Below are 72,089 nucleotides of genomic sequence, written 5' to 3'. Positions count from 1 at the left end.
GTTTGACAAGAATAGATTAGATTTGATTGTAATAGTAGTAGTATAGTCAACGTAGGCGTCCCGTATACGGGACGAGGTGACAGTTAACAGGTTAAATCCTAAAAATGAACTGAAATGTGACTCACCCAGACTCAGATACATGTGCCTCATAGTCAAAGACTTGCAAATAGAAAAATAATGACAGAAAATGGCTTATGATTTGATCTTGAGCAATATAATAAAGTTCTTGTGACTCTTCAAACGATGACAAAAAAATGGTAAATATTGTGACTCTCTCTCTCTCTCTCTCTTTCTCTGAGTCTAATGCTGAAAAAGCTTGTAGTAACTGAAAGAGTTTTGTCAATCTAGTCCAGCCCCCTGCTTTGGCTGAGAGAATTTTTTTTTTTTTACATATATATTTCTGAGAAAAGCTCTTGGTTTGTAATAAGTTCAGTCTTTTCAGTATTTCATGTGTTTCTTTGTTTTTCGTAAAATTTCAATCTAGTTCTTCTGTAGCATTAATCTAGTTGAACAAACACTGTTGTTTGCATTCTTCTCATTCACGAGTGCAATGCAAAACACCAAAGTGATAACATTGTAATGTTTGCAGATGACAACATTGTGAGGCTCATGAGCAATAATACTGATAGCAGATGAAGATGTTTCTGCAGATGTGTTATTGACAGTGTCTCACCATCTGCTATGAAACCTGCTCAGTATCTGACAGGAAAACCCTGCAGTGTGAAGACAGCACAATGTTTCACTGGAGCCAAACTTTCTGCCACTGAAGACTTTCATATCACAAGGTGTGTGAAGAACGTAACCTCCATTAGGAAGGACTCCTTTCATCCTTCCCAAAACTACTTTAAGCCCCTTCCATCTATGAAGAAGCTGAATGTCCAAACTCACTATCATATTCACACCTGGTCAAAATAGGTTTAAATAGATATAATAATTATTAATCTGAAACAAATCGAACTTGAAATGATCCTTAAATGTGTGTCGATTTAAATTAAAACGGGAACTCTTGATCACAGCCTGCCTTTACAGTGGATTTATTGAGCATGGTAAGAAAATGGTCTTCTAATAATAATAGTAAAACAAAATTTAACACTAAAAAATATACACATACTGTTAAAGAAAATTAGGAAGTGAGGAGATCAGATGCTGGTTCTGTGGAACAGCTTCTCCGGTGCCAGCGGCCGAGCTTGCAAATTATATATCTTTGTTTTTATTTATGTTTTTTTATAGGACAGATTTGACTTGCTTTAGCTAACCTGAGAATAAATAAAACAAGGTAGATGGTGTAGGGGAGTTATAAGCAGGGTAGAGAGGGTATAAGTATACCAGTTTTGCCTGCTGTCTACTGCTTGCTTATGACAAAAAGTTTTATTCACTTAGTCCTTGTCCGTATAACTTTCTAATTTCAGCGACAGACAGAAATCAGAAGGTCTCCGATGGCGTGCCTACTGCTCCTATAATTTATGACCTATCCTGGTCATAAATGTGCATTAACAAAAGCCTCCTCACAGTTTACTAGTTATGATAATTTCAGGAGAGTTCAGAATAAATCAAATATAACATTTTATAAGAAACAATTAAAAGAGGGTCTTCGCACCGCGGTGCTCAGGCCCTAATTATTAGTCAGGTAAAACTGTATCATGCCAATTAAATAATGAAACAATTAGAAGCCAATTTAGAAAAGATAATGCAATTGTGAATCACATTTTAGCCACGTGGCACACTTGTTCCTGTACATGGTTTACTGTAGCTGTATGTAAATAGCCAAATGTTCCACAGGAGAAAAACTAATTTGATAGAGTCACACTTATAACATTTATCCTAATTGAACATAAGACACATGGTCTAAAATACATAGCAAAGCACTAAGGCTAGACAAGTTTATTCTCTAAAACACCTATGCACACGTGTAATAGAACAAACAACTATACCGTGTGCTCTGGACACAATGTGTTTAACACTATTACATTTTGGAATAAAAATGAAATGTATAACCGACTTCAGGACGATGCATAGTATGGAGTATATGAAATACACTCCACACGACGCGCTGGTCTGACTACAGAATCACAAACTAGAGTTTTGTCACTTCCCTTATATTCTCAGACCAGAGAACAACGTTAAACATAAAAGACCTTGAGGTTGTTAGGTTTGTCCAGAGTCACACCTGGCTGGAGATACTGGAGATAAACTTTCTCACAGACCCCTAAAGAGGGACAGCCCCCCCCCCCCCCCCCCAGCTGAACACAATTCTATAATTATAATACAAGTGACTGCTGTGATATTGAGACCATTTTACCAGTCACATAGAGACCTTTAAAATGACACCAAACGTGAAAAAGTTTACGAGCATGAATTCTGAAGATATAGTAAAGGTTTTATGTGACTTTTAGAGTTTTGGGGATTTCTCTGTCAACTTTTATTGACCTGGATCATGTACCCAGGTGAAGGGACCAACAAGCAAATGGTCTTTCTTCCAGGTCCTCCTATCTGATAAGAGTTCCTGAGTGTTTGGCTTCAGGAGATCGAAGCCCATTGTTTTGTGGCATGACATTTACATTGCGATAGTTCCTGAGTGTTTGGCTTCATGAGGAGGTATTTTCATAAGGAAATAATTTCACTCCTTGCAACACTTTGTTCAGTCACTGTGCTGTCCTTCCTCTTTCTTACCAGATTCTTGTGTACTTCTTGAATACTTAAGTAAGCATCATTATTAAGAGCATCATTATGAAAAGATTGAAGGAAAGGTGGCACAAACAATGGGAGGAAGAGAGGAAAGGTACAGAGTTCAAAGGAAAGTGGGATAGATGAGATGTGCAGGAAAAAGCAGAAGAGATGAGATAATAATATCAAGGTAAAGATTTGGACACATAAGACTAAACCGTATACTTTATAAAATGGGTAAACATTACAGGAAGATGTGAATAGCCACTGTGGACAAGAAGAAACATGTTATAGTGTCAGAAATACAATGCAGAGAAGAATAATTCTGATAAAAAATCTAGCAAAGATAAGAAAGCTTTTTAATCTAGTTGATATTCTAGATTTAAAATAATTCAGGAAATGATTGTGACAGCTTTCTAGTTCAATATCTTAAAATATCTCATTTGTGGGAATATAAAAAAGAGGGGGGGGCTAATAGTACTTATGACTTCAGCTTATTTCTATGAGTTTTTTTTTTGTATTTAAACGTTTTCTTTTTCAGTCATACCTATTATTATTATTATTATTATTATTACCACAGTTCGATTTAAGGCCTACATGTGTGTGCTTTGTCTTAACTTTTTAAACTTGACCTTTGAAAATTTGTATGGTTTCCTCAGAACCTTTTTTATAGAAATCTTATAGAAATATACAATTTTGGTGGTAAATTGAAACTGAACCCCCAATTGCTTTGTTAAGCAGGTGTTTTACAGTCTGAACATAATGCTCAGCTTCTCCATTGCTTTGAGAAAATCTCGGGCTGCTGGTGATCTGACTAAAGCCATAGTCCACTGCAAAGGCTGGAAATTTGATGCCCATTATTCAAGAAAATGAACTTGGAAATGCCATCCATGAAAAAATAGACTTTAAGTGCATTATTACATCATCAGATCTTGAATGTGTTCATTCTCCACAAATGTTTATAGGTCATGTGTCCCATTATTGACGAAAGGCTAGTGACGCCCCGATGAGAGAATTCTCATGATAAAGTTTTACATGTGTAAATGCTACAACAACACAACACAAATGTGTACAGTACAGTAACATATATTATAAACCAATCGCAAATGTTTTCATTAAAGTATAATAATCTCTTAAAACTAATCAGCAAATCAATAGGTCTAACATTAAATATGAAGTGTATTTGTGTTTTATTATTGTGTTTCTTACATTCCTGATCCTGGTTAATTTCTAAACTGTTAGAGATGAACCAATGATCAGTGCCATCTTTATGACTATGCTCCGTATTAAATAGTGCATAATCAATGTTTACTTCGAATATAGAGTTTGTATATACATTAGAATTAATAAAAAAAAATTAAACTGTGTCCATTGCTATAGCTAATCTTTAAAGAGTGTTTATGAGTGTATGACACAATCCTATCAAGATAAACATATTTTTCTTTCATCCCAAGTATTTGCTTCTTATATTCTCTGTTGGACTGAAAATATTTTTAATATATGAATTCTTAGTCCTCCAATGTAATGAATCACAAAACTCAAAACAACGGTCTAGTTCTTTAACTAGATGGCGGCGTGTCCACATGCACAGCTTCTCTCGTTCCCCACAGAAGACATAGTTTTTTGTCTTGTGAGTCGCAGTGTTTTTGTACGTCTTCATCGCATCTACTTGTCTTTAATCCACATTTTTAGAGTTTAACTCTGCACATGCTGAAGAGCTGCGGTACCTCGGTCTGCTCCGGAGGCCTACACCATCACCGACCCCCACTACTGCATCTCGCCCACAGCGGAGGCACCACAAGCAGCGTGAGAGGAAGCAGAAGAGGGGTCAGCGCGGAAGTATCCGGGCTAGGCTAATGGCTAACCCACACAAGCCAATTATCCCCACCATCATACTGGCTAACATACACTTTTTGGACAATAAACTGGACTCCATCCGACTACCACGTTCAACTCAGATGACTGTAAGAGATATACAATAATACCACTGACCTCCAAGAGTACTCCGAGACTGTCACTGCCTACATCAACAAATGTATTTATGATGTAACAGTCACAAAAACCATCACTGTCCGGGCCAACCAGAAGCCGTGAATGACAGCCTTCAGAGCCAACCTGTCCTGCAACATCATGAGGCTAAGAGACAGTACTCCAGAAGGATAGCCCATCAATTCAGCAACAGCAGAGACACTTGAAGCCTGTGGCAGGGGATACAGGCCATTATGGACTACAAGCCATAATGTGACAGCAACATCTCTCTGCTGAAAGAGGTTTGCATACCGGTCCAGCTGCTCAACCAATGATGCCATCACCACTGCCATCCACTCAGCACTCACACATCTGGACAAAAAAGACTCATAGGTCAGAATGCTGTTCATAGACTTGATGTTCATCATTTTCAAACTAATCCAGCCGGGGCTCAACACTTCACTGTGCAACTGGCTGTTGGACTTTCTGACTGGAAGATCTCATGCAGTACGGGTCGGCAGCAACACATCCAGCACCATCGCACTGAACACTATAACATGTGTGCTGAGCCCCCTCCTCTTCTCTCTGCTGACCCACGACTGCACACCGTCACACAACTCCAACCTCTTCATTAAGTTTGCGGATGACACGCCTGTGGTGGGTCTCATTAGCAACAAATATGAGACAAACTACAGAAGCGAGGTGAGCCGCCTGGCCAAGTGGTGCAGTGACAACAATCTCTCTCTGAACGTGGAGAAGACGAAGGAGATTGTTGTTGACTTCAGGAGAGCGCACAATCAGCATGCTCCTCTCAACATCAACGGTGCGAATGTAGAGAGAGTGAGCAGCACCAAGTTCCTGGGTGTGCACATCACAGAGGACCTCTCCAGGACTGAAAACACAGCAGCACTGGCCAAGAAATCACAACAGCGTCTCTACTTCCTCCGCAAACTGAGTCTCTGGAACTGACGACATTCTACCACCTCAACAGTCAGTTTAAATAAAATAACTGCTCTTGAGCCCTTTGTCACTTTAATCAGACTTAATAAGCTTTTTTTGCACTAAAAATCTTTTCATCTGCACTGTTTGTTCACTTCACTGGTTTGCACTCTATCTGCCATGTGCCTTGACTTTATCTTTATTTTTATTATATGTTTTTTAACATGCCCTTATTGTATAGTTTTATCTTATATTTTATATTTGATCTAGATTTTTAGGCTGTACAGTGTTATCTGTATGCACCAAGGGTCTGAGGGTAACGCAATTTTGATTCTGTCAGTACTGTATGTACTGAAGAATTGACAATAAAGCAGACTTGAATTGACTTGAGGTTTTTTTTGGCATAAATAAAGATTTTAACGAAAAGTAATCATTTGTTTTATGTTACATTGTGAGTTCATATTAATGGTCATGCTAGTTGCCCTCGCCCTCAAATCAAAACACTGCTGACTCCTTGCAGTATGCGATTTCTGTTCTGCATCTGTCTTCCTTATCCCGTTAAGAAAACATACTATAGTAACCATATTCCTTCCGTTCGAAAAAAAAGTGTTCGTTACAAGCAGCATTTGGCGTCAGGCAGGTAGCTAACATAAACATATTTTTGCTAGCCTACCTGCTGCAAAATTACACCATTTGTACAAGACTGACAAGTAAAGCTATTTTATCCAGTGTAATTTATCAATTAACACTATCTTGTTTTTTCTTATCCTCCTCTTCCTTTCTCTTCTTTCTATTCTGGCTTCCTGAAGCATAATTCCGCTTCGTGACTGCCGAGGAGGTTTTGTATTTTGCCGGTAGCAGAGATCACGTGTTGGCTGGCTGCTGTCAGCGACTACTGAGAGGGGCCCCATTGAGGGGGATCCCGATAACAGTGTCATTACACGTTACTGCATTGACAATCAAAGGGGAGCTCAAACAGTGTCGTTGCATTTTGTTCTTAACCAGTCGTTGTCTTGGGGCCCCAGGGCAGCTCGGGGCCCCAAGCAATTGCTTGGTTTGCCTGCCTTGTCGCGACGGGCCTGAGTGTACCCAACTGGATCCAATTAAAATCCTATAGGAGTGATCCTACAGGATATTTATTGTCCTATAAGACTATTCCTATCGGAATCCTATAGGAATGGTTCCAAAATATGATAGAAAATCCAATTAGAATCCTGTACAGTTTTCTTATTGGAATCCTTTAGGATTTTTTGACAAGGGTCATGATAATGTATGTCGAACAACTCCAATCTCATTTTCTCCTCCAACTTCCAAATCGTTTTCAGTCATCCTACATCGTTGTTTTACCATTATTTATTTTTTAGTTTTTTGTAAAGGGCTTTTGAACTTCTTTTCAAGTTCACTTTGTAAACACTAGGTCGGTACTTTTGCTGCGATGTAGGATGATTTTGAAGTTGAAGGAGAAAATGAGATGGGAGTTTTTCAACCTACCCTAACTGTTTCTAACGGAACTGCACAGAGTACGCATGAGCATTGCAGAGCCACACAAGACGAGCGTTTGAGATTAAAAAGTATATTATTATTATTAATATTATTATTATTCTTTTTAGAAAATGTCCAATCTATTCGCTAGGTATGATTCTTCTTCCTTGCCTGGGATCGTGTTGAATGCTTTGAAACTGCAACTTGGACCTTCCACCCAGTGAACCCCACTGAAGTCTACTATATAGAGAAAATTGTATGTTTTTCTTTTTCACTGAAGAAAGAAAGACAGTTTATAAACGTGAGGAAATTAATTTAGAAGTGAACTAATCTGTCAAGGATGCATGCATTTATTTGATGAAATATAAAGTTCAAAGTAAAATTTTGAAATATTATTACAATGTTAAATAACTGTTTAATATTGTATATATTTTAAGATGTAGTTTATTCCTGTAAATTTTCAGCATCTTTACTGCAGTCTTGAGTTCACGATCCCTCAGAAATGATTCTAACATGCTAATTTAGTGCTGGATTTATTTTTTTCTGACTGGGTTATGAATAATAGCCTGGTAATACCAGACTCTGCTACTTCACTTTGCTTCGTAGACAGAGTCTGGAATGGCATAATAGAGAAGTGTTTTCTCTCTCGCTAAGGGGCGCTTGTCTGAAGTTTAAAATCATTGGTTACCCGTAGCCAATCAGATACGTTTAGTTATGACGTATGTTATGCGCCTGTACAGCCGCATCGAAGCACAGACATCATGCATCGAACTCAAATCTATGATTGAACTTCCACTGTAAACCTGTTGTTAACACATGATGATGCGAGCGAAATACCGGATTGAACATGGCTGTAAACGACTTTTGAACTTTGAAAAATAGTTGAATGTTCTCCATAACAGAGCGAATTGCATCCCGTGTCTCGTTTCCCATTTCCGCGGTCGTTTCGGTTTTCATTGTAGGTCTCTAACCTACAATGTAAAACTCGGCGCTAAGCATCTACGTCACGGCTCTCAGCCTGCCCTCTGTTCATTGATTGGCCCGGCTGTTTCCAGACCGGTGGCAAACAGAAAGCTCTGACGCTGTATCAGACTGAGTACAGAAGCGAAATGAAATTGAGCGGAAGTAGGAAGTCTGACGTAGTCAGGCTATATCAATAACGGTTCTTATTAAAATAAAAAAGATTTAGCTGCTTAACAATTCCTGGAAACAGTTTTATGATTTATGAAAGAACATCATTTAAAGGTGCCATCTGTCATGTCTGGCAAAAAAAATCAAGTCATACTCCACATTCCATACCAGATGGGGGCAGTATGCCTCAATAAAGTGAATTGGTCTACTCTAGAGTAACAAACGAGAAACGGCATAGTCTCTATGCTCCGCCCCTACCTTCACAACAACCCTACAGCCATAGCCGAAGCCTAAGAGGACGTTTTGCCTCCAGAGGAACGTTGGGTGATGTCAAGTGATTTTGAAACATGACATCTTCAAGCTACTCCCCTTCACCTTTACCAGTGAATATGTTCATATTCGTTTTGTTCATATTACATTTTGAGTTGTATATACACATTATTTGAATTAAATTAATTTGACAGACAGCATTCTGTCAACATCATTGGTAAACATCAGACAGCTGATGCTGACCAAGCTAGCGCCAACCAACGTAACCAGAGCTGCCAACTCTCAAGCATTCACCGTGAGACACACGCAATTGACTCTTTTCACACGCTTTCACGCCACACATCAATTTTCTCACCCACAGAAAAACCATGAAGCAAAGAGGACACGGAGACCAACAGACTAGACAGAGCAGGTTAGTTATGATATAGCAAATGGGTAACTTATAGCTAGCTAATTATCAAACGCAGCTACGGTTAGCCATCGCTAACATTAGCACGTTTATCGAACAGCCTTCGATACATCTCTATGTTATAACTTCCCGAAAAAAAAATACACAAACATTTAAAACAAACTTCTAGCGAAATACTAACAGCATCTAACTTACCAATCCAAAAGAAATGTTGCAAGTTCGGAGTCGAACCTCATTTCTTTCAGGTCCATCAATTGTCTCCAGCGATTGAAAGCAGTGCCGATGTTTACTCTGGTTCGGCTCCTTTTCTTATCAGATTTGATTTGTGATTCCGAGCGCGGTTGTTTCCCTGTAGCGGGTGGTGGTCTCTTGCCTAGGGCTTGAGCCATCCTTCCTCTCTCTTCCCTGAACTGAAATGAAGTACTGGGCTGTACTTACCACATGATTGACATCAGGTTCAGGTACACCCACAAGCCGTGCGAGTTATTCGTGTATTGCAGGTTGGCTGGTGGTTATGTTGCCCGCATACCGCCGCCCATGGCCGAAACGGGTATAACGACCGGGGCTAGTAATGCTAATGCTAATTAAGGTTGATATCTCTGCAGCACTATAACTTGACATTTTTTTTATGACATCATCGCCTTTATTTCTTCTCATTCTTTTGATGCGTGTAGGTAATTTCTTGGATATTTTTACCTCAATTTTTGCATATGGCACCTTTAATATATATATATATATATATATATATTGTCACGAGAAGGAACACACGACAAGGAGAGCTCAAAAAAATACCCCGGAGGGTGGATTTATTTAGAAGAGTGCAGTCAAGGTGAGTAGTGGGCGTGCTGAGTGTTCTCGTGCTCTCCGTGCGAGTTTCCCGGTGCTGGGTGCTCGTCTGTGCAGTTCTCGTGGGCGCTGATCGGTCACACACTGGTTTCTGCAGAGAGAGAGGAGTAAACACAGGTTAGGTCCCAGCTGCATTGGAGGTGTCAGTCTCCCCGTTGTGCTGTCGAACACGGCTTATCTGGCCGGCGGTCACTCGAGCGTTGGTTTCCTTGGCTCTGGACATCCATTGTAGGCCCGCATGGTCGGTGAACAGTGTGATCAGTCCCCGGCCCACCTGGAATCACAGATACCTTGCTTCGAACAGGGCCAGGTGACATTGGTGGGGTTGGCGGTTAGTCCAGCCCTTCGGAGTTCTCCTTGCAGCCTCCGTAGATGGTCCAAATGGTCCTCCCACCGCTCCGAGTGGATGACTACGTCGTCTAGGTATGCGGCAGCGTACTGCTGGTCAGGCCGCAATAGGATGTCCATCAGCCTCTGAAATGTTGCGGGAGCCCCGTGAAGGCCAAAGGGAAGGGCCAGTTGCCAGTGTCTACTGGGTGTGGAGAATGCTGTCTTGGGCTTGGCTTCCTCCATCAATGGTACTTGCCAATATCCTTTGGTGAGGTCCAGGGTTGATATAAAATGGGCCCTTCCCAGGCGGTTGAGCAGTTCATCCACCCGGGGCATCGGGTATCCGTCGAACTCCGATACTTCATTGAGGCGGCGGAAGTCATTACATCGGGTTTTGGGACCAGGACGATTGGGCTGGACCACGGGCTCCGGGAAGGTTTAATTACCCCCAACTTCAGCATGTGTTGAATCTCTTCCTCAATAGCGCAGGTACTGAGGGTACCGGTCCGCCAGGGGAGCTCGGAGAACACATCGGAGAACTGACCGACCAAGTGCTGCAACTCCGCTTTCTGTCCGGCAGACAGACCTGGGTTCATGTACACGGTTGCTGGTTCCACAGCGGCGAGGGCAGGGGCTTGGTCCCGGGTTCCTATCCACTGCTTGAGCAGGTTAATATGATACAACTGTGTGGGGTTTCGTTTTCCAGGTCGGCATACCCGATACGTCACTGGTCCCATCTTTTCTATGACCGTGTAGGGCCCCTGCCAGGTGGCCAGAAACTTAGGTCGATTGTGGCTTGCAGTTTTCTGGAGAAATGCTCCTTCAAATAACTTCACAGTCAGCATTCTGAACAATATACCTGAACAAGTCATAGTGCTATAGCAAGGCTATAATAAGTCTATGTGTAATTTTGGAACAAGCTATTTTTCATCTCAAGTCAGTGTTTAAAGGAAGTGTGTGTGACACTGATGTCATGTGCACTAATTTCCACAGTAGAGCATATTAATAAACTCAGACTCCTGTGTGTAAGGCTTAAACATTGCCTTCCTTGCTTTCTGATACTAAATTAAACAAATGCATTTATAACATCTGTGTAATTTGCAATTAGTTGCATATTTTTTATCATATAAAACAGGGGCACCTTTCCCCTTGCTTTTCTTCTCAGTTATAATACAATCACACTATGGGCAGTAAGCATAATGAACATTATCTTTGTTACACACAAAGCAGGACAAAATGACTAGATTATAGAAAAAAAAAAATGCTTACCACGGATAACATTTATGTTGTGGAAAAGCATATACAATGCAATCAACATTCTGATCTTTTACCAATTCCAAACCACATCAATCACTATTAATTTGGTTTACAATCATATATCGGATAATAATATGAATGAGCTGAAAGTGAAAAATGCTCCAGAAGGAAACACTGTGCATTAAAGGGGTGAAAACTTTGGAACACAATGAAGATGCCTAAATATATTTTATTTTCATTTAGTACTGCACTTCAGAAGCTACAAAAGATACTTGCACAAGACAAGATAAGTTTAATTTACACTGACCTTCAAATTAAAAAAAGGTTTTCAGGAACACAGCCAGACACAGACGCAGGTTTCAGTTAAGCACTTAAGCAAAACATGGTCAGGTCAAAGTGTCTGAATAATTTTTAGACCCTAATTTAATCTTTTTTTTGTATTTTTTTTTTATAAATTTCACTGGTAGTCTACAATATGAAGAATTTTTGGGTATAATATGCCACAGTTCGCTTTATTTTGCTCTACTCACATGAATGATAGTGTCCTGCACCCACCAGTAAAACAATATAATCAATTATATCAGATTTTTGTTTTGACTGAGGATAAATTCTTGTTAAAACTACAAAGTAATTCAGTCAAGAGCAGTGAGGGATTTACTTTAATTTTCTTGAATTATTAAAGACACTGACAGCAGAGCTAGTTAGGTGCAGTCACTTTAAAGGGATAAGGGATCAATGCAGTCACATTGATGGCCTAAGACACGAAACGAGCGGTCTGTGTGTACGAATGGTATTTATATAGTTTTTAACTCTTGTACACAACCACGTCCAACTGATCTGAGGGTTCAACATTTTCAAGTGATTTAACATCTTTAGTTTTTCACTAACCACGCATAATTTTTTTTTTCCTCAAAAATAGAATCATGTACATACATGCATTTGACATATTATTATAGCCCAGTTTGTGCTGATTACAGTGAGATTAGACTTTACCCATTTAGATATTTTATAAGAAACTGAAAAAAGCACAAATGTCAGGGCATGACAAAACTTCTCCAAAATACACAAACACACACACACAGTGAACACACACCCAGAGCAGTGGGCAGCCAATGGCACCAGAGTGAAATCAAGGAGACAAATTGTTGAATAAAGTCGTTATTTTGTTTTCTTTGCATACAGAAAGTATTCTTGTAGCTTTGTAAAATTATTGTTGAACCCCTGATGTCACATTAATTATTTTACCGTTCTCCTTGCCACGTTTCTGGACCTTGATCAAGGTAATTACATTGCTGTCTATGGGAGGGTCAGAGAGGTCTCAGAACTCATCAAAAATATGAAAAAAAAAAAAAAAAAAATTTGTGTACCAAAGATGAACGAAGGGCTTATGGGTTTGGAAAGACATGAGGGTGAGTAATTATTGACAGAATTTTAATTTTTGGGCAAACTAACCCTTTAAGCTTAGTGAATATTATGTTCAGGAAGCACTTTTCAGTTCAGACTTGTGCTACTCGGGGTAGTGTTTTAAATAAACTTTTTTCTTTTTAGGAAATAAACGATTCACAACGGCATATCTTGTGCAATTTTTTTGTACTAATAAAATTTTTTTTTTTTGAATATTGTTTTAATTTCAGTACAGTAATTGTCTATACATTTAAATCAGTACTTTAAACTTTTTTTTGTCTAAGAGCTGCGTATAAACACTTGAATAAATATATATATATATATATATATATATATATATATATATATATATATATATATATATATATACATATATCAGTGGCATAAGACAGTAAATGCTTGTAATTATTGCTTTAATGGTATTAATAATTTCTGCTTAATTACAGTCATCATCTACTTATAATATAAAAAAAATACTGTGGCATATGAACATTACTTTTTTATTTGTTACAAAGAAACATGCATTTTCTGTTAAGCTGTACTGAAATATGTATGGCAAAAAGCACTAAAAGTTGTGACCCCGGCCCGAGTCCATTGTGCAGATCTGGACCAGAACTTCTGATTGGCCCGGGCCAGTTCTGACCCAGATAATTTATGCTATCTGGGCAGTGTGTTATTTAATAGCTACAGTATGCATTTATTACATACTGCATGGACTGTTTATTTCTCCAGGGTCTAAACATGTGGGAGTCCCTGCCAGTAATATCTGATTGGTCAAATATAATAAAGTTAGTTACACATTACCCAAAAAAAGACCATTCTGTAAAATTTGCTCACCCTCATCCAAACCTGTTTGACTTTCACTTATTTTCTCTCAGATACTCTTATCTGTGAAAGTTTCCTCTCATTCCCATTTACTGTTTCTCTTTTTTGAACAGTTTGAGTTTCTTCCCACAAACATCTGTTCCTCTATTCAATCCTAAAAATGAACTGAAATGTGACTCACCCAGACTCAGATACATGTGCCTCATAGTCAAAGACTTGCAAATAGAAAAATAAAGAACGAAAATGGCTTATGAATGGATCTTGAACAATACAAGAAGTTCTTGAGACTCTTCAAATGATGACCGATTTTCTAGGCTAATAGTTACAGATCACTTCATTTAGAAAAAAAAAAAAATGTAAATCCTTTTTTAATTTGAAAGCCTCCCTTTCACAGTCTTTCTTAAAAGACTAAGTCTATCTCTCTCTCTCTGAATCTAATGCTTTGAACTGCTTTGGCTGATAGGAAGGTTTTTTTTTACATTTTGCAAATGTATTTTTACATATGTATTTCTGAGAAAAGCTATTGGTATCTTTATTTCCTGTGTTTCTTTGGTGTTCTTAAAATATCAGTCTAGTTCTTCTGTAACCTGTTCCATAAATCTAGCTGAACAAACACTGATGTTTGCATTCTGCTCATTCACCAGTGCAATGCAAAACACCAAAGTGATAACATGGCTCATGATCAATAATACTGATAGCAGATGAAGTGAAGAACTCATGTCATTTAACAATTCAGATTGTAACAAATCAACTGAACTGCATTAACCTTTTGAGTGGTATGGTCCCACAATTGGGATTTAGAACGTTTGGTGACATCGCATAACTGTCAAATTCAAACTGTTTTCATTGGCTGGTGCTGAGCCAGAGAGAGACGTGCACTGCTCCTGTCATATTATCACAACTATGCAGTGTTATTAACCACATAATGCATATTTTAGGTTTCAGACATTTAAATACATAAAAATACTAGTAAAACAATACATTTAGAGTTTGAAAATACACACATGCCACTATGTCTGTGGCAGCCACAATAACAATCCATTCAAATGTAATTTGCAGACGTTTTTTATTCTTATCCGATAGTACACATAGTGTAAGTAGCTATAAAGTTCACAATATTCTTCACCCAGTTCACTGGCCAATTATTACTTATATTTCGGGAGAAACTGATGAATTAATGTGCTGTAAATCCAACTGACAGGACTCTGATCGGCAGCGCGAACAAACATGGAGGCGCCCATCTCGGATCACAATTAAAATCATTTGGTGATTTTGATTTTAAATGACAAAACACACTCATTTACACATATTTACAGTGGTGTCAAAAGTATTGCCATTCATTACTCAAGTAGAAGATACTAGGGTTTAAAAAGACTTTTGTAAAAGTTGAAGTATCAACTCAAGCTTTTTACTCAAGTCAAAGTGTAAAAGTACTGGTTTAAAAAAACTACTTAAAGTATAAAAGTAATTTAAGGAAAAGAAAATGCCATTAAGAACAAAAGCTTGGGCTGTTCCACAGTGGCCTATTGTGCTCTACCCCACCTCATCAAAAAAAAAAATTTCTAAAGGCCATAGGCCATAATGACTATAATCTTATATTAAAATGTTCATGTTAAAAATTTGGGATGCACTAGGCTACCTGATTCAGCCGCATATATGCCCATTGAAAATGAACACATTTTAATACAATGCAAATACATTAAAGGACTAGAGATATGATGACTAGTTGCCTGTAAGTATTGTTATGGTGCAAAAAGTTAAACTTCAGAGGCATGTCATCAATAATCTTTAATGAAATGTAAATTTACATCCAAGCTTAGCTGCAGGAATCTGCGAGGGCAATGGACAAGAACATTGGTGCAGACTTAGTAAAAATTACACTTGTATGGTTGTCTATATACAATAAACATTATAGTGCTGTCAAAATTAATGATTAATCCAAGTGAGTAATCAAAAACTAAAAATGAAAAATAACTCATAATCCTGATACCTTGATTGATAGCTTCCTGTATTCAGTACACACATCTGCTATGTTCGGTGTTCGGGGGGGAACGAATTACAAAGTTGGTAAAGCCTACTGTGACGAGTGGGGCGGGGCCGAGAGATGTGGGAATGAGCGAGGCCGGTAGAGTGTTTGGGAAATCCGCGGCACCTGCGCCCCACCTCCGGTCTTGAGTCCCACAGAGGAGATGGAATGATATAAAACTGGAGCGACGATAGTGAAGGACGAGAGAGGACCAGGCCTGGGCCTTATTTTATGTTTTGGTTTTTATTTGCGCACACCAGTCGTCCGTGAGGGGCTGGTGCGCTGGTTTGTGTTTATTTTGAATTATTAAAGTTTCATTTTGATGTGCGCCGGTTCCCGCCTCCTTCTTCCCGATAATTAGGAAGTTAATATCATTACACCTACTTATCACAACATTGTCAATCGCGTCGTCAATCTCAACACTAATTTATTCAAATGTCTCACTACCAAACTACCTACAGTATCTCAATTTGTGGATGACGAAGAGAAAGCACCAATTTGGTAAATGAGCCAGTAGTGAGAAATAGTAACTTTAAAGTAGGGTCCAGTGCCTTTTTGATACTTTTAAAATGGTACCGGTGCCTAAACCCTGCCAAAAAAAAGAACCATAAAAAAACCTATGGATAACATTAAAGAACATTACAAATATTTAAAATAAATAAATAGTTTTCACCTTGGATGCTCTCATTTCCCAAGTTGTGCTTCCCATATTCTAAGGCTAATAAATGTATTTCAAAATCTGGGTCATAATACAAAACCACACATTATGTTTCTACTGTATCTCTGTCACTCACTCTGATATTTACTTAAAGGCGCAATATGTAATTTTTCTGCTTTAAAAATAGCAGAAATCACTATATCTATGTTATATATATTTTTTAGTTGTGTACTTACATTATCCTGACAGTTTCCACGAACTTTCAAATCCGGAGAAAATTATAGTTTAATTAGAAGACACGGCACGTTTCTTTATTTCCGTTTTGTTGCCCGTGTTTTCTGTGTTTTCATTATTATATGGTAGAGGGCGCTAATACACATAATTTGCACAGATAAAAAAAAAAAAAAAAAACAAGTAAAGAAGAAAAAAGAAACATCAGGTTCGATCATCGATCATCTGACATGAAACAGCATCAAAATTGTATCGTTATGGAATAAAATGTCGACCGATGAAGAGTCAATAATTACAGTCAAGCTTTTGGGTGTTGATCGAATCCATTTTGATTATCATTCTGAATCCAATTCATAGTCTTTTTTCAGCTTATTTGTTCAAAATTGTATTTCTTTATTTTTTTATGAAACACATTAAAGTGTTTAAAAGATAATGCATGAAGCTAAAATAAAATGTTTTTGTTTACACTTTATTTTGATGTTTTGTATGTTCAGATATTCATGTAACAAAATATATACACATTAAAACCTAAATAGGGACATAGTAGTATACAGTACTTAAAGTATGATGTAAAGTTAACTTAAAGAAAACTTATGGGTTTACTTGCAGTATAAAACTACTAAACTAGTAGTTTACTCAGACTATACTTCAAAGTGTACAAAGTATTTAATTAGTAAACTATCAGTGTACCTATGAGTTCACTTTTAGTATAATTGCAGTACAAACTACAATTACTGTTATACTTAAAGTATAATTAAAAGTATACTTTTTATAGCTCATGGAAAGGAGGGGCTGAGAGAGACTGATTCTTTGAACTACTTTGTAGGAGTCGTTTACGAATCATTAAGAATTTTGGTGTAAATAATGTATTTTTGAGCTTGTATGCATTAAGAGACTCATAAAACAATATAAGCAACCTTAAAATGGCATAATAGGGGCACTTTAAGAGCTAGTTTGGCCAACTAGCAGCTAGTCAAGGCAAAGACAAGTCTTACTTTTGGTAACAGAAACACTAGTCAGCAAGTCTTGTCAGTCTTCTATCAGCCCAGAAGTTTACTAAATCCAGCGAAGAGCAGAAGCAGGAGACAAAGTAATGTTGATTAAAAGTTTATTGAATAATTTTAGTTGCATATGTTTCAATGCTCAGGCTTCACATGACAAACACAAATCCGACAAATGTTATTAATAGCAATGGAAAATTACTTCACAACAACTGTGACAATAAAAGCCTTGAAATGAACAAACACACAAAGTTTGAATTTGAAGATCCTTATATCCTCCAATACTCTGAGTTTGTCTTCTGCATTTATCCCATTCACACACAGCAGTGGTTCAGTAGCCATTTAAAACTGGGGGTTAGATGTCTTTGTTTAAGGGCACCTCAGTTATTGATGGTGGAAAAGAGATGTTCATTTAGCTCAAGGTTTGCTGTCAAGCGTACAAAAGTTAAGAGTAGGCCTACAGACCCCAGTGTCACAGAGAACTGTCAGCACAGCAAAACTGCCGAGTTTATTACAGGAGCAGACGGTCTGATCGGCTCTGGAGCTCACTGTAGAGCAGCCAAGTGTTGACCACGCGCCCCCGTCCAGCTCAGGATCCCAAAACACACACATATGCTTCTCATTCTTTTTCTGGAAGGAAATGTAATGCAGAATTGTTAACTGATAGTGTATCATAATGATGAAACACATTATATGTGGTGCACTGAGAACAAATTGTTCCATACCTTCAAGTGAGAAAATGTGAGTTTTATTGGTTTCTTTAGGTTGGTTGTCTCAGCGTTAATAAAAGTGGCAGTTACTACTTTTGAATTAATCTTATACGTTTGCTTTTGCGGTGTCTCTAAATGGTCAAAACAGCAGTTGAGTGATTCATCCAGACCTTTGTAGCTGAGGAGAGCTGCAGTCGTGAAGCCTGGTTGATGCACAAAGACAGTAAAAATCATTTTATACTGTACAATTAAAATAATAATAATAAATAGTTGTTATTGTGTATAGGTTTATACTGTTTTACTTCATTGTTGTATGTCTGTATTTATGTAGGACCGTGGTCCTGTGAGACACAACATTTAATTCCACTATATGTCCACACATGTAGCAGAATGACAATAAAGCTCAACTTTAATTGAACTTGAATGTATTTATAATAATGTGTACCGTGGAATGTATTTCCTGTTGCTATGTCCCAGTGGGAGGTTAACTGTGCTCCACTGATATTCATCCTGAAATCACCCTCAGGTGGAGAATTGCCCCTCTTTACTAACAGCTCCACTTCTGGAGGGCAGAAACCACATTACAAATGTAAGAATAAATTCATTGAAGCAGATGCTGCTGAAGATGGTACTTGTGGTGTAATGTTTAGTGACGTATTTCTTACCAGCTTTAGCACTTATTTTCCTGGTTCGGCTTGCTGACAGCAGATGTCCGATCAGTTTTAGTAGGTTTACCACAATCCTAAACAATGCTGAGATCATATCATTATCACCACTGAATCCACCGTGATTCAGATCATCTAGATCACTCAGAAATCCCTGTATTGTGGTGGGTGAAATGAGAGAGATTTGTGGATCAAGAGGACGTTTAAACACTCATTTGAGCTCTGTGTATGTCTGCAAGACACTTGACCACATGATTTACCTTTGTGAAAAAGAACTACACTCAAGCAAACTGTAGGCTACTTTTAAAAGAGTACTTGTTATGGTAATAAGTTCTTTAAGTATGAATTGACCCCTAGTTGATGTTATGTGCAATTAAAACTTAATACTTAAAGGTGCAATGCGTCATATTTACAGCAATCTGTTTACAGAAATGCAATATATTATAGTTATAGTATATATATAGTTTTCAGAGGTGTATAATGTCATGGTTTTGGCAAGGAGGAACTCAGGTGCAGACAGGATTTACAACACAAACGGTTTATTTACAAAAAGGGGAAAAACAAAACCCACGAGGGGGAAAACAATAGCTCGGGTAAAGACTAAATAACCAAACAAGACTGGGCAGACAAGATCAAGACACAACACTAACTATAAACAAACACTCACGGTATACAAAGACTTCTTCAGGGATGACAATACGTGGAACAGTTTGAGGAAACAATCACATCAGAGGTACAAATCTCAAGTGATGAACAATGAACCGACGCAAGACAGAGCACACTAGGAAATCTAAATAGGGGAACAATTAAGACACGACAGGTGGCACAGATAGCAATCACGACACGACTAGGTTAACAAGGGGGGCGGGGCAAGGGAACGAGACAACACAAGCACATGGCCCAAAGGCAAGGCCATGTGCTTGTACACAAAACACGGGTCTGTCATGATCCTGCCTCAAGACTAGGAAAAATCAAGGACACGAGGGCAGAATCATGACAGAACCCCTCCCTTAAGGAGCGGCTTCCAGACGCTCCTCAAGGGAACATCAAACACGAGACATGACTGACATGACGGACTGGGACACCGACACAAACCAACAAGACATGACAAATAATAACAAAGGCAGACATGAATACACGACGGCAGGGTTAGGGTGACATATAAAAAAAACAAACAGGGAAGGGGAGGGGGTGGGACCACAAAGTTCATGGGGGACAGACCAGGGTGAGTGGGTGGGGCAGGAGTTTTAGGAGGACAGGACGAAGGCTGACGACGGGGGGTACGGGCAGGTCTGGGTGGTGAGGGGCGGGGAGGGGTCTCGGGACAACTGACAGGGGACATGATAGGAGCAGACAAGGGACACGGGGCAACACTTACGGGACGCGGGGCAAGACTTACGGGACGCGGGGAGACGACAGCTGGACACGGGGGGACAACATCTACTGGACACGGGACAATATCAGCTGGACACGGGGCAACACTCACGGGACACGGGGCAACACTCACGGGACACGGGGCAACACTCACGGGACACGGGGCAACACTCACGGGACACGGGGCTACATCAACGGGACTCATGACAACATCAGCTGGGCACGGGGAGACAACATCTACTGGGCTCGGGGGGACAACAGGACACGGGGAGACAACGGCTGGACACTCTGGACTTCTAGGGACAGGGTCTGGGGACAAGACAGGACTGACGGGGACTTCTAGGATCCGGACAAGACTAGACAAATACTCTGAAAAGGCTTTAGCCACTAAGACAATTGGCATCTCCTTACGAGATGAGACACACTGTACTAAAGTCTTTGCTGCAGAGTCGGCCGCGGCACTCTCCTTCGCTCTCACGACTGCCGACTTGCAAACTGCCCTCTTCTTTGCCGGCTCGGGCACGCCAGCGCTCACCGCTGCTGACTCGGGCACGCCAGTGCTCTCCGCTGCTGGCACGGGCACGCCAGCTCTCACCGCTGCTGGCACGGGAGGAGACAGGGTCACAGGACCGGCAGGCCCCCTCTTCCTCCTTGGGCGCGGTGCAGAGGCCACAGCTGGGTCAGAGGCGGGTTGGGGGAGTTTGGTCTCGGGCAGGGCAGTCTCGGACGCCGAAGACTCAGAAGTTGACTCCCATGAAAACCGTCTCCCTCGTTTCATGGGGAGACTGCTGGCTGTGGAGGGCACCTCAGGACTCTGGGAGGGGCTTGCCTGATCCCCCAGGGTTGCCACGGCCAGGACACGACCCTCAGGGATCGTTGGCAGCTGGGTAGGTGGAGGGGACCTCTGTGGCTCCTCCTGGGAGATGCTTTCCCACAGCCGGGCATAATTACGGAGGATCCATTCCCCCTCAGGCGAGTATGGGAGAGTGACCCCCTTCCTGTCGGTGGGGGATGACGTCCAGCACAGCCTCCGGAACTCCGCCTGACGCTGAAGCTCAGAGGCCCTCCTGCCTGCTGAGTTCCTTGGTGGTCGGTTCATTCTGTCAGGGTTTTGGCAAGGAGGAACTCAGGTGCAGACAGGATTTACAACACAAACGGTTTATTTACAAAAAGGGGAAAAACAAAACCCACGAGGTGGGAAACAATAGCTAGGGTAAAGACTAAATAACCAAACAAGACTGGGCAGACAAGATCAAGACACAAAACACTAACTATAAACAAACACTCACGGTATACAAAGACTTCTTCAGGGATGACAATACGTGGAACAGTTTGAGGAAACAATCACATCAGAGGTACAAATCTCAAGTGATGAACAATGAACCGACGCAAGACAGAGCACACTAGGAAATCTAAATAGGGGAACAATTAAGACACGACAGGTGGCACAGATAGCAATCACGACACGACTAGGTTAACAAGGGGGGCGGGGCAAGGGAACGAGACAACACAAGCACATGGCCCAAAGGCAAGGCCATGTGCTTGTACACAAAACACGGGTCTGTCATGATCCTGCCTCAAGACTAGGAAAAATCAAGGACACGAGGGCAGAATCATGACATATAAAGAACTTACTTAATGAAACATTATGTTTCTATTACTTAAGATTGAGCTATTTCTATCTACTCCATACAGCAGTGACGGTCTCATTCTCTCATTCACATTGTTTAAAAGGCCCAGTGGAAGTCACCACTATGTTTCGACAGTAGCCCTAAAGGGAAAAACGTCTCTACAGAGTGCGCTTCGTAGCTTTGTTGTTTCATGTGAATAAAACACTGACACAATGATGTAAAATTGCATTAACATTTGCAATATCATCGATGTATTGAATAATTAAGTAAATGTAATTCTTTGATTTACCTTTGTAAAGAAATCTCATTGCCCTCTGCTGTCTTTACCGACGACATCTGTCCATGTGTACCTGTTCAGCTAGCTTCTCTAAAGGGAGGGGTGAGCTGGGGACTGAGACATTGGTTGTAATTCACAACCTCACCACTAGATGCCTCTAAAATGTACACACTGCACCTTTAAGTAGGACTTAAACATATATACTAAATCATGTAAAACATTTGTAATTATGCATTTTTAAGTATTTTACACTTGCTTTTTTTTTTCTTTCAACAGGGTTTAGCATTGCTACCATGTTTTAGCATGTTGCTATCATGAGTTAGCATGATTTGCTAGCATTCTTTGAAATATTGGTAACGAGTCACCTGTCTAACTCTACTCTCACCACACTTGGCCTTGTCTCACTCATCACATATACACAGTCTAACACAGTATTAGACTGATTTTTGAAAAAAAAAATTAATAAAATAAAAATAAAAACTGATTTACAAAGTGTCACCTTCAAAAGTTTTTCTCCATGCGCTTGTGTATTATTGTTCACAGACTCACTCTGATTCATTATCAGACAGCTGTCGGTCATCAAAGAGACGAGTTTTGTGAGCTCTGGAGATGTCTACACAGACAGCACAGAAAAAAGAGAGAGTTCAGGTCATAATGTGTTGCTGTAATATTCTTTATCAGTAAGTTATGCAGTACCTGGGATGTGTCTTTCTCACTTAAAAATCTGTCACACTTTAGCTCTGAAAAATAAAACAAACATAATATCAATATCACGTGAGAAAAAGTATAGATTAGGATATCACATCTGATATTCAGACCAGCAGCACAGATTGAAAGTGTTTGCACAAAAGCTCATTAAACAAAAGACAATAATTTTACTATGAAAAAATATAAATCTTACCTAATTTCAGTGGATCAACCTAAATACATTAATGTATCCTAGGGCTGCAGCTAACAATTATTTTTATAATCGATTAGTTTGCCGATAATTTTTCTGAATAATCGATTAATCTGATTAAATGTTACAAAAACACACTATTCCACATTCTGCCCAATGTCCTTAAAACAAATGTGCCAGCTGAATGCTATGAAAACATACAGTGCTTAGCAATTTATTAGACCCCCTGTCAAAACACAAATATTTTAGGAATCTTTCAAAAAAGAAAAAAAAAGAAGAAAATTCTAAAAATGTTATTGTAATTTTTGGACAAATAAACTAAAACAACTAAATAGTATTTATTCACATAATAACAAAAATGGCCTCCTTTGCTTGATAACAGTTTACATGCTTGCTGGCATTGTTTATGTACTTTTTGATTAAATGGGTATATAAATATGAAAAAAAAAAAAAAACCTGTCCTCCAACCTCCAATATGCTCGTATAGGTCGTTTGTCCAAATCCCAGAAATACGACCCACGTTTTTTTTTTTTTTTTTTTTTTGAAGGACAGGCTCAAAAACAATTTAATTCAAAGGTACAGCACACACATCCTAAACCTTAAAACTGGGTGCTAGGCAGACAAGTAGTTGCAAAGGTAAACAATGAGTCCGCACACCAGAAAATGCTCCTTAGAGATTTTAATGATTGCTCACCACGTGTAACGTTTCGGGTCCAAGCCCTTCATCAGACATTGTCTCAAAAACAATATAAAGCATCTAACAATTGTTTCTGCCTTTCTTTCACAGATAACATCAATAATTATATTGTACCTTTAAAAATAGCTTTTTGGGGTAATTACCAATACTGTTCGTTTAGAACAGCAGTAGCACAAACATTACAAAGCTGGTTAAAAACCTTACATAAATAATACAAAAATAGCAATCTTCCCTATTTAATCAGGACTTAATCAGGTAGAAACAGCTCTTCAGTGGCGGACTCACACTAGGCACTGTAGTCTTGTACAGAGCATGAATGACCTCCCTCTCCTCTCCCAGCTGGCCTGCACTCTCATTGCATTTAATGTTCCGGACCTGATGTATGGAATTTATGGGATGGATATGTGCAGTTTGTAAATGTGTGGTTTGAACAGGTCCGATGACCTCAATGTTTAACCTCTGTTCACAAGTGTCACACACAGACAGAAGCCTGATGATAACTTCTTTCATGCTCTTCTCAATATTATGACAAACACCATTGTATTTAAAAGATTTAAAGGAAACTGTAAGATATGTGCATTATATTTTTTAAATGTTTTGTTATTGACGCAATGAGTCAGACAGTTATTTATACTGAAAAAAATAGGCCTATCTCTTTCCATTAAATTATATAAACATTGTAACATCCTTTTAGGTGAAATTGCATAAATTTGATTTGTTTAAAATTTGATTTGTATTTTCAATGACACTGAATAGCGATGTGATGTCTCAAAAAATATAAATAAATAAAGTCTGTATCTCATATGTCATAAATAGCACAGGTATATTTGAAGCAATAGCCAACATTGTATGGGTCAAAATGATTTATTTTTCTCTATGCCAAAAATTATTGGAATATTAAATAAAGATCATGTTCCATGAAAATATTTCCTACAGTAAATATATAAAAATTTAATTTTTGATTAGTAATATGCATGGAATGGAAAGCTTATTTATTCAGCTTGATCCTTATTAAAATTGACCCTTATGACTTGTTTTGTGGTCCAGGGTTCACATATTTTCCTAATTTATTGTACCCATAACTGCGTTGAACAGTGTCACAGTATGACATCAGTATGATTTCGTCAATAGCTGGTCCTTTCTCATTTTAACCTGAAGCCCAGTCGAACCATGAGCCACCTCTTCAAGCAGGCCAGGGCACAGTTCAGCATGAAGTGATCGCACTAGTCAAACAAACTGACTTTGGTGGTCAAACACAAACGCTCAGGCACGGTTCAGATCATCTAGTGCAAGCAACGATTGCAGGTCACCATTTTAACAGTGTAATGAAATTATTAATACTTATTATTAAATTATTGCGGTGTTTTGCTCAAACTGATAGTCATTTGTTGTGCAAACACAGGCAACCGTTGTGTGCTATAAATTATGAGAAAGCATTAAATATAATATATATGTGACACTGGACCATAAAACTAGTCTTAAGGGTCAATTTTTTGAAATTGAGATTTATAAATCATATGAAAGCTGAATAAATACGATTTCAATTGATATATTTTTTGCTATGATATGATAATATTTGTCTGAGATACAACTATTTGAAAATCTTTAATATGAGGGTGCAAAAAATAAAAATCATAATACTGAGAAAATCACCTTTAAAATTGTCCAAATGAAACTCTCAACAATGCATATTACATATCAAAAATTAAGTGTTGCTATATTTACAGTAGAAAATTTACAACATATCTTCATGGAACATAATCTTTACTTAAAATCATAATTTTGACGAAAGATAATAAACAGTAATTTTTTTTAAAAACAAACGAAAAATTACTTAGTCAAAACTTACTCTCACAGAGTTCACTTGTATCATTGAAGATAGTTCTTCCTGACTTTAGTCTGAATCCAGCTTCACAGATGCAGTAGAAACCTCCAGCAGTGTTATGACATGATGCATGTTTTCCACAAAAACTGGGATCACTGCATTCATATCTGTCTGTAATTTAGGGACAGATAATAAACACAAACATGCCAACAGAAAACTCCCACTTTAGACTGCAATCAAAGGAATAAATAAATAAATAAATAAATAAATAAATAATTCTTACCAGTACATTGAACTCCTTGTCCTGAATTGAATATATATTTTCCATCACTGGAAATGTAGCCAGTTGCACATGTGCAGTAATAACCTCCTACAGTATTATTACATGTTGTATTAGGACCACAATCATCACTGCCGACCAAACATTCATTGATGTCTGAGATGAGATGAACAGAGATTCAGATGTTTTCTCTGCTGCACAGAGATCATGTGAGATTCATCATATCAAGCTCTCTTTACCTTGGCATTCAATCCAATCTGATTGTGTGAAATTATGATCTGAATGAGTTGTGAATCCTTCATGACATTGACAGAAGTAGCTGCCAACAGTGTTGAAGCATGCTGCATTTTCTCCACAAATGGATGGATCAGTCTCACACTCATTCTCATCTATAACAATAACAGAGAAAGTCTGAATAACCATAGCACCTTTTCCTGATTTTAATTTACGATTCATCAATAAGTGCTGTTTCATGAATGTGTCCTATATCTGCAATATAATTTCCAGCTATTCAGTAATATACAACAATATCAACAAAACTTGATTATTATTTGTGTGTGTGTGTGTGTGTGTGTGTGTGTGTGTGAATAAATGTTGGCATGCCCAACCCAAGTCAAATCCTGTTAGGCTCTGACATCAGAGTATCATACTGTATATGTTAGCTTGTTTACTCATACCTACACACGTTCCTCTGCTTCTTATCTCTCCAGGTCTGCAGACTGTTCTCATCAGGATGTTCTCTGTCAGTGCTAACAGAAGAACTATGAGCAGAAAATAAAGAGTCTGTTACCGCAGGTTTAGTGTCTTTGGTGTAGTTTGTTGCACAGGTCCAAAAGTCCAGACCACATTGATAATATGAGATTTTCTTTATGCAAATCTGCAATGCAGGTTAGATTCACAGATAGATTTAGGAATTGTCAAAAGTCAAACCAAAGACATTCAGAAATACATAGTCAGTCTGACTTTTCAGAGTTCAAGTAGAAATGTAATACAAAAAAGAAAAGCAAAATAGCAGCATTTTCACTAGTGGTCTCAGACTACTGGACGTCACTGTATTTAAATTGTGTTTGAAATGATGGTGCTGTTGTTGGGAGCACAGCTTGACCCCAAACAGAGACCAATATGCTGAAAGAGGACAAGGAGTCAAAGATGAAGTGAATCACTTTACAGAGAGTTTACTGAAAAAATGTTCTAAAATATAAAAATATTTTAACAGTACAGATTATTCTAGCATCTTCTGAAAACAGTATTATGTTCTTACCACAAAAAATGTGTTTATTACAAGATGTTATTATTAAAAAAGCCTCTGACACTAGCTTACTCTATTCTTTTCTATTCTATCAATTCTATTTTAATTTATTATATAATTTATATAAAAAATGTACTGCGTAAAACTGAGACTTGTTATAGCACTTGTATATCATTGCTCTTTTTAATTGCTTTCATTGTCCTCATTTATAAGTTGCTTTGGATAAAATTGTCTGCCAGATTACTAAATGTAAATGTAAATGTAAATATTTATCTTAATCTTAAAACATGCATCCAAAATTAATTTGATTTATTCTATATAATGGCTAAAATTCAATTTTTTTATTGGGAATAACAGTTTGAGGAGACAAAATGGAAAGAATTATAAAAGAAAGGAATAATTCTATTTCTTATTTCCCCAGGGTCTAAACATGTGGGAGTCCCTGCCAGTAATATCTGATTGATACAGGATTCTGTATTAATGTTATCCTTCATGACATAATTCCTTATGGAAGATACTTATTAATTTAGATGTAGTCATGCTGCTTGTACAATAGATGTATCCTGTAACTCAAACACAGTTTGTACAGTTATCCCTATACGCTTGTGACAATATACATTGGATGTGGAATGTAGCTACAAGCTACCATTTCAAATGCTGCAATTTGTAACGTCCATATTACTGATAGTTTGGTTGGAAATGTAACTCATAAACAGGTGCACGCTTGTGGTGATGTGTGCCTGGGTATGAAAATGATATACTTGAAATTTGCACATTTTATGGTAACCTTATCAATGTAATATATATTGTTAAATGCAGAGTTATTTATTGAGTTACAATTGGGAATACAAATGTGAAATCCATGGGTACTGAGAGTATTGTACATAGGGGTAGGCGCATATAAGCTTCCTCAGCCTACTCCTTTTGAGCTTCCATTACTGTGTAAGTTTATGACTTCTGTAACAACCATGATTCTGAACAGCTCAAATAAACTAAACTAAACTATAAACTATTGATCAAATATAATAAGTTTAGTTACACATTACCCCCCCCCCCCAAAAAAAAAACATGAAAAAAAAACTGAAAACATTTTGTAACATGATTTTGATGTACCATTTACATGGTAATGCAATGTCTGATTTTAAAATGGGTTTTAAAGGATGAATTTTGAGATTTTATGTTTTCAAGTGATATATAACTTCTGATGATTTCTAAAATGTGATAGAGAAAAAGGCAACGAGGAAGTCTTTTTTTTAAACAAAGGTCAAAACTCCTTTTGTAATGTAGATTTCTGAGGGTGCACTCTTGTCATAAATTAATCTATTACTTTTCCTACATAATTTTTAACATAAAATATTGGTAAAATATATATTTGGGAGTCTTAGACCTTTCCAACAATATATAGTTTGTCAAGATTAGATTAGATTTGATTGTAATAGTAGTAGTATAGTCAATGTAGGCATCCCGTATACGGGACGGGGTGACAGTTAACAGGTTAAATCCTAAAAATGAACAGAAATGTGACTCACCCAGATTCAGATACATGTGCCTCATAGTCAAAGACTTGCAAATAGAAAAATAATGACAGAAAATGGCTTATGATTTGATCTTGAGCAATATAATAAAGTTCTTGCGACTCTTCAAACGATGATGGAAAATGGTAAATGTTGTGACTCTCCCTCTCTCTCTCTCTCTCTCTCTCTCTCTCTCTCTCTCTCTCTCTCTGTCTCTAATGCTGAAAAAGCTTGAAGTAACTGAAAGAGTTTTGTCAGTGCAGTCCAGCCCCCTGCTTTGGCTGAGAGAATTTTTTTTTACATATATATTTCTGAGAAAAGCTCTTGGTTTGTAATAAGTTCAGTCTTTTCAGTATTTCATGTGTTTCTTTGTTTTTCGTAAAATTTCAATCTAGTTCTTCTGTAGCATTAATCTAGTTGAACAAACACTGTTGTTTGCATTCTTCTCATTCACGAGTGCAATGCAAAACACCAAAGTGATAACATTGTAATGTTTGCAGATGACAACATTGTGAGGCTCATGAGCAATAATACTGATAGCAGATGAAGATGTTTCTGCAGATGTGTTATTGACAGTGTCTCACCATCTGCTATGAAACCTGCTCAGTATCTGACAGGAACACCCTGCAGTGTGAAGACAGCACAATGTTTCACTGGAGCCAAACTTTCTGCCACTGAAGACTTTCATATCACAAGGTGTGTGAAGAACGTAACCTCCATTAGAAGGACTCCTCTCATCCTTCCCAAAACTACTTTAAGCCCCTTCCATCGATGAAGAAGCTGAATATAAACAATAACTTTAAAATCACTGTGCCTCACTCAAAAAAGTGATTATTTTATAACTCACTAAAAGTATAGTCTATATATCACATTCAATTAATAATAGTAATATGAACTGTGTATTTAATTCACTCAGTACTTACAAATAAATAATATATTACCTACTTAATTGTCAATTCAGTTTAAAACAGGGTTACACTTTATTTCAATAGTTCACTTTAGACATTCTACGAACTATAAGTAACTTTAACAATATTTGCAGCTACAAGTCTACTAACTCTCAGAGTAGACTGTTAGGGTTAGTATAAGTTGACAGTAAGTTGACAAAGAAATTACTTTTAGTAGAATATCTGAAGTGTACTATTGAAATAAAGTGTTATCTAAATCAGTGAACCTTGTCTGAACGTTTGTCTGTATTTATTGTCCATATTTACTGTTTTCTATTAGTCCTCATGCTTGTCTGCTACGTGTCATTGTTGTTTCCTTAAGGACTTGATAATATTTATCCATTGCCTTGTAAGCTGCTAAACGTTTTCTTTAATTCCCATGAAATAGAATGAATGCAAAGTTAGACTGCAAGTGCGTCTTTGCAACGAAGCCCCTTCAGTTAAGAAAACTGACAGACTTTATTACAGATGCACAGTATTTACATAATCAAATTTGAAACTCTTTCAGAAAAAAACAAAAGTGCAAAGTTCAAAATATGTATAAATCTATATCAGCGATGTATGTGTGTGCACGGGTTTATGTAGCCTCATTTGCCATTTATACTTTTGACTAAAAACAAATGGCGTCAAAAATGCATAAAAAAATGTGTTCAAACTCTAGAGAAAAAGGAACTAGATTATTATTAGATAGTTTCCAAAAGATGCAGTTTTCAGGGTGATATAACTTGTGTCATGAAATACAGGAAATTCATGTTATGACAGGTTAGGCAACAGATTCCATGAGATATGATTAGTTGATAAAAGTGTAGAAATACATTTGCAACAATATATAATCTTTTGCAAGAAAAAGAAAAAAAAAGAAAGAAAACAACAACTATGAAGCCAGACCCCTGTATAATTTATTTTCTTTCTTTTCTTTTTTGGGATTATTGTTTCTTGTTATTATGAGCTGAATTTATAGTATGGAGCAGTTCAAACCTTTTTAAGAGCGACATTGTTTTCCTTTTTAAATTGACAAGACCAATATTATTCAACCATGCACCTTCTGAAAATGTATTTACATATCACATATACGTACATTCTGCATAATCTGGTCTCAAGCTGGTTCATAAGACGACAGGGCAACACATGTCCTGAGAAGCCTTCAACTTATTTATTTGTTCTATATTTAAGTTAAAATTGAGAATCCAGTTCCGCACAAATAGGTGGATATGAAAGGTAGTATCAATGTAATGCTTGTTTTGTTTTACAGAAAACGAGTAAATGTAATTTGTTACTTTCCACCTCTGTTAAGAACTTCATTTGGACAACTTTAAAGGTCATTTTCTCATTGTTATTTATTTTTTTTGTTCCCTCAGATTCCAGATCTCATAGCAAATATCAGTTGTATCTCAGCCAAATATTGTCCTATCCTAACAAACCATGCATCATGATGCAATCATGCAGCTTATTTATTCAGCTTTCAGATGATATGTAAATCTCAATTTCAAAAAGTGACTCTATGACTGGTTTTGTGGTCCAGGGTCACATGTGGTCTTACTCCAGATTTCAGCTTATTCTTTGCTAGTCAAGAAGTATTGCTACAATGTTTGCATGCAACACCTTCACTATCTTTTCTGTGAATCTCTGCTGTTTGTAACAGAGCTGAATGGATTCCTGTTTTTCTTGTGAAAAGAAATCATAACTGATACTTTTTGACTCAGACTTTCTCATATTCTACATAAAGCCCACTTGAGGGTCACGACCCAGGGTTTTAAAACCTCTGCAACATTGAGAGTCACTAACCAGCTGTATCACCATCTGCTATGAAACCTGCTCAGTATCTGACAGGAACACCCTGCAGTGTGAAGACAGCACAATGTTTCACTGGAGCCAAACTTTCTGCCACTGAAGACTTTCATATCACAAGGTGTGTGAAGAACATAACCTCCACTAGGAAGGACTCCTCTCATCCTTCCCAAAACTACTTTAAGCCCCTTCCATCGATGAAGAAGCTGAATGTCCAAACTCACTATCATGTTCACACCTGGTCAAAATAGGTTTAAATAGATATAATAATTATTAATCTGAAACAAATTGAACTTGAAATGATCCTTAAATGTGTGTCGATTAAAATTAAAACGGGAACTCGTGATCACAGCCTGCCTTTACAGTGGATTTATTGAGTAGGGTAAGAACACTAAAAAATATACACATACTGTTAAAGAAAATTAGGAAGTGAGGAGATCAGATGCTGGTTCTGTGGAACAGCTTCTCCGGTGCTAGCGGCCCTGCCATTGATGCCTCTAAACGGCCGAGCTTGCAAATTATATCTCTTTGTTTTTATTTATGTTTTTTTTATATTAGTATTTTGTTTGTAACTCATACTGAAATATAACTAAGAAGCTCGTCTGCCAAAATACTATGATTTCTAAACTTGAGCAGAACAGACCACGGAGAAGTCTTCTGTGATCTATTTTGTAAGTATGAAACCTACAAAAAAAAAAAAGTTCCTGAGTGTTTGGCTTCAGGAGGAGATCGAAGCCCATTGTTTTGTGGCAAGGCATTTGCATTGCGATAGTTCCTGAGTGTTTGGCTTCATGAGGAGGTATTTTCATAAGGAAATAATTTCACTCCTTGCAACACTTTGTTCAGTCACTGTGCTGTCCTTCCTCTTTCTTAGCAGATTCTTGTGTACTTCTTGAATACTGTGACGAGTCAGCTGCCTCCTCCCTGATTATCACCGGCACCCCGTCCTAAATCGCCGCCCTTCACCAGGCTCCCGACTGGAGTGGGTGTGTGAGAGGAGGGACGCTGGACGAGTCAGGGTTGGCGGCGTGTGATGGGGCACATCTGAAGGAAGTGGAGCCTCATTACCGCCGCTGTTTAAAAGCCCAACGCGCCTCTCCTCAGGAGACCGGTCTCTTCCCCGTGCATGCACACTGGTGTCCTCGTGGGTCCAGGAAGGGTGCGTTGAGGGACTCCCGCGCCACCAAGACGTGAGCTGCCGGACCCGCGATCCGGATGGGAACCGCACCCGTATACACGGCCGACGGGCCAGGATGCCGGGCCGTCCATCCCCTACCAGCGCCGCGGCCAACGAGAGAGACGCGGCCGCTAGGAGAAGCCGCCGCCCCTCGCGCCCCGGACCAAGGAGGGGAGCGCGTGCGGCCGCCGGACTCCGCCCCTTGCCTGGACCCTTCCTCGATGAACACTGCCCGACCTACACAAACCCCGCAGCACGACGAGGACACCAGATTCCCTGTTATATTGGACACTTTCCCCCTTTGGCCACTTTTATTCCCTGTTATTTTATGATTTCTGTTAATAAAAGCCTCTCCGAGGCCTGACGCCACGCCCACTGTGTCTGTCTTGTGCTCCTCCCGTGACAATACTTAAGTAAGCATCATTATTAAGAGCATCATTATGAAAAGATTGAAGGAAAGGTGGCACAAACAATGGGAAGAAGAGAGAAAAGGTCAATGGTACAGAGTTCAAAGGAAAGTGGGAGAGATGAGATGTCCAGGAAAAAGCAGAAGAGATGTGATAATAATATCAAGGTAAAGATTTGGACACATAAGACTAAACCGTACACTTTATAAAATGGGTAAACATTACAGGAAGATGTGAATAGCCACTGTGGACAAGAAGAAACATGTTATAGTGTCAGAAATACTGATAAAAAAAAAAAAAAATTCTGATAAAAAATCTAGCAAAGATAAAAAAAAAAAGATTTTTAATCTAGTTGATATTCTAGATTTAAAATAATTCAGGAAATTATTGTTACAGTTTTCTAGTTCAGTATCTTAAAATATTTCATTTGTGGGAATCTAAAATAAGAGGGGGGGGGGGTAATATTACTTATGACTTCAGCATATTTCAAAGAGTAAAACATGTTTTTTTTGTACCTATTATTATTATTACTGCAGTTCGATTTAAGGCTTACACGAGTGTGCTTTGTCTTAACTTTTTAAACCTAGCATATGAATATCTGTATAGACTCCTCAGAACCTTTTTTATAGAAATCTTATAGAAATATACTTACACAATTTAGGTGGTAAATTGAAACTGAACCCTCAATCGCTTTGTTAAGCAGGTTACAGATTTTTACAGTCTGACCATAATGCTCAGCTTCTCCATTGCTTTGAGAAAATCTCGGGCTGCTGGTGATCTGACTAAAGCCATGGTCCACTGCAAAGGCTGGAAATTTGATGCCCATTATTCAAGAAAATGAACTTGGAAATGCCATCCATGAAAAAATAGACTTGCATTATTAAGTGCATTATTACATCATCAGATCTTGAATGTGTTCATTCTCCACAAATGTTTATAGGTCATGTGTCCCATTATTGATGAAAGGCTAGTGACGCCCCGATGAGAGAATTCTCTTGATGAGCTTTTGCAAACTGAATCGTCCAAACTACGCTGGCGACATCTGCTGGACTAAACAGTGTAAATGCTACATCAACACAACACAAACATGTACAGTACAGTAACATATATTATAAACCAATCGCAAATGTTTTCATTAAAGTATAATAATCTCTTAAAACTATTCAGCAAATCAATAGGTCTAACATTAAATATGAAGTGTATTTGTGTTTTATTATTGTGTTTCTTACATTCCTGATCCTGTTCATTTCTAAACTGTTAGAGATGAACTAATGATCAGTGCCATCTTTATAACTACCTTTGTGTTAATGCTCTGTATTAAATAGTGCATAATCAATGTTTACTTCGAATATAGAGTTTGTATATACATTAGAATTAATCAAAAAGAATTAAACTGTATCCATTGCTAAAGCTAATCTTTTAAGAGTGTTTATGAGTGTATGACACAATCCTATCAAGATAAACATATTTTTCTTTCATCCCAAGTATTTGCTTCTTATATTCTCTGTTGGACTGAACATATTTTTAATATATTAATTCTTACTCCTCCAATGTAATGAATCACCAAAACTCAGAACAGCAGTCTAGTTCTTTCACCATCACCGACCCCCACTACTGCATCTCGCCCACAGCGGAGGCACCACAAGCGGCGTGAGAGGAAGCAGAAGAGGGGTCAGTGCAGAAGTATCCGGGCTAGTTAACAGCTAACCCACATAAGCCAATTATCCCCACCATCATACTGGCTAACATACGCTCTTTGGACAATAAACTGGACTCCATCCGACTACCACATTCAACTCAGAGGACTGACCACTGACCTCCAAGAGTACTCAGAGACTGTCACTGCCTACATCAACAAATGTATTTATGATGTAACAGTCACAAAAACCATCACTGTCCGGGCCAACCAGAAGCAGTGGATGACAGGGGAGGTCTACAGCCTTCAGAACTGGAGATAAGGTGGGCGTGAGAACTGCCAGAGCCAACCTGTCCTGCAACATCATGAGGCTAAGAGACCGTACTCCAGAAGGATAGCCCATCAATTCAGCGACAGCAGAGACACTTGAAGCCTGTAGCAGGGGATACAGGCCATTATGGACTACAAGCAATAATGTGACAGCAACATCTCTCTGCTGACAGAGGAGGTTTGCATACCGGTCCAGCTGCTCAACCAATGATGCCATCACCACTGCCATCCACTCAGCACAGTGGCGAAGCCAGGATGTTTTTATAGGGGTGGCCAAGTAAGGGCCAGCAACCAGTCTGGGGTGGCACAGAAATCTTCATTATTTTATATAAAAAAATGTGTTTGACTATAATGTAGGCATAATGGGCTATTTTAGTGCCTTAAACACAACTGAGTACAATTAATTTTTTTATTATTCCTCACCTCCAGGTATTTTAAAAAAGGTGCTCACTTTAACTTTATTGCTCATTCAGCTTCTCAAAACTTGTAAATGCTTGTTCTCCAACATTAATCATGGATGAGGCGTGCAATGATAAAAAAAAAAAAAAAAAAATGTGAAAAAGGCCAGAAATCAACATAACAGTAGAATTTGTTTATGCATTTAAATGGCTTAATTTCTGCATATTTTATAGTATAAGTGCACTACTGTACTATAAAATTAAATTACTAATAAAAAAATACAAATCAACTTACGTCTGATATTGTGACCTTGAATTGCAGGATAGGCTATATTTTATTTGAACATGCATTTGAGATACGTGGTTTGCTGCTTGTACACGCACAGTTTGCAGCTTTAATCGCCTTTTCTGTGATATCATGACTTAGATGTAGACATCTTCAAGACTAAAAGACTTTAAACAGCCCTTTAATCACAGAGCAAATAAATAAGTCAAAGCTTGTTCTTGTGTTATAGTTACTTAAATCTAGGCTGTCACACTATATTTCACACACTGGTTGGCCAAAAATATAACATTAGCTCTACTGAACACACACATCTGCAAAAAAACACCCTAAGTCTTCAGTCCAGAAAATAGCTTTTCATAGTTCATCGCGCAGCAGTTGATTCTGTTCCCCTCTGGAATTCTTGTTTCCCCTCGGGTTGCAAGGTCTGTGTAATAAACCCAACCAAATAGTTTATCAAACATTGCCCCAAAGTAGCCTAAATTGTGCCACATGCAAATACACCAAACACAACTGGATGTAAGGAAAGCAAAATGGGACAAATCTCTTTCTACACTGCAGCATAGTAAAATGAATCTCACACTCCAGTTAATGTTCTATTATTATTTTTCTTCATCTTGCAGTTGTTCCTTTGTTTTTGTCTTATGTCCGAGTTTTTGCAGTTTAATTTTTCCATTGCAAATTAGTGTAATCTGTCCATGCTGATGTCCAAATGCTGACCTTTCAATATAGAGCAACAATTCATTTTAACTAATATTCTATGATTAATCTGTTTACCTTCTTACTGATACAGTGGAATATAGTTCATATAGATCAAACCTATATGAGGAAATTCTAAATTACAAAACTCAAGGTATTTATCCATGTCTTAAAAAAAGAGCAGAAATATTTAACTTGGATATGTCCTCCAATTTCCAAGTTAATGGTAAGCAACTTCTCTACACTAACACATTTTTTCATAGTAAAGTTAGTATAATGATACACCAACACTTTATAATAAAAAAAAGTCAGTGCTTGTCAAGAAACTGTTTTCCTAATTAATTTTGTTCAGTTGCTTTGACGCAATCCTTTTTGTTAAAAGCGCTGAATAAAGGTGACTTGACTATGTTTGCGTAAAGGGAAACAGACATTTCGAGGGGAACAGATAGACTGCTGCTGCACCGGCGGTATTCTAACCTTCAATGCTTAACTTAGTTTGCAGGCTACTAAGCTAGCCAGTGCAGTGTAGTTCGACTTTAAGCTGCTACTTAGTGCTAGATAAATTTTTCCTACACATTCAGAGAGAACTAACTAAACATTGATTTACCATACATCTCTATCGACTAATTCCAGCCGTTTTGTCGTTGCTACTCTCTGTGTGACCGTCCTCCTGTGTTTCACGGACCAGCAGCAGTAGGTGCAGCGCGCGCACTCATCTCACGGGTCACCTGACCTGCATGGCCAAACGTCCGCTGAGCAGAAATCAGCTCTCAGTATCCGTACGACCGTTACTGTGTTAAAAATTTAAAACTGGCCCTTAATCAGTTGATCAGCTGTCATCATTGATTGACAGCATTTCTCCTTTCTTGTGTTGACGAACTTGACCAACTAGCTATCAGATCAGGCCACCCCCTAGAATCGCCACTGACTCAGCACTCACACATCTGGACAAAAAGGACTCATAGGTCAGAATGCTGTTCATAGACTTCAGTTCAGCATTCAACACAATCAACCCTCAACAGCTCATTTACAAACTAATCCAGCTGGGGCTCAACACTTCACTGTGCAACTGGCTGTTGGACTTTCTGACTGGAAGATCTCAAGCAGTACGGGTCAGCAGCAACACATCCAGCACCATCACACTGAACACTGGGGCCCCCCAAGGATGTGTGCTGAGCCCCCTCCTCTTCACTCTGCTGACCCATGACTGCACACCGTCACACAACTCCAATCTCTTTATTAAATTTGAAGATGACACGACTGTGGTGGGTCTCATTAGCAACAAAGATGAGACAAACTACAGGAGCGAGGTGACCCGCCTGGCCAAGTGGTGCAGTGACAACAATCTCTCTCTGAACGTGGAGAAGATGAAGGAGATTGTTGTTGACTTCAGGAGAGCGCACAATCAGCATGCTCCTCTCAACATCAACAGTGCGAATGTAGAGAGAGTGAGCAGCACCAAGTTCCTGGGTGTGCACATCACAGAGGACCTCTCCAGGACTGAAAACACCGCAGCACTGGCCAAGAAATCACAACAGTGTCTCTACTTCCTCTCTGGAAGTCTCTGGAACTGACGACATTCTACCTCAACAGTCAGTTTAAATAAAATAACTGCTCTTAAGCCCTTTGTCACTTTAATCAGACTTAATAATCTTTTTTTGCACTAAAAATCTTTTCATCTGCACTGTTTGCTCACTTCACTGGTTTGCACTCTATCTGCCATGTGCCTTGACTTTATCTTTATTTTTATTAAATGTTTTTTAACATGCCCTTATTGTATAGTTTTATCTTATATTTTATATTTGATCTAGATTTTTAGACTGTACAGTTAGTGTTATCTGTATGCACCAAGGGTCTGAGAGTAACGCAATTTTGATTCTGCGTGTACTTTATGTACTGAAGAATTTACAATAAAGCAGACTTGAATTGACTTGAGCTTTTTTGGCATAAATAAAGATTTTAACGAAAAGTAATCATTTGTTTTATGTTACATTCAATTGTGAGTTCATATTAATGGTCATGCTACTCAAAGAAATGTTTGCAAAAAAGATGGAGGATGCGTGTATTGGCGTCTGTTCGTTTATCTTTTTAGAGTGAGTTTACTTAAAAACAGCGATTGTATGTATCCTCTCGTCGCTGGAAAATGTTTCGTCAATGTCAATCTTGCTATGGTCACTGTCACGAAATAAATTGATACAAAATATGCAAATCACCAAGACTGTTTATTGTTTGATAGCGCCCAGCGTATTTTACTTTTATTGTGTTTTATTAAACGTTGACTGAACATTCGATTGAAATCAACCACGACCAACGTGAGCAGACACTGACGGGGTAAAAATATTGATCTGAGCAAACCATACAAACTTATTAACCATACATAAAGGTTACCTACCAGCTCTTTGGTGTCTTGTGATGTGTTATTCTTGAACAAATCTTTAATGTGACTATAAGAACGAGTTGTCTCTATTACGGCGACATCATTTTTTTTTTTTTTTTTTTACAGTGAATTCTAATCTTCAAAAATTACCTTGTTTTATGATTTATGTCTTTTGAGTTCACCCTTCAGATTAGACTATAGAACTGTAGTGTTACTTGTTTAGAATTCAAAATGTTATTTGCTTTTAATTTATGTCATTATGTCCTTTTTGAGCAAGCATCTTATACATATATTAGACCAATTTGTCAAGTCTGCCTAGGAAGAGCAATTATTATACCAGCGAACTCAAAATTGAATAACATTTTTTAAATAGGCTATAAATACTTAGAATATTATATAGCCTAGTGTTTGTTTACTGAAAGACAGTCAAAAAGACAAATCAATCAATATTTTATTTATAACAAGGTTTTTATTTATTTATAAAATAATAACACACCACAGATCCTGAAGAAACAGTAACAAAAACACAGTGACAGAAATGTCAGAAATAGCGCATGGATCTGCCACGTGATTAAGGAAAGACTCGACCCGAAGACTTGTCAGACTAGAGGTGAGTTAATCACAGACTGAAGACCCAGGTAAATAATTAATTAATATTTTCTGTATCTTTATAGTATTTTAGTTTTGTATTGTTTGAAGTGTGGTCAACGTTTGCGTAAATACTAGGCTAGATGTGTTATGGAAGTAACATGTAACATTTTATGTTACATTTTGCTTGAATGAACGAAATGACTCGAAAAAAGATTCGTTCATTTTGCTGAACATGACTCAAAAATTCGAATCGGTATAATGATCCGGACTTCCCACACTTGATAAAGTAAAAGTCCAAGTCCGCGACAAGTGTTGCTTCTCTGACGACGCTGCACTTCTTTGAATCGCGAACTTCAGTAGAGTCTATAAAATGATTGGCCATAAAATGAACCAATCACAAGACATCTTATGGGGGGGGGGCATTCAGCATCTGACAGAGGAGCTCAATGTATCACTGCTGCACAACATACTGCTATTGATGACCTTCATATCACTGAACTCTAAGAAAATTCTGTGTAAAAATTGTGTTTTTTGGTTAAAGGAAGTCTCTGCAAACACAACAGATGATGCCCTGGCAGAAAGCACATTTTCTGTTTTTCTATGATATGAATCTGTCAAACACCACTGCTGCTACTCTTTATGTAATGTTAGATCATGCCTCCATACCAGAAATAGATCCAGCCCCAGACACCAGATACCTGTTTTTTTCTGATAACAGAAGGACTAGTCAGCAAGTCTTGTTTGGTACATAAAACAGGATCAACAGTCTTCTATCAGTGCAGAAGTCGACTAAATCCAGTGAAGAGCAGAAGCAGGGTACAAAGTAATGTTGATTAAAAGTTTATTGAATAATTTTATTTGCATATGTTTCAATGCTCAGGCTTCACATGACAAACACAAATCCGACAAATGTTATTTATAGCAATGGAAAATTACTTCACAACAACTGTGACAATAAAAGCCTTGACATGCACAAACACACACAGTTTGAATTTGAAGATCCTTATATCCTCCAATACTCTGAGTTTGTCTTCTGCATTTATCCCATTCACACACAGCAGTGGTTCAGTAGCCATTTAAAACTGGGGGTTAGATGTCTTTGTTTAAGGGCACCTCAGTTATTGAGGGGGGAAAAGAGATGTTCATTTAGCTCAAGGTTTGCTGTCAAGCGTACAAAAGTTAAGAGTAGGCCTACAGACCCCAGTGTCACAGAGAACCGTCAGCACAGCAAAACTGCCGAGTTTATTACAGGAGCAGACGGTCTGATCGGCTCTGGAGCTCACTGTAGAGCAGCCAAGTGTTGACCACGCGCCCCCGTCCAGCTCAGGATCCCAAAACACACACATATGCTTCTCATTCTTTTTCTGGAAGGAAATGTAATGCAGAATTGTTAATTGATAGTGTATCATAATGGTGTAACACATTATATGTGGTGCATTGAGAACAAATTATTCCATACCTCCAAGTGAGAAAATGTGAGTTTTATTGGTTTATTTAGGTTGGTTGTCTCAGTGTTAATAAATGTGGCAGTTACTACTTTTGAATTAATCTTATACGTTTGCTTTTTCTGTGTCTCTAAATGGTCAAAACAGCAGTTGAGTGATTCATCCAGACCTTTGTAGCTGAGGAGAGCTGCAGTCGTGAAGCCTGGTGGATGCACAAAGACAGCAAAAATCATTTTATACTGTACAATTAAAATAATAATAATAATAAATAGTTGTTAGCTGTGTATAGGTTTATACTGTTTTACTTCATTGTTGTATGTCTGTATTTATGTAGGACCATGGTCCTGTGAGACACAACATTTAATTCCACTGTATGTCCACACATGTAGCTGAATGACAATAAAGCTCAACTTTAAAGGCGCAATATGTAATTTTTCTGCTTTAAAAATAGCAGAAATCACTATATCTATGTTATATATATTTTTTAGTTGTGTACTTACATCATCCTGACAGTTTCCACGAACTTTCAAATCCGGAGAAAATTATAATTTAATTAGAAGACACGGCACGTTTCTTTATTTCCGTTTTGTCGCCCGTCTATGGCGTCATATAAACTTTGACCCCTGTAGTTTATCTAACTTCCTGCGGAACCGCCAAATACAAAGGCGAACAGAAACAAAGACGAGACGAAGAAGAAAAAGTTGTAGCTAGCCTTGATCGAGACTATTATATTTTATATTTATATTGTTTATATTCGTATTTAAACCTCAATCAATAACTTCGTTATGGATCATGATTATGCTTTGCCTGCACGTTCTGTGAAGCGCAAACGCACGGGTGAAATAAATGACCCGAGAAGGTTTTGGGACAAGAGAAGCTACAAGACACGGGTAAATATTGGAGTTGCATTTCCAAGATAGAGAGAGCTTCGTGACAAGCTGAAACTACAGAGAGATGCCGAACTCACTTGCATTCTGATAAACAGCTATGCATCCATTCAGCTAACTGTATCTATCCGTATATTTTGTGAAACGATGGTGTCTTGTGTAAAACGCAGACGGACTAGCTCTCATGTAAATCTACATTTGTTCTATATCTAGCTGAATAAAGTAGCTTCAAATGCAGTTCTCTAACTTGTTCGAGATCATAGTATAACGTAATTATAATTATTAACGAAAGGCGAACGTGTTTTTTAACATATATTACTACTAGATAGATGGAATATTGATTTGATAGGGGTCTCATAATTCATATAGACGGTTTTCATCGGGCGCACGGTCGTGTATATCGGTCTGGCTGCGGTGCCTTCTACAAACGCAGTTAAAGTCAAGGTTATGAGTAGACTGAAGTTGGGCTCAGGTGGATGTGCTGCAGGATGTGTTTCCCATACATTTATTTATTTTTGGAGACTCTCCACAATTTTGAAAACTGATCTTTTTTCAAAAAGGCTTCATTGAATAAACATGAGTAATGTTACTTACTGCACGTTTCATAATAATAATTCCTTACATTTATATGTTTAAATATCAAAACGAGGCACAGGTGTTTTTATATCGCTGTATTTCTGAAGGAAGACTTGCATGTTATATGCCTGATAGCAGCGTATGAGCGTACCAGCTCTGCTTCGTTTACAGCTGTTACTGGGGAAACCTCTATTTCTCGAGCTTTATGTCTATGCTTTAAAACATCTCCTGTTGGCAAATAATGAATTTCCATTTTCATAGAGTCCACCTGATCCACGCAGCAAATATTTTGTTTGTTATCAAAAAATATCTACTCTAGAGGGACTTGGCTGTTGTTATTGATTCTATTTGGAAGTCTACCGGAAGTTAAGTTAGGTCCACAAAAGCGCTCATGCGCATTAACGTTTGTTTATGTTGTTGCCGTTGAAACTGTCTATATCTCTCCTTTCGAAAAGACGTGATTGTCAAAATACTAAGTTAGAATGAGTGAGGAATGATAGGGAGCGACAGAGCGCGTGTTACAATGAACAACAACTCCCATGAGCCTACGCTCTTTCCCGACGTCATCAAAGTACGTCTTATGTTATTATTTTGATTGAGTGACCCCTGGTGGCCAAAAATTCCATATTGTACGTTTAAGTTGAACTTGAATTTATAAGAAATGTGTACCGTGGTATGTATTTCCTGTTGCTGTGTCCCAGTGGGAGGTTAACTGTGCTCCACTGATATTCATCCTGAAATCACCCTCAGGTGGAGAATTGCCCCTCTTTACTAACAGCTCCACTTCTGGAGGGCAGAAACCACATTACAAATGTAAGAATAAATTCATTGAAGCAGATGTTGCTGAAGATGGTCCTTGTGGTGTAATGTTTAGTGACGTATTTCTTACCAGCTTTAGCACTTATTTTCCTGGTTCGGCTTGCTGACAGCAGATGTCCGATCAGTTTTAGTATGTTTACCACAATCCTAAACAATGCTGAGATCATACCATTATCACCACTGAATCCACCGTGATTCAGATCATCTAGATCACTCAGAAATCCCTGTATTGTGGTGGGTGAAATGAGAGAGATTTGTGGATCAAGAGGACGTTTAAAACACTCATTTGAGCTCTGTGTATGTCTGCAAGACACTTGACCACATGATTTACCTTTGTGAAAAAGAACTACACTCAAGCAAACTGTAGGCTACTTTTAAAAGAGTACTTGTTATGATAATAATTTGTGTGAATTGACCCCTAGTTGATGTTATGTACAATTAAAACTTAATACTTAAAGGTGCAATGTGTCATATTTACAGCAATCTGTTTACAGAAATGCAATATATTATATCTATAGTATATATATATATATATATATATATATATATATATATATAGTTTTCAGAGGTGTATAAAGAACTTACTTAATGAAACATTATGTTTCTATTACTTAAGATTGAGCTATTTCTATCTACTAAATACAGCAGTGACAGTCTCATTCTCTCATTCACATTGACTCCATTGTTTAAAAGGCCCAGTGGAAGTCACCACTATGTTTCGACAGTAGCCCTAAACGGAAAAACGTTTCTACAGAGCGCGCTTCGTAACTTTGTTGTTTCATGTGAATAAAACACTGACACAATGATGTACAATTGCATTAACATTTGCAATACCACCGATGTATTGAATAATTAAGTAAATATAATTCCTTGATTTACCTTTGTAAAGAAATCTCATTGCCCTCTGTTGTCTTTACCGACGACATCTGTCCATGTGTACCTGTTCAGCTAGCTTCTCTAAAGGGAGGGGTGAGCTGGGGACTAAACCATTGGTTGTAATTCACAACCTCACCACTAGATGCCTCTAAAATGTACACACTGCACCTTTAAGTAGTACTTAAACATATATACTAAATCATGTAAAACATTTGTAATTATGCATTTTTAAGTATTTTACACTTGCTTTTTTTTCTTTCAACAGGGTTTAGCATTGCTACCATGTTTTAGCATGTTGCTATCATGAGTTAGCATGATTTGCTAGCATCCTTTGAAATACTGGTAACGAGTCACCTGTCTAACTCTACCCTCACCACACTTAGCCTTGTCTCACTCATCACATATACACAGTCTAACACAGTCTGTTTTATTTTTTGAAAAAAATAAATAAAAATAAAATAATAATAAAACTGATTTACAAAGTTTCACCTTCAAAAGTTTTTCTCCATGCGCTTGTGTATTATTGTTCACAGACTCACTCTGATTCATTATCAGACAGCTGTCGGTTATTAAAGAGACGAGTTTTGTGAGCTCTGGAGATGTCTACACAGACAGCACAGAAAAAAAGAGAGTTCAGGTCATAATGTGTTGCTGTAATATTCTTTATCAGTTAGTTATGCAGTACCTGGGATGCGTCTTTCTCACTTAAAAATCTGTCACACTTAAGCTCTGAAAAATAAAACAAACATAATATCAATATCACGTGAGAAAAAGTATAGATTAGGATATCACATCTGATATTCAGACCAGCAGCACAGATTGAAAGTGTTTGCACAAAAGCTCATTAAACAAGAGACAATAATTTTACTATGAAAAAATATAAATCTTACCTAATTTCAGTGGATCAACCTAAATACATTAATGTATCCTAGGGCTGCAACTAACAATTGTTTTTATAATCGATTAGTTTGCCAATAATTTTTTCTAAATAATTGATTAATCTGATTAAATGTTACTGAAAAAAAAACCACACTATTCCACATTCTGCCCAATGTCCTTAAAACAAATGTGCCAGCTGAATGCTGTGAAAACATACAGTGCTTAGTAATTTATTAGAGCACCTGTCAAAACACAAATATTTTAGGAATCTTTCAAAAAAGGAAAAAAAGAAGAAAATTCTAAAAATGTTATTGTAATTTTTGGACAAATAAACTAAAACAACTAAATAGTATTTATTATGCTTTTGATAACAGTTTACATGCTTGCTGGCATTTTTTATGTACTTTTTGATTAAATGGGTATATAAACATGAAAAAAAAAAAAAAAAAAAAAAAACTGTCCTCCAACCTCCAATATGCTCGTATAGGTCGTTTGTCCAAATCCCTGAAATACGACCCATCAGAGTGTATACTACAGTTGTGCCCCTATCAGCAACACAACGTTTTCATATTAATGTTTTGTATTTTTTTATTTGCGTTTTTGTGTTGCTCAGTTTGTAAAATATTGCATTATACGACTATATGTAATCATGCGATTATGGGTTCAATCCCAAAAAACGCACATGCTCATAATATGTATTTGCCGAGCGCCAACCTCCCGCTCTCTCTCATGAAGCCAACAAGGAAGTGATTAAAACTGTAATTCATCGACTGGCCACTTGAGGCTGGCTGCAAAAGAGAGTCAATCCCATAGACTCCACATGTTAAAATGCCCAACTTTACAGCAGGAAAAAACATATTTACAGCCTGGTGCAAAAAATGAGATTGGTCTATATAGCTAATCACGCCCTTCATGACAACTGTGAGGGGGTGAATTTTTATATAACAGCAACCAGTTCCCGCCTTTTTGCCCATTTCCGATTGTCCGGGACAGTCATTGCGGTGACGCGTTGCCAAGATGGCAAAGGGCCGCTCTGCACACTTTGAGCTTCAAAAACGCTCTTCAGGAGTCTATGGGTGACATCACGGACACTACGTCCATGTTTTATACAGTCTATGGTATTTTCTCCATAAATCATAACTTTGCATGTTTTCTGTGAGGCTAGGTTTAGGGGCGGGGTTAGGTGTGGTCATTCGAGTGAATAAGCCACCTCATAAAATATGTACAAATTACTGTCCACACATTCCATTTAAATAAACGCTCATTTTGATTGGTAATGACGTTATACATCATTTCATGACGACAGACACAACCGATACTGTCATTATCAGTGTCATTGTCATATAGGTCATAATAAGGTGCTTGCACAAACTACCCATGTGATCGGGTTTTTTTTTTTTTTTTTTTTTTTTTTTTTGAAGGACAGGCTCAAAAACAATATAAAGCATCTGACATTTTTTTCTGCCTTTCTTTCACAGATAACATCAATGATTATATTATACCTTTAAAATAGCTTTTTGGGGTAATTACCAATACTGTTAGTTTAGAACAGCAGTAGCACAAACATTACAAAACTGGTTAAAAACCTTACATAAATAATACAAAAATAGCAATCTTTCCTATTTAATCAGGATTTAATCAGGTAGAAACAGCTCTTTAGGGGCGGACTCACAGTAGGCACTGTAGTCCTGTACAGAGCATGACTGCCCTCCCTCTCCTCTCCCAGCTGGCCTGCACTCTCATTGCATTTAATGTTCGGGGCCTGATGTATGGAATGTATGGGATGGAAATGTGCAGTTTGTAAATGTGTGGTTTGAACAGATCCGATGACCTCAATGTTTAACCTCTGTTCACAGGTGTCACACACAGACAGAAGCCTGATGTTAACTTCTTTCATGCTCTTCTCAATATTATGACGAACACCATTGTATTTAAAAGATTTAAAGGAAACTGTAAGATATGTGCATTATATTTTTTAAATGTTTTTTTATTGACGCAATGAGTCAGACAGTTATTTATACTGAAAAAAATAGGCCTATCTCTTTCCATTAAATTATATAAACATTGTAAAATATGTGATTACCTTTTAGGTGAAAGTGCATAAATTTGATTTGTTTAAAACAATTTAAAATACTATTTGCCCATTGGAAAAGAAAAACAATGTTGAAAACTTTCTCTGAAATGTATTTTCAACGACACTGAATAGCGATGTCTCAAAAAATCTAAATAAATAAAGTCTGTATCTCATATGTCATAAATAGCACAGGTATATTTGAAGCAATAGCCAACATTATATGGGTCAAAATGATTTATTTTTCTTTATGCCAAAAATTATTGGAATATTAAATAAAGATCATGTTCCATGAAAATATTTAGTAAATTTCCTACAGTAAATATATAAAAACTTAATTTTTTATTAGTAATATGCATGGAATGGAAAGCTTATTTATTCAGCTTGATCCGTATTAAAATTGACCCTTATGACTTGTTTTGTGGTCCAGGGTCACATATTTTCCTAATTTATTGTACCCATAACTTCGTTAAACATGGGGTCACAGTATGACATCAGTATGATTTCGTCAATAGCTGGTCCTTTCTCATTTTAACCTGAAGCCCAGTCGAACCATGAGCCACCTCTTCAAGCAGGCCAGGGCACAGTTCAGCATGAAGTGATCACACTAGTCAAACAAACTGACTTTGGTGATCAAACACAAACGCTCAGGCACGGTTCAGATCATCTAGTGCAAGCAACGATTGCAGGTCACCATTTTAACAGTGTAATGAAATTATTAATACTTATTATTAAATTATTGCGGTGTTTTTCTCAAACTGATAGTCATTTGTTGTGCAAACACAGGCAACCGTTGTGTGCTACAAATTATGAGAAAGCATGAAATATAATATATATGTGACACTGGACCATAAAACTAGTCTTAAGGGTCAATTTTTCGAAATTGAGATTTCTAAATCATATGAAAGCTGAATAAATAAGATTTCAATTGATATATTTTTTGCTATGACATGATAATATTTGTCTGAGATACAACTATTTGAAAATCTGGAATCTGAGGGTGCAAAAAAAAAAAAAAAAATCAAAATACTGAGAAAATCACCTTTAAAATTGTCCAAATGAAACTCTTAACAATGCATATTACTTATCAAAAATTAGGTGTTGCTATATTTACAGTAGAAAATTTAAACATATCTTTATGGAACATAATCTTTACTTAAAATCATCATTTTGACGAAAGATAATACAGTAAATTTTTTAAAAACAAATGAAAAATTACTTCGTCAAAATGTGAACTTGAATGGTTTTAAAGGACTTACTCTCACAGAGTTCACTTGTATCAGTGAAGTTAGTTCCTCCTGACTTTAGTCTGAATCCAGCTTCACAGATGCAGTAGAAACCTCCAGCAGTGTTATGACATGATGCATGTTTTCCACAAAAACTGGGATCATTGCATTCATCTCTGTCTGTAATTTAGGGAAAAATAATAAACAAAAACATGTCAACTGAAAACTCTGACCTTAGACTGCAATCAAAGGAAAAAAATAAAATAAATAAATACATAAATAAATAAATCTGACCTATACACTGAACTCCTGAATTGAATATATCTTTTCCATTGCTGGAAATGTAGCCAGTTGCACATGTGCAATTATAACCTCCTTCAGTATTAACACATGTTGTATTAGGACCACAATCATCGCTGCCGACCAAACATTCATTGATGTCTGAAATGAGATGAATAGAGATTCAGATGTTTTCTCTGCTGCACAGAGATCATGTGAGATTCATCATATCAAGCTCTCTTTACCTTTGCATAAAATCCCATCCAATTGTGTGAAATTATGAGGTGAAGGAGGTGTGAATCCTTCATGACATTGACAGTAGTAGCTGCCAGCAGTGTTGAAGCATGCTGCATTTCTTTCACAAATGGATGGTTGAATCTCACACTCATTCTCATCTATAACAATAACAGAGAAAGTCTGAATAACCATAGCACCTTTTCCTGATTTTAATTTACGATTCATCAATAAGTGCTGTTTCATGAATGTGTCCTATATCTACAATAGAATATCCAGCTATTCAGTAATATAAAACAATATCAACAAAACTTGATTATTATTTGTGTGTGTGTGTGTGTGTGTGTGTGTGTGAATAAATGTTGGCATGGACAACCCAAGTCAAATCCTGATAAGCTCTGACATCAGAGTATCATACTGTATATGTTAGCTTGTTTACTCATACCTACACACTTTCCTCTGCTTCTTATCTTTCCAGGTCTGCAGACTGTTATCATCAGGATGTTCTCTGTCAGTGCTAACAGAAGAACTATGAGCAGAAATAAAGAGTCTGTTACTGCAGGTTTAGTGTCTTTGGTGTAGTTTGTTGCACAGATCCAAAAGTCCAGACCACATTGATAATATGAGATTTTCTTTATGCAAATCTGCAATGCAGGTTAGATTCACAAATAGATTTAGGAATTGTCAAAAGTCAAACCAAAGACAATAAGAAATACATAGTCAGTCTGACTTTTCAGAGTTCAAGTAGAAATGTAATACAAAAAAGAAAAGCAAAATAGCAGCATTTTCACTAGTGGTCTCAGACTACTGGACGTCACTGTATTTAAATTGTGTTTGAAATGATGGTGCTGTTGTTGGGAGCACAGCTTGACCCCAAACAGAGACCAATATGATGAAAGAAGACAAGGAGTCAAAGATGAAGTGAATCACTTTACAGAGAGTTTACTGAAAACAATGTTCTCTTCACTTCCAAAAGCTGAATAAGAGGATCCAGCCTCAAACTAACTTGATACAGAAACACTAAAACTTACAGCCATATGGATGGTCAGTGGATGTGTTTCTATTTTAACAGTACAGATTATTCTAGCATCTTCTGAAAATAGTATTATGTTCTTAACGCAAATGTGTTTATTACAAGATGTTATTATTAAAAAGGCCTCTGACACTAGCTTACTCTATTCTTTTCTATTCTATCAATTTTATTTTTATTTATTATATAATTATATAAAAAATGTACTGTCCTCATTTGTAAGTTGCTTTGGATAAAATTGTCTGCCAGATTACAAAATGTAAATGTAAATGTAAATATTTATCTTAATCTTAAAACATGCAGCCAAAATTAATTTGATTTATTCTATATAATGGCTAAAATTCAATTTTTTTATTGGGAATAACAGTTTGAGGAGACAAAATGGAAAGAATTATAAAAGAAAGGAATAATTCTATTTCTTATTTCTCCAGGGTCTAAACATGTGTGAGTCCCTGCCAATAATATCTGATTTATCAAATATATAAGGTTAGTTACACATTACCCAAAAAAGACCATTCTGTAATCATTTACTCACCCTCATCCAAACCTATATGACTTTCACTTATTTTCTCTCAGATATTCTTATCTGTGATAGTTTCCTCTCATTCATATTTACTGTTTCTCTTTTTTGAACAGTTTGAGTTTCACCCTACAGACATCTGTTTCTATTCAATCCTAAAAATGAACTGAAATGTGACTCACCCAGACTCAGATACATGTGCCTCATAGTCAAAGACTTGCAAATAGAAAAATAATGACAGAAAATGGCTTATGATTTGATCTTGAGCAATATAATAAAGTTCTTGCGACTCTTCAAACGATGACGGAAAATGGTAAATATTGTGACTCTCTCTCTCTCTCTTTCTCTCTCTCTCTCTCTCTGTCTCTGAGTCTAATGCTGAAAAAGCTTGAAGTAACTGAAAGAGTTTTGTCAGTGCAGTCCAGCCCCCTGCTTTGGCTGAGATAATTTTTTTTTACATATATATTTCTGAGAAAAGCTCTTGGTTTGTAATAAGTTCAGTCTTTTCAGTATTTCATGTGTTTCTTTGTTTTTCGTAAAATTTCAATCTAGTTCTTCTGTAGCATTAATCTAGTTGAACAAACACTGTTGTTTGCATTCTGCTCATTCACGAGTGCAATGCAAAACACCAAAGTGATAACATTGTAATGTTTGCAGATGACAACATTGTGAGGCTCATGAGCAATAATACTGATAGCAGATGAAGATGTTTCTGCAGATGTGTTATTGACAGTGTCTCACCATCTGCTATGAAACCTGCTCAGTATCTGACAGGAACACCCTGCAGTGTGAAGACAGCACAATGTTTCACTGGAGCCAAACTTTCTGCCACTGAAGACTTTCATATCACAAGGTGTGTGAAGAACGTCACCTCCATTAGAAGGACTCCTCTCATCCTTCCCAAAACTACTTTAAGCCCCTTCCATCGATGAAGAAGCTGAATATAAACAATAACTTTAAAATCACTGTGCCTCACTCTAAAAAGTGATTATTTTATAACTCACTAAAAGTATAGTCTATATATCACATTCAATTAATAATAGTAATATGAACTGTATATTTATTCACTCAGTACTCACAAATAAATAATATATTACCTACTTAATTCTCAATTCAGTTTAAAACAGGGTTACACTTTATTTCGATAGTTCACTTTAGACATTCTACGAACTATAAGTAACTTTAACAATATGTCAACTACATGTCAGGTAATTCTCATTAATTTGCAGCTACAAGTCTACTAACTCTCAGAGTAGACTGTTAGGGTTAGTATACAGTTTTTTACAATCACTTTGTTACTATTTTCAGAACCTTGATGTAATTTTTCACAACTCTACACACAAAACTCACAACTAATGATCAAAATGCACATTTTTCAAAACTCTAACCCTTTTCTCAATTGCTTGGATACAATCCACATAAAACTTTCATTTGTTCATTCAACAAAAATCACCTGTTCAATATGACACAACTTAACATCAAAGTGCTGCTATTTCAAAAGGCAATTCACACATTACATTTCAAATGAGTGTCTATTCATTTCCTTACAATGATCTAACTATCAATTGATATAACTGCTAAAAATGATAAGGTACGGTTGCATTACACTTAATGCATAGTTGTATGGAAACAGACAACAAATCTTCCATGTTTACTGTAAATCATGAACGTTTCAAGATAACGAGATTCATTGTCACGAATTAGCCCGGAGCATGAACCAATTAGACTACAATATCCATGGATGTAGCCTAAAATTTTATCATAATGCGTCATCAGACACGGTGTCTATGGCCCCAAATACTGTACGACCTTTTCAGACTATTTACAGTATTGACAGTACTGCACTGTATAGATGCAGGCCCTTGTAATTGCTTGTCCGATTCTGCTAACTCATTACTGAGGACTGAGTGCACATTGTGGAATGAGTTTATAGTGAAGAGTTGATTGGGATCCAATTGCAAGAGCATAGTGATACGTAACATGGAGCCAGCAGGTGATCCAGGTCACAACGGAGGTCAAGCAGTGATGGGAGGAAGACGAGGAAGACGTGTTGGTCAAAGGAATGGTAGAGGACAGGCACCACTTCTGAGAGGTGGGCCTCGTTTGAGAGGTGTGGGGGAACGTGGTAGAGGACAAGGCCACGGACCAAGACAACGGCAGCAACAGCCTGCAATGACATCACAGCAGACCAGTGTCAGGCCTGGATTCACCATGCACGAAGGTTTTTTCCAAGATGTTTGGTAAATGAAAACATCCATTGTGATGTAGATGAGAACCTGTGGCCAAATCCACAACACAGTGTTGATGACAATGTAGAAGTACAGTAATCACCTCCTGTATTCTCTCTACTACTGCAGTACTTTTACAGAGATGTATTTACTGTACATCTAGTACCATAATGAAACCTGTATCACCTATTTTGTTCTACAATATTTAATGATTGTACGAACAATGACACAGTGAAACTATCAGTTGCTTGTGTGTGGGTGATCTATAGTTATGTTTCAAGGGTATTTCACAGTAAATTGTGTTTTGAAACAATGATTGTGCAAGTGCAAGATTTCTTTAAAGATGTGAATGCGCAAGGCAATGTTTTGAACATTACATAGCCTGTGTTACAAGTGATAACCGTTTTGAGTTTTGTGTCTAGAGTTTTGAAAAATGACACCAAGGTTCTGAATATAGTAGCAAAGTGATTGTAAAAAACTGTAAAGTGTTACCTGAATCAGTGAACCTTGTCTGAACATTTGTCTGTATTTATTGTCCATATTTACTGTTTTCTATTAATCCTCATGATTGTCTGCTACGTGTGATTGTTGTTTCCTTAAGGACTTGATAATATTTATCCATTGCCTTGTAAGCTGCTAAAAGTTTTCTTTAATTCCCATGAAATAGAAAATGAATGCGAAGTTAGACTGCAAGTGCGTCTTTGCAACAAAGCCCCTTCAGTTAAGAAAACTGACAGACTTTATTACAGATGCACAGTATTTACATAATCAAATTTGAAACTCTTTCAGAAAAAAACAAAAGTGCAAAGTTCAAAATATGTATAAATCTATATCAGCGATGTATGTCTGTGCACGGATTTATGTAGCCTCATTTGCCATTTATACTTTTGACAGAAAACAAATGCCGTCAAAAATGCATAAAAAAATTTGTTCAAACTCTAGAGAAAAATGAACTAGATTATTATTAGATATAGTTTCCAAAACTTGTGTCATGAAATACAGGAAATTCATGTTATGACAGGTTAGGCAACAGATTCCATGAGATATGATTAGTTGATAATTGAAAAAAAAAGTGTAGAAATACATTTGCAACAATATATAATATTTTGTAAAAAAAAAAAAATAGAAAGAAAACAACAACAACAACAACAACTATGACGCCAGACCCCTGTATAATTAATTTTCTTTCTTTTCTTTTTTTGGATTATTGTTTCTTGTTATTATGAGCTGAATTTATAGTATGGAGCAGTTCAAACCTTTTTAAGAGCGATATTGTTTTCCTTTTTAAATTGACAAGACCAATATTATTCAACCATGCACCTTCTGAAAATGTATTTCCATATCACATATACGTACATTCTGCATAATCTGGTCTCAAGCTGGTTCATAAGACGACAGGGCAACACATGTCCAGAGAAGCATTCAACTTATTTATTTTTTCTATATTTAAGTTAAAATTGAGAATCCAGTTCCGCACAAATAGGTGGATATGAAAGGTAGTATCAATGTAATGCTTGTTTTGTTTTACAGAAAACGAGTAAATGTAATTTGTTACTTTCCACCTCTGTTAAGAACTTTTTTTTTGTACCCTCAGATTCCAGATCTCATAGCAAATATCAGTTGTATCTCAGCCAAATATTGTCCTATCCTAACAAACCATGCATCATGATGCAATCATGCAGCTTATTTATTCAGCTTTCAGATGATATGTAAATCTCAATTTCAAAAAGTGACTCTTATGACTGGTTTTGTGGTCCAGGGTCACATGTGGTCTTACTCCAGATTTCAGCTTATTCTTTGCTAGTCAAGAAGTATTGCTACAATGTTTGCATGCAACACCTTCACTATCTTTTCTGTGAATCTCTGCTGTTTGTAACAGAGCTTAATGTATTCCTGTTTTTCTTAAAAAATCATAACTGATACTTTTTGACTCAGACTTTCTCATATTCTACATAAAGCCCACTTGAGGGTCACGACCCAGGGTTTTAAAACCTCTGCAACATTGAGAGTTACTAACCAGCTGAATCACCATCTGCTATGAAACCTGCTCAGTATCTGACAGGAACTCCCTGCAGTGTGAAGACAGCACAATGTTTCACTGGAGCCAAACTTTCTGCCACTGAAGACTTTCATATCACAAGGTGTGTGAAGAACGTCACCTCCATTAGGAAGGACTCCTCTCATCCTTCCCAAAACTACTTTAAGCCCCTTCCATCGATGAAGAAGCTGAATGTCCAAACTCACTATCATATTCACACCTGGTCAAAATAGGTTTAAATAGATATAATAATTATTAATCTGAAACAAATCGAACTTGAAATGATCCTTAAATGTGTGTCGATTTAAATTAAAACGGGAACTCTTGATCACAGCCTGCCTTTACAGTGGATTTATTGAGCATGGTAAGAAAATGGTCTTCTAATAATAATAGTAAAACAAAATTTAACACTAAAAAATATACACATACTGTTAAAGAAAATTAGGAAGTGAGGAGATCAGATGCTGGTTCTGTGGAACAGCTTCTCCGGTGCCAGCGGCCTAAATGACCGAGCTCGCAAATTATATATCTTTGTTTTTATTTATGTGTTTTTTATAGGACAGATTTGACTTGCTTTAGCTAACCTGAGAATAAATAAAACAAGGTAGATGGTGTAGGAGAGTTATAAGCAGGGTAGAGAGGGTATAAGTATACCAGTTTTGCCTGCTGTCTACTGCTTGCTTATGACAAAAAGTTTTATTCACTTAGTCCTTGTCCGTATAACTTTCTAATTTCAGCGACAGACAGAAATCAGAAGGTCTCCGATGGCGTGCCTACTGCTCCTATAATTTATGACCTATCCTGGTCATAAATGTGCATTAACAAAAGCCTCCTCACAGTTTACTAGTTCTGATAATTTCAGGAGAGTTCAGAATAAATCAAATATAACATTTTATAAGAAACAATTAAAAGAGGGTCTTCGCACCGCGGTGCTCAGGCCCTAATTATTAGTCAGGTAAAACTGTATCATGCCAATTAAATAATGAAACAAGAAGCTAATTTAGAAAAGATAATGCAATTGTGAATCACATTTTAGCCACGTGACAAACTTGTTCCTGTACATGGTTTACTGTAGCTGTATGTAAATAGCCAAATGTTCCACATGAGAAAAACTAATTTGATAGAGTCACACTTATAACAGTTATCCTAATTGAACATAAGACACATGGTCTAAAATACATAGCAAAGCACTAAGGCTAGACAAGTTTATTCTCTAAAACACCTATGCACACGTGTAATAGAACAAACAACTATACCTTGTGCTCTGGACACAATGTGTTTATCACTATTACATTTTGGAATAAAAATGAAATGTATAACCGACTTCAGGACGATGCATAGTATGGAGTATATGAAATACACTCCACACGACGCGCTGGTCTGAGAACAACGTTAAAAATAAAAGACCTTGAGGTTGTTAGGTTTGTCCAGAGTCACACCTGGCTGGAGATACTGAAGATAAACTTTCTCACAGACCCCTAAAGAGGGACAGCCCCCCCCCCAGCTGAACACAATTCTATAATTATAATACAAGTGACTGCTGTGATATTGAGACCATTTTACCAGTCACATAGAGACCTTTAAAATGACACCGAACGTGAAAAGTTTACGAGCATGAATTCTGAAGATATAGTAAAGGTTTTATGTGACTTTTAGAGTTTTGGGGATTTCTCTGTCAACTTTTATTGACCTGGATCATGTACCCAGGTGAAGGGACCAACAAGCAAATGGTCTTTCTTCCAGGTCCTCCTATCTGATAAGAGTTCCTGAGTGTTTGGCTTCAGGAGGAGATCGAAGCCCATTGTTTTATGGCATGACATTTACATTGCGATAGTTCCTGAGTGTTTGGCTTCATGAGGAGGTATTTTCATTAGGAAATAATTTCACTCCTTGCAACACTTTGTTCAGTCACTGTGCTGTCCTTCCTCTTTCTTAGCAGATTCTTGTGTACTTCTTGAATACTTAAGTAAGCATCATTATTAAGAGCATCATTATGAAAAGATTGAAGGAAAGGTGGCACAAACAATGGGAGGAAGAGAGGAAAGGTACAGAGTTCAAAGGAAAGTGGGAGAGATGAGATGTGCAGGAAAAAGCAGAAGAGATGAGATAATAATATCAAGGTAAAGATTTGGACACATATAAGACTAAACTTTACACTTATATATATATATATATATATAACGGGTAAACATTACAGGAAGATGTGAATAGCCACTGTGGACAAGAAGAAACATGTTATAGTGTCAGAAATACAATGCAGAAAAGAATAATTCTGATAAAAATCTAGCAAAGATAAGAAAGCTTTTTAATCTAGTTGATATTCTAGATTTAAAATAATTCAGGAAATGATTGTGACAGCTTTCTAGTTCAATATCTTAAAATATCTCATTTGTGGGAATATAAAATAGAGGGGGGGGGGGGGGCTAATAGTACTTATGACTTCAGCTTATTTCTATGAGTAAAACACAGTTTTTTTTGTATTTAAACGTTTTCTTTTTCAGTCATACCTATTATTATTATTACCGAAGTTCGATTTAAGGCCTACATGTGTGTGCTTTGTCTTAACTTTTTAAACTTGACCTTTGAAAATTTGTATGGTTTCCTCAGAACCTTTTTTATAGAAATCTTATAGAAATATACAATTTTGGTGGTAAATTGAAACTGAACCCCCAATTGCTTTGTTAAGCAGGTGTTTTACAGTCTGAACATAATGCTCAGCTTCTCCATTGCTTTGAGAAAATCTCGGGCTGCTATTGATGTGACTAAAGCCATAGTCCACTGCAAAGCTTGTAAACATCTGGCTGGAAAATTGAGGTCCATTAAGCAAAAAAATTATCTTGGAAATGCCACCCATGAAAAAAATAGACTTTAAGTGCATTATTACATCATCAGATCTTGAATGTGTTCATTCTCCACAAATGTTTATAGGTCATGTGTCCCATTATTGATGAAAGGCTAGTGACGCCCCGATGAGAGAATTCTCATGATGAGCTTTTGCAAACTGAATCGTCCAAACTACGCTGGCGACATCTGCTGGACTAAACAGTGTAAATGCTACAACAACACAACACAAACATGTACAGTACAGTAACATATATTATAAACCAATCGCAAATGTTTTCATTAAAGTATAATAATCTCTTAAAACTATTCTGCAAATCAATAGGTCTAACATTAAATATGAAGTGTATTTGTGTTTTATTATTGTGTTTCTTTCATTCCTGATCCTGGTTAATTTCTAAACTGTTAGAGATGAACCAATGATCAGTGCCATCTTTATAACTACCTTTGTGTTAATGCTCTGTATTAAATAGTGCATAATCAATGTTTACTTCGAATATAGAGTTTGTATATACAGTAGAATTAATAAAAAAGAATTAAACTGTGTCCATTGCTATAGCTAATATTTTAAGAGTGTTTATGAGTGTATGACACAATCCTATCAAGATAAACATATTTTTCTTTCATCCCAAGTATTTGCTTCTTATATTCTCTGTTGGACTGAAAATATTTTTAATATATGAATTCTTACTCCTCCAATGTAATGAATCACAAAACTCAGAACAACAGTCTAGTTCTTTAACTAGATGGCGGCGTGTCCACATGCACAGCTTCTCTCGCTCCCCACAGAAGACATAGTTTTTTGTCTTGTGAGTCGCAGTGTTTTTGTACGTCTTCATCGCATCTACTTGTCTTTAATCCACATTTTTAGAGTTTAACCCTGCGCATGCCGAAGAGCTGCGGTACCTCGGTCTGCTCCGGAGGCCTACACCATCACCGACCCCCACTACTGCATCTCGCCCACAGCAGAGGCGCCACTAGCAGCGTGAGAGGAAGCAGAAGAGGGGTCAGCGCGGAAGTATCCGGGCTAGGCTAACGGCTAACCCACACAAGCCAATTATCCCCATCATCATACTGGCTAACATACACTTTTTGGACAATAAACTGGACTCCATCCGACTACCACGTTCAACTCAGATGACTGTAAGAGATATACAATAATACCACTGACCTCCAAGAGTACTCCGAGACTGTCACTGCCTACATCAACAAATGTATTTATGATGTAACAGTCACAAAAACTATCACTGTCCGGGCCAACCAGAAGCCGTGAATGACAGCCTTCAGAGCCAACCGGTCCTGCAACATCATGAGGCTAAGAGACAGTACTCCAGAAGGATAGCCCATCAATTCAGCGACAGCAGAGACACTTGAAGCCTGTGGCAGGGGATACAGGCCATTATGGACTACAAGCCATAATGTGACAGCAACATCTCTCTGCTGAAAGAGGAGGTTTGCATACCAGTCCAGCTGCTCGACCAATGATGCCATCACCACTGCCATCCACTCAGCACTCATACATCTGGACAAAAAGGACTCATAGGTCAGAATGCTGTTCATAGACTTGATGTTCATCATTTACAAACTAATCCAGCCGGGGCTCAACACTTCGCTGTGCAACTGGCTGTTAGACTTTCTGACTGGAAGATCTTATGCAGTACGGGTCGGCAGCAACACATCCAGCACCATCACACTGAACACTATAACATGTGTGCTGAGCCCCCTCCTCTTCTCTCTGCTGACCCACGACTGCACACCGTCACACAACTCCAACCTCTTCATTAAGTTTGCGGATGACACGACTGTGGTGGGTCTCATTAGCAACAAAGATGAGACAAACTACAGGAGCGAGGTGAGCCGCCTGGCCGGATGTTGCAGTGACAACAGTCTCTCTCTGAACGTGGAGAAGATGAAGGAGATTGTTGTTGACTTCAGGAGAGCGCACACTCAGCATGCTCCTCTCAACATCAACGGTGCGAATGTAGAGAGAGTGAGCAGCACCAAGTTCCTGGGTGTGCACATCACAGAGGACCTCTCCAGGACTGAAAACACAGCAGCACTGGCCAAGAAATCACAACAGCGTCTCTACTTCCTCCGCAAACTGAGTCTCTGGAACTGACGTCATTCTACCACCTCAACAGTCAGTTTAAATAAAATAACTGCTCTTGAGCCCTTTGTCACTTTAATCAGACTTAATAAGCTTTTTTTGCACTAAAAATCTTTTCGTCTGCACTGTTTGTTCACTTCACTGGTTTGCACTCTATCTGCCATGTGCCTTGACTTTATCTTTATTTTTATTATATGTTTTTTAACATGCCCTTATTGTATAGTTTTATCTTATATTTTATATTTGATCTAGATTTTTAGACTGTACAGTTAGTGTTATCTGTATGCAAGGGTCTGAGAGTAACGCAATTTTGATTCTGTCAGTACTGTATGTACTGAAGAATTGACAATAAAGCAGACTTGAATTGACTTGAGCTTTTTTTTGGCATAAATAAAGATTTTAACGAAAAGTAATCATTTGTTTTATGTTACATTGTGAGTTCATATTAATGGTCATGCTAGTTGCCCTCGCCCTCAAATCAAAACACTGCTGACTCCTTGCAGTATGCGATTTCTGTTCTGCATCTGTCTTCCTTATCCCGTTAAAAAACATATTACAGTAACCATATTCCTTCCGTTCGAAAATAATTTTGCACTAACTGTTCGTTACAAGCAGCATTTGCCGTCAGGCAGGTAGCTAACATAAACATATTTTTGCTAGCCTACCTGCTGCAAAATTACACCATTTGTACAAGACTGACAAGTAAAGCTATTTTATCCAGTGTAATTTATCACTTACCACTATCTTGTTTTTTCTTATCCTCCTCTTCCTTTCTCTTCTTTCTATTCTGGCTTCCTGAAGCATAATTCCGCTTCGTGACTGCCGAGGAGGTTTTGTATTTTGCCGGTAGCAGAGATCACGTGTTGGCTGGCTGCTGTCAGCGACTACTGAGAGGGGCCCCCTTGAGGGGGATCCCGATAACAGTGTCATTACACGTTACTGCATTGACAATCAAAGGGGAGCTCAAACAGTGTCGTTGCATTTTATTCTTAACCAGTCGTTGTCTTGGGGCCCCAGGGCAGCTCGGGGCTTGGTTTGCCTGCCTTGTCGCGACCAAGGGGCAAGGAACTCTACCGGAAGTTGAAGTCGGGTGGGGGCTGCCATCTTTTAGCAGAACTTCACTTGCGTTAGCATTCCCATTGACTCCCATTCATTTTGGCGTCACTTTGACAGCGAATAACTTTACATCTGAGGCGTTTAAAGACCCTGTTTGTCCATTATTTATTTCTAAAGATACACGAAAATGTATAAAGGGCTCCATTACCTTCTATGTTACATTATGGCCCCGTATAAACAGTTTTTGTAAAAAATAGGCTAACGATTGCGTCATAACCACTCGGCTCTCTGTCGCATTACCGTACAGACAGGAGGAGAAGCTCGCATCAATTAACTTAATATGGCGTACTGGCGTTACATTTTAAAATACTATACAAAATAATTAATCAGAATACTTACTCCTGCTCACTCACGCCAAAGAACTCCCCGCTCAAGCTCGCCGTCTCTGCAAGATTAACGATGGTAGTTTGCACGCACAGCTACTAGAAGATTTACATCTGTCAGACAGGTTGCTGACATCGTCAAGCTTCGTTTGAGTCTGCGCGTCAGAAAGGGAAGTGCTAAAAAACGCTAAAACTGGGCTTCATTTGTCTCAATTGAGTTCCAATGGGGTCGCTGTGTCCATTTCTTTTACTGTGGTCGCGACGGGCCTGAGTGTACCCAACTGGATCCAATTAAAATCCTATAGGAGTGATCCTACAGGATATTTATTGTCCTATAAGACTATTCCTATCGGAATCCTATAGGAATGGTTCCAAAATACGATAGAAAATCCAATTAGAATCCTGTACAGTTTTCTTATTGGAATTTTTTGACAAGGGTCATGATAATGTATGTCGAACAACTCCCATCTCATTTTCTCTTCCAACTTCCAAATCGTTTTCAGTCATCCTACATCGTTGTTTTACCATTATTTATTTTTTATTTTTTTGTAAAGGGCTTTTGAACTTCTTTGCAAGTTCACTTTGTAAACAGGTCGGTACTTTTGCTGCGATGTAGGATGATTTTGAAGTTGAAGGAGAAAATTAGATGGGAGTTTTCCAACCTACCCTAACTGTTTCTAACGGAACTGCACAGAGTACGCATGAGCATTGCAGAGCCACACAAGACGAGCGTTTGAGATTAAAAAGTATATTATTATTATTAAAATTATTATTATTCTTTTTAGAAAATGTCCAATCTATTCGCTAGGTATGATTCTTCTTCCTTGCCTGGGATCGTGTTGAATGCTTTGAAACTGCAACTTGGACCTTCCACCCAGTGAACCCCACTGAAGTCTGCTATATAGAGAAAATTGTATGTTTTTCTTTTTCACTGAAGAAAGAAAGACAGTTTATAAACGTGAGGAAATTAATTTAGAAGTGAACTAATCTGTCAAGGATGCATGCATTTATTTGATGAAATATAAAGTTCAAAGTAAAATTTTGAAATATTATTACAAAGTTAAATAACTGTTTAATATTGTATATATTTTAATATGTAGTTTATTCCTGTAAATTTTCAGCATCTTTACTGCAGTCTTGAGTTCACGATCCCTCAGAAATGATTCTAACATGCTAATTTAGTGTTGGATTAATTTTTTTCTGACTGGGTTATGAATAATAGCCTGGTAATACCAGACTCTGCTACTTCACTTTGCTTCGTAGACAGAGTCTGGAATGGCATAATAGAGAAGTGTTTTCTCTCTCGCTAAGGGGCGCTTGTCTGAAGTTTAAAATCATTGGTTACCCGTAGCCAATCAGATACGTTTAGTTATGACGTATGTTATGCGCCTGTACAGCCGCATCGAAGCACAGACATCATGCATCGAACTCAAATCTATGATTGAACTTCCACTGTAAACCTGTTGTTAACACATGATGATGCGAGCGAAATACCGGAGTGAACATGGCTGTAAACGACTTTTGCAGTTTGAAAAATAGTTGAATGTTCTCCATAACAGAGCGAATTGCATCCCGTGTCTCGTTTCCCATTTCCGCGGTCGTTTCGGTTTTCGATTTCTCTAACCTACAATGTAAAACTCGGCGCTAAGCATCTACGTCACGGCTCTCAGCCCGCCCTCTGTTCGTTGATTGGCCCGGCTGTTTCCAGACCGGTGGCAAACAGAAAGCTCTGACGCTGTATCAGACTGAGTACAGAAGCGAAATGAAATTGAGCGGAAGTAGGAAGTCTGACGTAGTCAGGCTATATCAATAACGGTTCTTATTAAAATAAAAAAGATTTAGCTGCTTAACAATTCCTGGAAACAGTTTTATGATTTATGAAAGAACATCATTTAAAGGTGCCATCTGTCATGTCTGGCAAAAAAAATCAAGTCATACTCCACATTCCATACCAGATGGGGGCAGTATGCCTCAATAAAGTGAATTGGTCTACTCTAGAGTAACAAACGAGAAACGGCATAGTCTCTATGCTCCGCCCCTACCTTCACAACAACGCTACAGCCATAGCCGAAGCCTAAGAGGACGTTTTGCCTCCAGAGGAACGTTGGGTGATGTCAAGTGATTTTGAAACATGACATCTTCAAGCTACTCCCCTTCACCTTTACCAGTGAATATGTTCATATTCGTTTTGTTCATATTACATTTTGAGTTGTATATACACATTATTTGAATAAAATTAATTTGACAGACAGCATTCTGTCAACATCATTGGTAAACATCAGACAGCTGATGTTGACCAAGCTAGCGCCAACCAACGTAACCAGAGCTGCCAACTCTCAAGCATTCACCGTGAGACACACGCAATTGACTCTTTTCACACGCTTTCACGCCACACATCAATTTTCTCACGCACAGAAAAACCACGAAGCAAAGAGGACAAGGAGACCAACAGACTAGACAGAGCAGGTAAGTTATGATATAAAAAAATGGGTAACTTATAGCTAGCTAATTATCAAATGCAGCTATGGTTAGCCATCGCTAACATTAGCACGTTTATCGAACAGCCTTCGATACATCTCTATGTTATAACTTTCCGAAAAAAAAAAATACACAAACATTTCAAACAAACTCCTAGCGAAATACTAACAGCATCTAACTTACCAATCCAAAAGAAATGTTGCAAGTTCAGAGTTGAACCTCATTTCTTTCAGGTCCATTAGTTGTCTCCAGCGATTGAAAGCAGTGCCGATGTTTACTCTGGTTCGCCTCCTTTTCTTATCAGATTTGATTTGTGATTCCGAGCGTGGTTGTTTCCCTGTAGCGGGTGGTGGTCTCTTTGCCAAGGGCTTGAGCCATCCTTCCTCTCTCTTCCCTGAACTGAAATGAAGTACTGGGCTGTACTTTGCACATGATTGACATCAGGTTCAGGTACACCCACAACCGTGCGAGTTATTCGTCTATTGCAGGTTGGCTGGTGGTTATGTTGCCCGCATACCGCCGCCCATGGCCGAAACTGGTATTACGACCGGGGCTAGTAATGGTAATGCTAATTAAGGTTGATATCTCTGCAGCACTATAACTTGACATTTTTTTAATGACATCATCGCCCTTATTTCTTCTCATTCTTTTGATGCGTGTAGGTAATTTATATATATATATATATATATATATATATATATATTGTCACGAGAAGGAACACACGACAAGGAGAGCTCAAAAAAATACCCCGGAGGGTGGATTTATTTAGAAGAGTGCAGTCAAGGTGAGTAGTGGGCGTGCTGAGTGTTCTCGTGCTCTCCATGCGAGTTTCCCGGTGCTGGGTGCTCGTCTGTGCAGTTCTCGTGGGCGCTGATCGGTCACACACTGGTTTCTGCAGAGAGAGAGGAGTAAACACAGGTTAGGTCTCACTCACATTGGAGGTGTCAGTCTCCCCGTTGTGCTGTCGAACACGGCTTATCTGGCCGGCGGTCACTCGAGCGTTGGTTTCCTTGGCTCTGGACATCCATTGTAGGGCCGCATGGTCGGTGAACAGTGTGATCAGTCCCCGGCCCACCTGGAATCACAGATACCTTGCTTCGAACAGGGCCAGGTGACATTTCTGGGGGTTGGCGGTTAGTCCAGCCCTTCGGAGTTCTCCTTGCAGCCTCCGTAGATGGTCCAAATGGTCCTCCCACCGCTCCTAGTGGATGACTACGTCGTCTGGTCAGGCCGCTGGTCAGGCCGCAATAGGATGTCCATCAGCCTCTGAAATGTTGCGGGAGCCCCGTGAAGGCCAAAGGGAAGGGCCAGTTGCCAGTGTCTACTGGGTGTGGAGAATGCTGTCTTGGGCTTGGCTTCCTCCGTCAGTGGTACTTGCCAATATCCTTTGGTGAGGTCCAGGGTTGATATAAAATGGGCCCTTCCCAGGCGGTTGAGCAGTTCATCCACCCGGGGCATCGGGTATCCATCGAACTCCGATACTTCATTGAGGCGGCGGAAGTCATTACATCGGGTTTTGGGACCAGGACGATTGGGCTGGACCACGGGCTCCGGGAAGGTTTAATTACCCCCAACTTCAGCATGTGTTGAATCTCTTCCTCAATAGCGCAGGTACTGAGGGTACCGGTCCGCCAGGGGAGCTCGGAGAACACATCGGAGAACTGACCGACCAGGTGCTGCAACTCCGCTTTCTGTCCGGCAGACAGATCCGGGTTCATGTCCACGGTTGCTGGTTCCACAGCGGCGAGGGCAGCGGCTTGGTCCCGGGTTCCTATCCACTGCTTGAGCAGGTTAATATGATACAACTGTGTGGGGTTTCGTTTTCCAGGTCGGCATACCCGATACGTCACTGGTCCCATCTTTTCTATGACCGTGTAGGGCCCCTGCCAGGTGGCCAGAAACTTAGGTCGATTGTGGCTTGCAGTTTTCTGGAGAAATGCTCCTTCAAATAACTTCACAGTCAGCATTCTGAACAATATACCTGTTACAAGTCATAGTGCTATAGCAAGGCTATAATAAGTCTATGTGTAATTTTGGAACAAGCTATTTTTCATCTCAAGTCAGTGTTTAAAGGAAGTGTGTGTGACACTGATGTCATGTGCACTAATTTCCACAGTAGAGCATATTAATAAACTCAGACTCCTATGTGTAAGGCTTAAACATTGCCTTCCTTGCTTTCTGATACTAAATTAAACAAATGCATTTATAACATCTGTGTAGTTTGCAACTAAAAAGTTGCATATTTTTTATCATATAAAACAGGGACAGTTATAATACAATCACACTATGGGCAGTAAGCATAATGAACATTATCTTTGTTACACACAAAGCAGGACAAAATGACTCGATTATAGAAAAAAAAAATGCTTACCACGGATAACATTTATGTTGTGAAAAAGCATATACAATGCAATCAACATTCTGATCTTTTACCAATTCCAAACCACATCAATCACTATTAATTTGGTTTACAATCATATATCGGATAATAATATGAATGAGCTGAAAGTGAAAAATGCTCCAGAAGGAAACACTGTGCATTAAAGGGGTGAAAACTTTGGAACACAATGAAGATGCCTAAATATATTTTATTTTCATTTAGTACTGCACTTCAGAAGCTACAAAAGATACTTGCACAAGACAAGATAAGTTTAATTTACACTGACCTTCAAATTAAAAAAAGGTTTTCAGGAACACAGCCAGACACAGACGCAGGTTTCATTTAAGCACTTAAGCAAAACATGGTCAGGTCAAAGTGTCTGAATAATTTTTAGACCCTAATTTAATCTTTTTTTTTAATTTTTTTTTTTATAAATTTCACTGGTAGTCTACAATATGAAGAATTTTTGGGTATAATATGCCACAGTTCGCTTTATTTTGCTCTACTCACATGAATGATAGTGTCCTGCACCCACCAGTAAAACAATATAATCAATTATATCAGATTTTTGGTTTGACTGAGGATAAATTCTTGTTAAAACTACAAAGTAATTCAGGCAAGAGCAGTGAGGGATTTACTTTAATTTTCTTGAATTATTAAAGACACTGACAGCAGAGCTAGTTAGGTGCAGTCACTTTAAAGGGATAAGGGATCAATGCAGTCACATTGATGGCCTAAGACACGAAACGAGCGGTCTGTGTGTACGAATGGTATTTATATAGTTTTTAACTCTTGTACACAACCACGTCCAACTGATCTGAGGGTTCAACATTTTCAAGTGATTTAACATCTTTAGTTTTTCACTAACCACGCATAATTTTTTTTCTCAAAAATAGAATCATGTACATACATGCATTTCACATATTATTATAGCCCAGTTTGTGCTGATTACAGTGAGATTAGACTTTACCCATTTAGATATTTATAAGAAACTGAAAAAAGCACAAATGTCAGGGCATGACAAAACTTCTCCAAAATACACACACACACACACACACACACAGTGAACACACACCCAGAGCAGTGGGCAGCCAATGGCACCAGAGTGAAATCAAGGAGACAAATTGTTGAATAAAGTCGTTATTTTGTTTTCTTTGCATACAGAAAGTATTCTTGTAGCTTTGTAAAATTATTGTTGAACCCCTGATGTCACATTAATTATTTTACCGTTCTCCTTGCCACGTTTCTGGACCTTGATCAAGGTAATTACATTGCTGTCTATGGGAGGGTCAGAGAGGTCTCAGAACTCAATCAAAAATATGAAAAAAAAATTTTTTTAATTTGTGTACCAAAGATGAACGAAGGGCTTATGGGTTTGGAAAGACATGAGGGTGAGTAATTATTGACAGAATTTTCATTTTTGGGCAAACTAACCCTTTAAGCTTAGTGAATATTATGTTCAGGAAGCACTTTTCAGTTCAGACTTGTGCTACTCGGGGTAGTGTTTTAAATAAACTTTTTTTTTTTTAGGAAATAAACGATTCACAACGGCATATCTTGTGCAATTTTTTTGTACTAATACATTTTTTTATATGAATATTGTTTTAATTTCAGTACAGTAATTGTCTATACATTTAAATCAGTACTTTAAACTTTTTGTTGTCTAAGAGCTGCGTATAAACACTTTAATAAATAAATAAATAAATAAATATATATATACATATATCAGTGGCATAAGACAGTAAATGCTTGTAATTATTGCTTTAATGGTATTAATAATTTCTGCTTAATTACAGTCATCATCTACTTATAATATAAAAAAATACTGTGGCATATGAACATTACTTTTTTATTTGTTACAAAGAAACATGCATTTTCTGTTAAGCTGTACTCAAATATGTATGGCAAAAAGCACTAAAAGTTGTGACCCCGGCCCGAGTCCATTGCGCGGATCTGGACCAGAACTTCTGATTGGCCCGGGCCAGATCTGACCCAGATAATTTATGCTATCTGGGCAATGTGTTATTTAATAGCTACAGTATGCATTTATTACATACTGCATGGACTGTTTATTTCTCCAGGGTCTAAACACGTGGGAGTACCTGCCAATAATATCTGTTTGGTCAAATATAATAAAGTTAGTTACACATTACCCAAAAAAAGACCATTCTGTAAAATTTGCTCACCCTCATCCAAACCTGTTTGACTTTCACTTATTTTCTCTCAGATACTCTTATCTGTGAAAGTTTTCTCTCATTCCCATTTACTGTTTCTCTTTTTTGAACAGTTTGAGTTTATTCCCACAAACATCTGTTCCTCTTTTCAATCTTAAAAATGAACTGAAATGTGACTCACCCAGACTCAGCTGATACATGTGCCTCATAGTCAAAAAAAAAAAACAACGAAAATGGCTTATGAATGGATCTTGAACAATACAAGAAGTTCTTGAGACTCTTCAAATGATGACCGATTTTCTAGGCTAATAGTTACAGATCACTTCATTTAGAAAAAAAAAAAAAATGTAAATACTTTTTTAATTTGAAAGCCTCCTTTTCACAGTCTTTCTTAAAAGACTATCTCTTTCTCTCTGAATCTAATGCTTTGAACTGCTTTGGCTGATAGGAAGGTTTTTTTTTTACATTTTGCAAATGTATTTTTACATATGTATTTCTGAGAAAAGCTATTGGTATCTTTATTTCCTGTGTTTCTTTGGTGTTCTTAAAATATCAGTCTAGTTCTTCTGTAACCTGTTCCTTAAATCTAGCTGAACAAACACTGATGTTTGCATTCTGCTCATTCACCAGTGCAATGCAAAACACCAAAGTGATAACATGGCTCATGATCAATAATACTGATAGCAGATGAAGTGAAGAACTCATGTCATTTAACAATACAGATTGTAACAAAGCAACTGAACAGCATTAACCTTTTGAGTGGTATGGTCCCACAATTGGGATTTAGAACGTTTGGTGACATCGCATAACTGTCAAATTCAAACTGTTTTCATTGGCTGGTGCTGAGCCAGAGAGAGACGTGCACTGCTCCTGTCATATTATCACAACTATGCAGTGTTATTAACCACATAATGCATATATAAAAATACTAGTAAAACAATACATTTAGAGTCTGAAAATACACACATACCTCTATGTCTGTGGCAGCCACAATAACAATCCATTCAAATGTAATTTGCAGACGTTTTTTATTCTTATCCGATAGTACACATAGTGTAAGTAGCTATAAAGTTCACAATATTCTTCACCCAGTTCACTGGCCAATTATTACTTATATTTCAGGAGAAACTGATGAATTAATGTGCTGTAAATCCAACTGACAGGACTCTGATCGGCAGCGCGAACAAACATGGCGGCGCCCATCTCGGATCACAATCAAAATCATTTGGTGATTTTGGTGAAATCATCAAAGGGTTTTAAATGACAAAACACACTCATTTACACATATTTACAGTGGTGTCAAAAGTATTGCCATTCATTACTCAAGTAGAAGATACTAGGGTTTAAAAAGACTTTTGTAAAAGTTGAAGTATCAACTCAAGCTTTTTACTCAAGTAAAAGTGTAAAAGTACTGGTTTAAAAAAACTACTTAAAGTATAAAAGTAATTTAAGGAAAAGAAAATGCCATTAAGAACAAAAGCTTGGGCTGTTCCACAGTGGCCTATTGTGCTCTACCCCACCTCATCAAAAAAAATTTTTTCTAAAGGCCATAGGCCATAATGACTATAATCTTATATTAAAATGTTCATGTTAAAAATTTGGGATGCACTAGGCTACCTGATTCAGCCGCATATATGCCTATTGAAAATGAACACATTTTAATACAATGCAAATACATTAAAGGACTAGAGATATGATGACTAGTTGCCTGTAAGTATTGTTATGGTGCAAAAAGTTAAACTTCAGAGGCATGTCATCAATAACCTTTAATGAAATGTAAATGTACATCCAAGCTTAGCTGCAGGAATCTGCGAGGGCAATGGACAAGAACATTGGTGCAGACTTAGTAACAATTACACTTGTATGGTTGTCTATATACAATAAACATTATAGTGCTGTCAAAATTAATGATTAATCCAAGTGAGTAATCAAAAACTAAAAATGAAAAATAACTCATAATCCTGATACCTTGATTGATAGCTTCCTGTATTCAGTACATACATCTGCTATGTCCAGTGTTCGGAGGGGGGGGGGGGGGGGGGGGGGGGGGGGGGGGGGGTTGGGGGGGACGAGTTACAAAGTTGGTAAAGCCTACTGTGACGAGTGGGGCGGGGCCGAGAGATGTGGGAACGAGCGAGGCCGGTAGAGTGATTGGGAAATCCGCGACACCTGCGCCCCACCGCCGGTCTTGAGTCCCACAGAGGAGATGGAAATATATAAAACTGGAGCGACGATAGTGAAGGACGAGAGAGGACCAGGCCTGGGCCTTATTTTATGTTTTGTTTTTTATTTGCGCACACCAGTTGTCCGTGAGAGGCTGGTGCGCTGGTTTGTGTTTATTTTGAATTATTAAAGTTTCATTTTGATGTGTGCCGGTTCCCGCCTCCTTCTTCCCGATAATTAGGAAGTTATTATCATTACACCTACTTATCACAACATTGTCAATCGCATCGTCAATCTCAACACTAATTTATTCAAATGTCTCACTACCAAACTACCTACAGTATCTCAATTTGTGGATGAGGAAGAGAAAGCACCAATTTGGTAAATGAGCCAGTAGTGAGAAATAGTAACTTTAAAGTAGGGTCCAGTGCCTTTTCGATACTTTTAAAACGGTACCGGTGCCTAAACCCTGCCTGAACCGATACTTAAAAAAAAAAGAACCATAAAAAAAACTATGGATAACATTAAAGAACATTACAAATATTTAAAATAAATCAATAGTTTTCACCTTGGATGCTCTCATTTCCCAAGTTGTGCTTCCCATATTCTAAGGCTAATAAATGTATTTCAAAATCTGGGTCATTATTTAATACAAAACCACACATTATGTTTCTACTGTATCTCTGTCAATCACTCTGATATTTACTTAAAGGCGCAATATGTAATTTTTCTGCTTTAAAAATAGCAGAAATCACTATATCTATGTTATATATATTTTTTAGTTGTGTACTTACATTATCCTGACAGTTTCCACGAACTTTCAAATCCGGAGAAAATTATAGTTTAATTAGAAGACACGGCACGTTTCTTTATTTCCGTTTTGTTGCCCGTGTTTTCTGTGTTTTCATTATTATATGGTAGAGGGCGCTAATACACATAATTTGCACAGATAAAAAAAAAAAAAAAAAAAAAAAAAAACAAGTAAAGAAGAAAAAAGAAACATCAGATTCGATCATCGATCATCTGACATGAAACAGCATCAAAATTGTATCGTTATGGAATAAAATGTCGACCGATGAAGAGTCAATAATTACAGTCAAGCTTTTGGGTGTTGATCGAATCCATTTTGATTATCATTCTGAATCCAATTCATAGTCTTTTTTCAGCTTATTTGTTCAAAATTTTATTTCTTTATTTTTTTATGAAACACATTAAAGTGTTTAAAAGATAATGCATGAAGCTAAAATAAAATGTTTTTGTTTACACTTTATTTTGATGTTTTGTATGTTCAGATATTCATGTAACAAAATATATACACATTAAAACCTAAATAGGGACATAGTAGTATACAGTACTTAAAGTATGATGTAAAGTTCACTTAAAAAAAATTTATGGGTTTACTTGCAGTATAAAACTACTAAACTAGTAGTTTACTCAGACTATACTTCAAAGTGTACAAAGTATTTAATTAGTAAACTATCAGTGTACCTATAAGTTCACTTTTAGTATAATTGCAGTACAAACTACAATTACTGTTATACTTAAAGTATAATTAAAAGTATACTTTTTATAGCTCATGGAAAGGAGGGGCTGAGAGAGACTGATTCTTTGAACTACTTTGTAGGAGTCGTTTACGAATCATTAAGAATTTTGGTGTAAATAATGTATTTTTGAGCTTGCATGCATTAAGAGACTGATAAAACAATATAAGCAACCTTAAAATGGCATAATAGGGGCACTTTAAGAGCTAGTTTGGCCAACTAGCAGCTAGTCAAGGCAAAGACAAGTCTTAATTTTGGTAACAGAAACACTAGTCAGCAAGTCTTGTCAGTATCAGCCCAGAAGTTTACTAAATCCAGCGAAGAGCAGAAGCAGGAGACAAAGTAATGTTGATTAAAAGTTTATTGAATAATTTTATTTGCATATGTTTCAATGCTCAGGCTTCACATGACAAAAACACAAATCCGACAAATGTTATTAATGGAAAATTACTTCACAACAGCTGTGACAATAAAAGCCTTGAAATGAACAAACACACACAGTTTGAATTTGAAGATCCTTATATCCTCCAATACTCTGAGTTTGTCTTCTGCATTTATCCCATTCACACACAGCAGTGGTTCAGTAGCCATTTAAAACTGGGGGCTAGATGTCTTTGTTTAAGGGCACCTCAGTTATTGAGGGTGGAAAAGAGATGTTCATTTA

The 72,089-nt window shown here is 37.6% G+C and overlaps 3 protein-coding genes and 1 long non-coding RNA gene across 6 annotated transcripts in view; all 4 read right to left on the bottom strand.

The window, feature by feature from the left end:
- Nucleotides 1-17,531: 17,531 nt before the first annotated feature.
- Nucleotides 17,532-24,773, bottom strand: LOC113075222 (adhesion G protein-coupled receptor E2-like). Its single transcript, XM_026247885.1, has 7 exons — nucleotides 24,770-24,773; nucleotides 22,795-22,838; nucleotides 22,598-22,711; nucleotides 18,817-18,970; nucleotides 18,597-18,713; nucleotides 18,167-18,354; nucleotides 17,532-18,071 (listed from the first exon to the last, which is right to left on the bottom strand). The coding sequence occupies exons 1-7, from the start codon at nucleotides 24,771-24,773 to the stop codon at nucleotides 17,859-17,861; spliced, it is 834 nt and encodes a 277-aa protein (XP_026103670.1). The 3' UTR covers nucleotides 17,532-17,858.
- A 1,274-nt stretch (nucleotides 24,774-26,047) lies between these two features.
- LOC113075216 (uncharacterized) lies at nucleotides 26,048-28,691 on the bottom strand. Its single transcript, XR_003280895.1, has 3 exons — nucleotides 28,577-28,691; nucleotides 26,476-26,559; nucleotides 26,048-26,187 (listed from the first exon to the last, which is right to left on the bottom strand). It is a non-coding gene; the product is annotated as an uncharacterized LOC113075216 (long non-coding RNA).
- Nucleotides 28,692-40,018: 11,327 nt separating this feature from the next.
- Nucleotides 40,019-60,217, bottom strand: LOC113075213 (adhesion G protein-coupled receptor E1-like). 2 transcript variants are annotated; one of them, XM_026247872.1, is made up of 12 exons: nucleotides 50,219-50,379; nucleotides 48,932-49,015; nucleotides 48,498-48,647; nucleotides 48,268-48,414; nucleotides 48,007-48,153; nucleotides 44,483-44,526; nucleotides 44,287-44,400; nucleotides 42,992-43,145; nucleotides 42,772-42,888; nucleotides 40,654-40,841; nucleotides 40,394-40,558; nucleotides 40,019-40,307 (listed from the first exon to the last, which is right to left on the bottom strand). In XM_026247872.1, exons 1-12 carry the CDS (start codon nucleotides 50,241-50,243, stop codon nucleotides 40,284-40,286), a joined length of 1,359 nt encoding a protein of 452 aa, XP_026103657.1. In that variant the 5' UTR covers nucleotides 50,244-50,379; the 3' UTR covers nucleotides 40,019-40,283. The 2 variants fall into 2 exon arrangements, with proteins under 2 accessions (XP_026103657.1, XP_026103658.1); XM_026247873.1 differs by lacking the exon at nucleotides 50,219-50,379 and adding an exon at nucleotides 59,989-60,217 and having other exon boundaries at nucleotides 40,019-40,558.
- An 11,623-nt stretch (nucleotides 60,218-71,840) lies between these two features.
- The window catches only part of LOC113075224 (adhesion G protein-coupled receptor E3-like), a 2,438-nt gene continuing 2,189 nt past the window's right edge, over nucleotides 71,841-72,089 (bottom strand). The window contains exon 5 of one of the 2 annotated variants that reach the window (XM_026247888.1): nucleotides 71,841-72,089. This exon is cut by the window's right edge and continues 215 nt beyond it. The gene's annotated coding sequence lies outside the window, so the exon portion shown is untranslated. The other variant, XM_026247887.1, reaches the window with a different exon arrangement.

This window comes from Carassius auratus, unplaced genomic scaffold (genome assembly GCF_003368295.1).
Source record: "Carassius auratus strain Wakin unplaced genomic scaffold, ASM336829v1 scaf_tig00016457, whole genome shotgun sequence".
Classification (NCBI taxonomy): domain Eukaryota; kingdom Metazoa; phylum Chordata; class Actinopteri; order Cypriniformes; family Cyprinidae; genus Carassius; species Carassius auratus.
This window is presented reverse-complemented; position numbering and strand designations above follow the sequence as displayed.

Coding starts and splice junctions, on each gene's coding strand:
- LOC113075213 (XM_026247872.1), bottom strand. CDS start 50,243: ATGAGGCACATGTATCTGAGTCTGG. Junction 48,154..48,267: donor TTCAGGAGTTCAGTGTATAG/GTCAGATTTATT, acceptor CCTAAATTACAG/ACAGAGATGAATGCAATGAT. Junction 44,527..48,006: donor TACAAGTGAACTCTGTGAGA/GTAAGTCCTTTA, acceptor TTTATTTTTCAG/AGCTTAAGTGTGACAGATTT.
- LOC113075222 (XM_026247885.1), bottom strand. Junction 18,971..22,597: donor ATGGAGAAAAACTTTTGAAG/GTGACACTTTGT, acceptor ACCACAATACAG/GGATTTCTGAGTGATCTAGA. Junction 18,714..18,816: donor GAAAATAAGTGCTAAAGCTG/GTAAGAAATACG, acceptor TCTGCCCTCCAG/AAGTGGAGCTGTTAGTAAAG.